The sequence below is a fragment of the Enhydra lutris genome, unplaced genomic scaffold (assembly GCF_002288905.1).
Source record: "Enhydra lutris kenyoni isolate GAN:26980312 unplaced genomic scaffold, ASM228890v2 scaffoldscaffold80, whole genome shotgun sequence".
Lineage (NCBI taxonomy): Eukaryota > Metazoa > Chordata > Mammalia > Carnivora > Mustelidae > Enhydra > Enhydra lutris.
The window spans coordinates 728321-790728 of record NW_019154164.1 but is presented as its reverse complement, the minus strand read 5'-3'; the positions used below and the strand labels follow the sequence as shown (position 1 = coordinate 790728).

Sequence of the window (62408 nt, the reverse complement as noted above, 5' to 3'; positions counted from 1 at the left end):
GATCCATAAATGTGGAGGGCAGTGTAGTATGAGATGTCAGAGTCTGATTAGTATAGATAGCGTGTCCATGCTAGGACCTGTCCTGACATTGGCAGTCAGTGCCTAAGTGGAATTAAAAGGCATCTGTAGGGGCGCCTGGGTGGCTCAGTGGGTTAAAGCCTCTGCCTTTGGCTCAGGTCATGATCCCAGGGTCCTGGGATTGAGCCCCGCATTGGGCTCTCTGCTCAGTGGGAAGCCTGCTTCCTCCTCTCTCTCTCTGCCTGCCTCTCTGCCTACTTGTGATCTCTGTCTGTCAAATAAATAAATTTTTTAAAAATCTAAAAAAAAATATACAAAATACTTAATAATTACAAGGTGGAGAGAGAGTAACTTTACAGGGTAAAACTTGATAGCAACCACTTTAATGAAGTTAACGAAGTGAATATCATTAATAATGATACACATTGAAATCATGCACTACCTGATAACATGCAATGAGATGAACACAACATTGCTTCTGTGATGTTTCTGTCAAAGATGTATGACATGAATCTAATCATGAGGAAACACTCAGTGAACCAAAACTGAAGAAATTCCTACAAAATAACTGCCTTCTGGTTTTGGCATCCACGTAATACTGGGCTCAGAGAATGAGTTGGGCAATGTTTCTTCCCCATCTACAGTTAGAATGAGCTTGTGGAGAATGGACATGAATTCTTGTTTAAATATTTGGTAGAATTCACCGGTGAGGCCATCTGGGCCTAGGCTGTTTTATGGGGAAGTTTAAAAGTCACTAATTCTATCTCTTAGGTCTTTTATTTCCTCTTGAGTCAATTTCAGTCATTTGTGTCTTTCTAAGAAATTGTCCATTTCATCTAAGTTTTTTACTTTGTGGCATGATACTCTCTTATACACATTTTTATTTCTCTAAGGATGGTAGTAATTTCTTTTTCATTCCCAATTTTAATAATATGAATCTTCTCTCTCCCTTTTATCAATATAGCTAAAGGTTTGTCAACTTACTGATTTTTTTCAAATAACCGTGTTTTGGTTTCTTGATTATCTCTGTTTTTCTATTCTCTATTTCATTTATTTTGCTCTAATTTTTATTACATAATATCTTCGGCTTACTTTGGGTTGAGTTTGCTCTTCTTTTCCAATCTCTTCAGTGGAAGGTTACATTATTGAATTTTTTCTTCCTTTTTAATATATGAATTTGTAGCTATAACTTTCCTGCTAAACACTGTTTTGGCTGGATCCCATAAGTTAGGTGTGTTGTGTTCTGTTCTTTTTTCTTTTTTTTTTCAGTCTTATCAATATATTTTCTATATTCCCTTGTGATTTCTCCTTGACCCACTGGTTATTTAGGAGTGTGTTATTTAATTTCCACATATTTGTCTATTTCTAAATATTTATTTTTTATTATTCTCTAATTTCATTACATTGTAGTCAGAGAACATACTTCAAATGATTTAGAGCCTTTAGAATTTGTTTAGTTCTGTTTTATGTCCTAGCATATGGTTTATCCTGGATAATGTTCCATATACTCTTAAGAAGAATTTGTATGCTGATGCCGTTGGATAAATTGTTCTATAGATGTGTTAGACCTAGCAGGTTTATATTATGTTCAAGTTCTCTGTTTCCTAGTTGATCTTCTACCTACTTGTTCCATCACTGGAAGTGAGTTGTTGGGGCACCTTGGTGGCTCAGTCTGTTAAGTGTCTGCCTTTGGCTAAGGTCATGATATCAGGGTCCTGGAATTGAGCCCCACATTGGGCTCTGTGCTCAGCAGGGAGTCTGCTTCTTTCTCTCCCCCTGCTTGTGCTTTCTCTCTCAAATAAATAAATAAAATCTTTTTAAAAGAATAAAGTGAGTTATTGAAGTATAGCTATTATTACTGAGTTTGGGCTCCCTTCTCGGGGGGAGCTTTCTTCTCCCTCTGCCACTCTCCCTGCTTGTGTTCCCTCTCTCGCTGTCTCTCAGTCAAATAAATAAATAAAATCTTTGAAATAAATTCATTCATTCATTCATTCATTCATTCCAGTCTCAAAATGTCTGCTTTTTGTACAGATTAACTAACTCAGTTTTATTGTTATTAATATGACTGGTTTTATAACTGTCATTTTATGTTTTTCCTATGATTCATGTTATTTTCTTATTCTTTCTCTCTGTATTGTCTTCATTTGAAGTGAATATTTTTAATGTAGTATTTCAGTTATTTTAATAATTGTTCATTATTTTTAAAATTTATTTTCTTGGTTACCCTAGGATTCTCAGACCTATTTCGAATTTATACCAACTTAAGAACAGTGAGATAGGGAAATGTTACTTCTATGTAGCTCTATCCTCCTCTGCCTTTTTGTATGATGTTTGCTTATCAGCAAAATCTGCATTTTTTAAAGATATTGATTTTTGTTAGAGAGAGAGTATACACACATGGCGGGGGGGGGGGGGAGACTCCCTGCTGAGCAGGGATTTCCCCATGCAGGGCTCAATCCCAGGACCCTAGGATCATGATCTGAGCTGAAGGTAGATGCTTAACAGACTGAGCCACCCAGGTGCCACAGATCTGTATTTTTTGACAGCATCCATAAACGAACTTTTCTAGTCTCTTTCAAATAAAGTCCGCCCTTTTAGAGAGAGCTACCAAGCTCTCTGTTCTTCCGGCCTGACTCTCGCCATATGTGAAACTCTTTGCTACTGCTCCAGAGATGGGGCAGGAACATTTACCCTTACAGTATCACCCATGAGAAGCAAGACTCTGGGCTGGGGGGCAGGAAGGGAATGGACATCTCTGATCTTCTTGGTTTGTCCCTTCCAGCATAGAACCTTAGTCCTACATGGAAGCTGGGGTGAAGATTACTGGAACCCAGTATTCTCAGCTTGTTGCGCCTGTGAATGGGAGCTAGGTGAAGGGAGGGAGCCTCAAAAGTCCTTTGCCAAGAACAGAGCTTCTGCAACACAGAACTGGGAAGGACAAGTAATGCTGGTGACCAACACCTCCTGGGGAAAAATCATAGTCATAAATGGATATGGATGTTTTTATGGTATAGTTTGAGCAGTCTAATCAGAACTGATGCTGGCTATCAGGAGTGGATATATAATTAAGAGGGCACAGTGAAGAATGAAATATGGGGTTCCTTTTTCAAAACTCATTAGGAATTTCAAGACGGTGACAGTAGATCATTAAATCATGTCTGAAGCTCTTCCAAGGCCCCAAGCATAGGTACCTGTGTAATTACACAGGACATATAGTCATGAAGTCATGCTCACTCATTTTTGCCCTATAGTAGGATCCTGGAGAACTCCTGCTATTTAAAGTTTATTAAAAGCGTTTCTGGGGGCACCTGGGTGGCTCAGTGGGTTAAGCCTCTGCCTTCGGCTCAGGTCATGATCTCAGGGTCCTGGGATTGAGCCCCGCATTGGGCTCTCTGCTCAGCAGGGAGCCTGCTCCCCCCGGCCTCTCTGCCTGCCCCTCTGCCTACTTGTGATCTCTCTCTGTCAAATAAGTAAATAAAATCTTTTTTTTTTTTTTTTTAAAGTTGTTTCTGGGAGGTCCTAGGGGAGAGGCTTCTAAGTGAGGGGATAGGGCAGCCCTAGGTAACAGAAGTCAGATGGGAGAGAGGGGGGATGTGACTTGGGGGACTATCTATATATATCAAACATTTGGGAAATCTTTGGTATCTTAAAATTCTATCATAATGCAAAAAAAAAAAAAAAGGACGTGAAAAAATTCTATTTCAGAAAATTTAGAGTCACATTATTGAAAGGTTAATAAACCTATAGAGTTAGTAGGCCAGGAGTTCCAGGGGTCCTTCTGCAAAGACATTTTGTCTTTTTGTCCAGATTTGTTGTCATTTTGTTGTCATATCCAGTTTATTAGGGCAATTTTGGTAGGGACTTGTAGGTTTATGGCAGGAATTCCAGCAATCTTTTGATTAGTAAAACTTGTTATGCAGCTCTGAAGAGAGGAATTGAAATACTTGTTCCCGGAGACCCACTCATGTGGCTGACTTCCATTTCTGTCTAGGCTTGACATTTTCCCCTCCACATTCCTCCTTCTTCCCCAACACCTCTCAACACTTCAAAAACATCTTTAGCAAGACCTGGTTTGAGAGTAATTTGCTAATCATATATATTGCTATGGGGCTTCTAATGTTTAACAAGGATAGGCCTTAGGAAGGTGGTAGTGCATCTGTCATTGATTACAAGTGACAGTAGAGGGTGGTATTCTGGTTTACACCTCAGTTTTATATCTTCTTCCCCTTTTAGAGATAAATGGTCACTACCAATAATAGTCAAAGCTGTGGTTATCCTGCTCATGGGCTTATCTCTTCATTATACTGTTTTAATCAATTTCATTCTAAAATGCTCCTATATATCAGTGCTTTTCAAATTGAATGTGCAAATGAATCACCTGGGGATGTTCTTAAAATACAGATTGATAATTAAGTAGGTTTGGGTTAAGGTCTGAGATTCTGCATTTCTAATAAGCTCCCAAGAAATCCCTACTCTATTGGTCTGTGGACCACAAGGAAGAAACACTCTGAATAATATTAAACAGACATTTGTCCAAACTAAAACTTGGCTCTTGACTGTAATCTATAGGTCATTATTCCCTAAGTTTTAAAGCAACTCTCTACACTTAGGTTGCCATGTTCTCTCCCAGAAGTTAATTGTCAATGAGTCTGAAAGTTATATTTACTTTTAAAAGGCTTCTTAGTAATTTCAAGGCTTCTGCCTTTTGGTTCCTGAACTTTAAAAAAAAAAAATCACACCATCAGAAAGTAGGAGATGCGGCCTGCCAACTAGTACAGGAAACTCCCAAGCTTTTACTACATATTTGTGACATCTGGATTTTTCAAATATGATGTCTTTACTCATTTCATTATTTTCAGCCTTCCTATGCATTCATTTCTCCCACCTTTTTCACAAAATATAAAGCACATATTTAGACTATCAATGTACTGAAAACTTCTTATTTCTTATTAATCCTCTCCACAGGTTAATTTTAAAGCCGAACAACTTTACTCATGGTGAATACACTCATCCCAAGTATTTTTTTTTTTTAAATGAGAATCTCATTTTCCAGAATTCAACAATATTTCTGGCTTAGTGCAATTTATAAAATCACACTGTTTTATTAACACATCAGTGAATAGAATCTGACCCAACCCTTGACTTCTCTATGTGTAGTACTCTGACTATGTATTAATGAGCAGAAAGCTTATTAATAGAATCGAGAAAATGTACTACTAGTTGAGGGTTTGAGTATTCTAAAGCCTACTTAAATACAACAATGCTTTTAAAACAAGATTTATTCAATATTTGGTGAAAAGCTTCAGTTTAATAAGACTCATATTTAACATTTGGTCATAGGACTGAAAGTTAATGAGTCAAAAAAATGTCTCCTGATGAGAAAAGACTTCTTTTTTTGCATGAAAGATCTGAAATTTAAAAAAAGAGCTCCATTATTAACAAATAATCAATAATAACACAAACTATTTCAACTCAGATTAGTAACTCAGAGAAATAGATTTTTAAAAAGCGTTCAGCAGAGAAATACAGTGAAACATTTCATGCACATTCAAATTTCCCTTTATCTTTAAAAGACTTGGCATTAAGATATTTTTCTCCAAATCACAATTTCTCCTTAAAGCCCACCAATCTTTACTGACCTTCATTTTCTGAAATTGTATAACATTTGTACAGCTTAAATAGGAACCATCTAAAAACAGCTCACAGTACAGATTATTACTTTTTATGGATTCTATCTCCCCAACTAGAGTATATAATCTCTTGGAGGGCAGACACTATGTTTTTCAATTTTGGGGATTTTTGCCTGTGACATACTAGTAATATATTTCAGCTATATTCAGTTTAAGTCACTCTTTCCTTCCTCCCAATCCTGCTCTTCTCCTGTAACTCTTTCCTTATATTGTTCCCTAATCTAGAGGTGAATAGTGTTTCATATTCCAAAACATTATTCCTATATTTCAAAAAAAGTAAATCTACCTCCAAATTTAGCTTTATAGGATTAATTTTTAAATTATTGTATTTTCTGAAGACATCACCATAATCCATACAACATCAATTGTACACCCACAGTTTATAGGAAAAATTATAAAACATAGGTCTATCAATTCTAAACACAGAGCATTTATTTGTTAGCTACTATCTCAGACTAAACATTATGTTATACAACTTACCGTTTTCAGTAAAGCCCTTTGATTATACAAAAGCAGACAAGTTATTACCAAAACAAACAGTGAGATAAAAGCAAATGGTATCAAAAAAAATACTACGGTTTCCTTCCATTTGTCACCTAGGATTAAAAATTAAAAAAAAAAAAAAAAGAAAGGTTAGATGTTTACAATTATTTTTGAAGCTAAATTAGTTTGTAAATACGCCAGTAACTGAAGAACTGAGTTAAACTTGGAAGCCTCTGCCATATTTGCTAGTGTATAGGTACCACAGTTATGTTTGAGTATAGCATTCCTTCCATTTGTGCAATTTGTATATAGAACAATTACTTGACTAAACGTCACATCTCTTCATCGCACTTAGAAAAACAATTCCCCAAAGCTCAATTCTTGTTTTCCGATATGATTTCATTTAAAATTTTACCTTGTGAAATTTCATACCAAAATGATAAAATATTAGGTAAGTGATTAGAAAAACAGGTCTTGTGTATCTCTTAACTCTTACTAAGTCGAAGTTTTATATTATATCACCTAATGCTATAGTGAGCAAAATCTGGTAACAGGGAGCAGAATACCTGACCAGAAAATACACCACCTTGACAATGGGATTATTTTGAGCCAAAGGCAATCAAGACTCAGCAGACTGGGTGGCTCAATTCTTAAGCTTCTGCCTTTGGCTCAGGTCATGATCCCAACATCCTAGGACTGAGCCCTGCATCAGGCTCCCTGCTCAGAGGGAAGCCTGCTTCTCCCTCTCTCACTCCCTCCCCCTGCTTGTGTTCCCTCTCTCTCTCTATCTCTACATAAATAAAATCTTTAAAAAACAAAACAAAACAAAACAAAACAAAACAAAAAAACTCAGCAGACTCAAGAAAAATGTTTACCTCTCCCTTAACCACATAAAAGAATTTAGATTAAGCAGCCTGGTCTGAGAGCAAGCTATTACCAGAAACAACTTTCATTTGAATGACCTATCTGTATGGTGGGGCAAACATGTAATTACAGTAGCATCCCCCCACCATCAACATCCTTATCCATGGTTTTGCTTTCTATGGTTTCAGTTACGAGTGGTCAACTGCAGTCCAGAAGCAGATGATCCTCCTTCTGATGTATAATCAGATCAACAGTAGCCTAATGCTATGTCATAATGCCTACAATATAGCCTCTCTTCATCTCATCACTTAGACATTTTATCATCTCACATCATCACAAGAAGGGAAGATTGAGTATAAGGTATTTTGAAAGACCACATTCAGGGGCGCCTGGGTGGCTCAGTGGGTTAAGGCCACTGCCTTTGGCTCAGGTCATGATCCCAGGGTCCTGGGATCGAGCCTCACATCGGGCTTTCTGCTCAGCAGGGAGCCTGCTTCTCCCTCTCTCTCTGCCTGCCTCTCTGCCTACTTGTGATCTCTGTCTGTCAAATAAATAAATAAAATCTTTAAAAAAAAAAAAAAGAAAGAAAGAAAGACCACATTTACATAGCTTTTATCACAGTATATTGTTATAACTGTTCTATTTTATTAGCTATTGCTGTTAAATCTCTTCCTGTGCCTACTCCTAAATTAAACTTTACCATAGATTATATAGGAAAAAACAGTTTATAGAGGGTTCAGTACTCTCAATGGTGATAGGCATCCATTGGGGGTCTTGGAACATATCCCCTGTGGGGATATCCCCCTCTTCCTATTGTCCTGTGAATTACACTTCTCCCACTTTGAAATCCCAGGTCCCAATCCCATTCCTTAGCTCATGATGGCATATAAGCCTCAACTGCCCTAATTGCCCTTGGGTCTCACATTTCCATGGGGCCCCTGTACTTATGAAATTAACTTTTTTTTATTGTTAATCTATCTTATATCAGTTTAATTATTAGAGAAGCCAAAGAACCTAGAAGACTAGAAGGAACATTTTTCCTCCACAACAGTTAGTGTCTTCGGCAGGATAAATTTTAACAGGCTGGCACAAATTCTTACTATGTGAGTCTCCTGGATCTCTGCCTACAGAGTCTCATGAAAGCAAGAGTGGTGAGAGTCCTTTTCTTTTCTAAATTTAGATTAACAGGAGAAAATATTTATGGAACAAGTTCCTTGGGTGCAGTACATCTGATAAAGATTTGGTATTAGTACTTTTGTTTTCTATTAATCCTTTGCCTCTGTTTCTTTTTGTCACTTTCTACAACTTGAGAGCTTGGCTTTATGACCAGTGAGAATATTCTGCCAACCAAAGGGTACATGTACCAGTGTGCATTTGGCAGAGAGCTGAACAGGCTGTGGATCTGAGCAGACGGAGTTAGGCCTGGGTCCAATGTAAAAACCAGAACTTGGGCTAAACTAGTCTAGACTTAGGTTTCTTGGTCTGACTCTGCCAGCTGTCAGGGGAATTTTGTCTTAAGGGGTCTCCGTTCATAAAGGGCCTTTGTCATCTCAATTTTTGTTGTCTCATTGTCATAATAAAGGTCTTTATTTTCTTAGGCTGAATCCTGTGAGAGCTGTATCTTGTGTACTCTCCTTTGGGATACCTTTTTGTCCATAGAGAGGCTTATTGATTTGAGTCACTATTGAGATTAATAGATCGTACTTATCAATGGCCAGAAAATGGATCTTTTGAATTAGATTTCTAGATTGAAGCTTTTAGAGAGCACCCATCCTATTGACAGCTGTGGAAAAACTAAATTGAAAAGGGGACACAGGGGCGCCTGGGTGGCTCAGTTGGTGAGTATCTGCTTTCGCCTCGGGTTGTGATCCCAGGATCCTGGGATCAAGCCCTGCGTCGGGCTCCTTGCTTGCTTCTCCCTCTTCCACTCCCCCTGCTTGTGTTCTCTCTCTCTCTCTGTCAAATAAATAAAATCTTTTAAAAATAAAAATAATAAAAAATATAAATGGAACACAAAGGAATATAATATGGCAAGTCTTAGGGACTCCCTTAACAAAATGGAAGAACAAAAATTAGAAAAAAATTAAAGTTTACATCCAATGTAAATTCTCCTTTTCAAAATCTGGCTCCATCTGCCTAGTTCAGCTTCCCCTTTCCTCTAACATTTACAGAGAATACTCTTGCCTGATCTCCAGGTCCAGGGTATATGGGTTACTTGTGTAAATACTGAAAGCTAGGAAGTGATTTTAGCAGAAGCACCCAATAAGGGTGGTGGGACTCATTTTGCTATCCCTTATAATTCCTACTTTCCAGGGCTCTTTAATCAGGCTCTACCAGTTTCAGGTCTTCCCATATGAAGTCCTTTTCAAGTATATCCTGGACCCCCACTGTGAAGAATTCATGTCCCATGGACAGCAGCCATTCTTTTAAATTATAAAGCCCCTTTACTTTCGCTTTCAGATCATACAAATTTAGAGAGGAGTTGGAAAGATTAGTGGCCATTCAACACCCCTACTCAAAAGGACCTTATTAGATGCTAACGGGTGTTCTTCCCACCGGTGTATTGCAGTTAAGAGACAAATCATATGGCTCCCTGAGAAAACTGTCCTCCCTCCCCAGCCCCCAAAATATGACCAGAATTGCTCTTAGGCCCTCCTACAAGTGATCAGCTGACAGCCAATGTTCAGGGGCAGATAGAAGCAACAGGAGAAGTTTCCCTCCAACTCTGGAACAAGGGTGAACTGGTCCAAGTTTAAATTGTACACTCAGAAAGAAGGCCTTTGCTTAAAAGGTTTGCTTAAAAGTTTTGCTTCAAAGTTTTATACAGACTTTACAAAGGCTCTATGCAAATTCTTCAACATCAACTCAAATGTCCTCATATTTATCCTTCCCTGAAGGAAGGTTCCCATATGGGCCCCTCCCAGAGTTGATGAGACCCTGAGGGATTTTCTCGTAAACTGCTACGTTATTCTCTTTAACAGCCAAGGGAAAACTAACACTAAAATTAATTAAAAACTTTGCCAAATTCTGGAGTCTGCAAAGGGCATCTTGGGAAAACTGGTAGAAGCCAGCAAAGGGTGAGAATTCTTACCAGAGTCAGCTCTCACAAATTTCTGCATAGTGCTCAGTCAGGAGAAGAAAATAAAATTTAATATTGTCCCTTCTTTTTCAAATCCAGACCCACTGGTTATTGATCCTGTCTCTCCCAGAGATAGCTATATGCCTTCTTGCTTGTCTCATTTGTGTCCTACAAATCAGGCTTGGATTCCTGCTGCCTGGGACATGTAAGTGGTTGATTCCTTCCTTTGGCTATCTTTGGGAGTGACTCGGGATCTTGGGAAGGTAATACCCTTTGCATCCTCTTTGGGGCCCTTCTTACACCAAGTGGGGGTTGTTAAGTACTGCCAGAAAAACTGTTTGTCCCAGCTGAAAACTCACAAGATAGTCTAAAGGATTCTTTAGCTGTTCTATGGTCAGAAGTTGGTCAGAAACTGAAAGCTGATACACAGCACCTGAAAGAATTTTTTTTTAAGGCTTCCTTCCCTAAACCAAAATGAAATTATGCACCCAGAAAGAAAAACCTTCTGAAGCCTTTGTAAAAGGATTTACTAAAACATTCCAAAGATCCGTGGTATAAAAAAGCAAATTGAAGAAAAGGTACTTTAATGGGAGGATCAACCTCTTATGTCATTTAGGCTGCAATCCAGTTCTTGGAGAAAATAAGAGTAATTGTCCTTATCTTACGAATCTTTACAGAATGAGAAATGCAGCTGTAGAGGTAGTTTAAAGTTCACTTCTTCCTTTTTATCGCTCCCCAAACCTCCCCTGTTTATTTCTAAAGGCTTGTTAAGTATTGTAAAAATTCTGGCCTTAGGAAACTAAAGTCCTTGTTGGAGGAACACGCATTCTTTCCCTGTGTCTTTGGTAAGTGCTTTTATCTAGGTCATCTCTTTAAAGTACAAACTTCACGGAGGTAATTCTTACCAGAAGAACTCAAAAATAAAAAGGTCATTTGAAACTTAGATGAATGCTTCTCACAAATACTAATTTGTATTATTGTACCTGATTCAATGGCAGTACTTTTTAAATGGAAGCTATAAGTTTTCTGTCTTTGTATTTCTAGTTATTTATTTTTTAATATTTTATTTGAAACAGAGAGAGAGAGCGTGCACACACAAGCGCGCGCACACACACACATGCACACATGCAGGGGTAAGGGCAGAGGGAAAGGGACAAGCAGACTCCCTGCTGAGCTTGGAGCCCTCCTGGGGCTTGATCCCAGGGCCCTGAGGTCATGACCTGAGCAGAAGTCAGAAGCTTAACCAACTGAGACACCCAGGCGCCCCTGTTTGTGTGTGTTTATATATATGTATTTTAAGATATTTTTCTGCCTATGGATAGTACTGTCAAAATTAATTTGTAAAAAAATTCTATTTAACCGACTTAAAGAAAATTAAACATTTATATAAACTGAATTCTCAGAAACATAATAAGAAACTAACCCAAATGAATTTCAGGTTTACATAATCTGGGAAAATACTGGGTATTAAAACTACTTTAAGTTTGTTGGTTTAATTAAAACAGGCATCTCTTTCAAGTTACCAGGATTAAACATAATTCTTTTATTCTACCAAGGCTTATTAAAGGTCAAAAGAGTTCATGTTATCTCTTACAAAATTTGTTAGCATGAAAAAATAGTTTGAGATGACGGTTGGCTTTGTTTCATGTCTTATCAAGTTTTTGTGAGTAATATAAACATAATTGAGAACAATTAGATGTTTATGAAATAAGAGTTTTTTAGGTGAATTTTTTTGTTTCCCCAATTCTTTTTGGTAACATAAAACCTTTTGGTAAGTTAGGGGCACCTAGGTGGCTCAGTGGGTTAAAGCCTCTGCCTTCGGCTCAGGTCCTGATCCCAGGGTACTGGGATCGAGCCCTGCATCGGGCTCTCTGCTCAGCAGGGAGCCTGCTTCACCCTTCCTCTCTCTCTGCCTACCTGTGATCTCTGTCTGTCAAATAAATAAAGTCTTTAAAAAAAAAAAAAAAGTCTTGGTAAGTTAAATGAAGGATAGCTCTAAATATCCATAATATAGTAATAAACAAAGATCATTTGGGGGGCACCTGGGTGGCTCAGTCCTTAAGTGCCTGCTTTCAGCACAGGTCATGATCCAGAGTCCTGGGATCTACCCCCTCATCCAGCCCTGCAGCAGCCCCACATATGGCTCCCCACTCAGTGGGGAGTCTACTTCTCCCTCTGCCCCTTCCCCAATTCATGTTCTCTCTCTCTCTCACAAATAAATAAAATCTTTTTTTTTAAAGAAAAAAGACATTTTTATTTTATTTATTTATTTCTTTATTTAAAATTTTATTTATTCATTTGACAGACAGAGATCACAAGTAGGCAGAGAAGCAGGCAGAGAGAGAGGAAGGGAAGCGGGCTCCCTGCCGAGCAGAGAGCCTGATGTGGGGCTAGATCCCCGGAACCCGAGTTCATGACCTGAACCGAAGGCAGAGGCTTTAACTCACTGAGCCACCAGGCACCCCGAAAAAAGACATTTTTAAATAAAATAAAATACTAAAACATTAATTGTTGAACATAGGTTTATCTATTTTCTCTTCCTATTGCTAAAGGAAAAAGATAATAGGCTCAAAATGGAGTCCCTTGTGCTAAGCTCCACACCAGAAAACTAAGACTTAAAATCTAATTTAATTAGTTTCAGCATTGTGCCAGGGACATGACCTTTATCAAGTGTCTGGAATTACCTGATCAGTACTAGTGAGATAATCTGCCTGGTAGACCTCTGACCCCTTTCATCCCGTAAAGGAAGGTGACCTTTCCTAAAATAATCCATAATTTTCCCCCTTTTGCCTATAAAACCTTCCATTTCATACAGCTCCTCAGAGCTCCTTCCTATTTGCTAAATGGGATGTTGCTCAATTTATAAATCTTACATAAAGCCAATCAGATCTTCAAATTTACACAGTTGAATTTTGTTTTTTAAACACTATTACAAAGAAACTACGATATTGGGGTCTGTTGGTAAGCATGTCTTGTGTTATACTGAAAGACTATATTGTGAAGAAACATATGTTTCTTTTTTTTTTCTTCAAAGATTTTATTTATTTATTTGACAGACAGAGACCACACGTAGGCAGAGAGGCAGAGAGGCAGAGAGGCAGGCTCCCTGCTGAGCAGAAAGTGGGATGCGGGGCTCCATCCCAGGACCCCAGGATCATGACCTGAGCCAAAGGCAGAGGCTTTAGCCCACTGAGCCACCCAGGCACCCCAAAACATATGTTTCTAGAAATTATGAAATGTATTCATAAATTTTCCAATCTAAAGAATGTTGGCAAAATATACAGTTCACAATTGCTTTAGTTTCACTATAAATTAAGATTTCTAAGGATTAAGAATTCTAATTAATACATGTAATTAAAGCTGCTAGAAATAATAAGGAAAACATGTCTGTATGCAAGGATAGTACGATATGCATGTTTGGTAAGAGAGGTTATGAGGAATGGAGATGCATTTTTTGTTGAGGGAAAAGAAAGTAGTTTTATCCTAAAATCAAACTGGTTGTTTCAGAAGGAGAATGAAGATAATAAAGGACAAATTATATAGAAAATTAGGAAGAAAGAAAGAGAGTCATACCTTGTGTTCTTAAGTTGGCTAAAATAGAATTCATTTATTACGGGGGATATAAAGTTAAACTTTAAAATCAGTAATGCACTTTCATAAAACTGGAACTTAATTTTCTTTTCCATAAATCTATGTTTGAGGTGCTTGCTAATTTATCTCCTACTTATAGACGATATGCAAAAGCATTTTTATTTCCATTATTACAAAATACACTGAAAGAAAATATATTTGTTACCAAATAGCTATTCAGTTACTGCTCTTATCTCATACCTTTCCAACATTGTTCATCACTCCACTCACTCCAGAGTCCATCATCTGAGCAATACATATTTATTTTACTTCTTACCAAAAAGCATAATTTTTTACTTTCATTTGATGTTCTTGTGATTTGTATCTCATTTTCAACTGTGGTAGTCTGAAAGCCAAGTAAAAAATAAGATGCTATTATTTGATCTAATTGCAGCTAGATAGATCTCATTTGACTTGTCATTTTTGTAGCAGATTTTATTATATGAAATATACATATCAAATGACAAGAAAGCTATATACCAAACCTTTATTTTTTTTTTAAGATTTTATTTATTTGACAGAGATCACAAGTAGGCAGAGAGGCAGGCAGAGGGAGAGGAAGGGAAACAGGCTCCCTGCTGAGTGGAGAGCCCAACGTGAGGCTTGATCCCAACACCCTGGGAATGACCCTGGGATCATGACCTGAGCCGAAGACAGAGTCTTTAACCCACTGAGTCACCCAGGCGCCCCTATATACCAAATCTTAATAGTGATTATCTCTGCATGGTGGGGGTTTTTTTTTCATTTTTTTCTTCCCTTCCTTATCTGTATTATAAAATTTTTCTATAATAATGGATCACCTGTAGTAAAGGCATGTGGGACAGAGCAAAATGTCTACATAGCTTTATTGTTTATGATAACCAGTATTTGGAGTAGTGTCAAATTTCTCAGATTACATAAACTGGAATACGCTACAGATACTGAGTTAGCAAAAGGAACCATCATGTGAATGTTATTTCTTTTGGAAACTACAGAGTTCATACACATAAAGTCTTTTTTTTTCTCTCTCTCTCTCTCCTTATTTTGGCTAACTGCCATAAAAGCTACATAACAGTGCTCAGGGCTTAGCATGAAACTTCTTCAGATATGAGAATACACAAGGCTAGATGTTCTCAAAGGGAAAAAAAAATCATTGAAGAAATTGCTTCAGTTTTGCATTTCAAAGAACTGAACAGTATCTCTCATCCAAAATAACAGCTTCTATTTTGTTGCATCTTTTCTTGGGAACCAGCATAACACAGTGGACTGGGAATAGCTGAATAATTTGTAAGTCAATTCACTTCCTTGGGACATGTAAATCAATTCAACTCCCAGTTTTCTTCTTATCCGTAGGTGAAATTAATTGATTAGAACTAATGGCTCACCTAAGCGTCTCCACCACTTTCTAAGTTGGAAACCAATGAATAAAATTAACATATAACAATGTAGGGCTAAAGGCATCATCACACTGTTGTTGCTCGGGGGGTAATGAGTCTAGCAATCATTGCCTCCTTCCTCTGTCAGCCCCTTTCCTGAATTACAAGCAATTCAAGTAGCCCTGTCAGAGTCTAATTCTGACATGATGTTTGTTCCTCAAGAAGTGATTTTATTGTGTTGTTTTCCTTTCTTTTCACCAAAGGCCTCATCATAACCCATCTCATACTTGCACTTGGCAACTTTAATTTATTGGCACAATATTAGAAACAACTGACTACATTATCTCTAAAGTCCTAACGTAGCTTTAAAATTTCTATGACTGATTATGCTTTCAGACTACAAGCAAGCATCTTTCTTTTGTCCCCTACATTTATTGTTTTCTGGAAATTATACTAAGATACATGTCATATTCTATTCCTCATGTGGATAGCAACTGATTTGGGTTCTCATATTTGCTTATTTTATTAAGTCTATATTTAAAAAAAATTAAAAACTATGTTTACGTTTTTTCCAAACAAATGCAATGTTCGTACCACCCAGGTAGTGTCATCTTCGGTGAATTCAATTTCATAAATAAAACATTTGGCTGGAATGGGTCCTTTAGGCATGCTCCATCTCAGGTTAACTTCCTCTGAATTCTCCACGGTAAGACTAAGGTACTCTGGTGGCAAAGGTTTAACTGAAAAGCGAAAGGAAGCCATTTCAACATGGAAGTCATTAAGTTTAGCAGTAGCTCTTATCAAAAGCTAGGGATACCTAGTAAGAGAAATCTCTAAGATAAATCGGATGGGTCAAGACTAATCTCTACAATGTGAATTAAAATCAAAGTTGCTTGGCAACCAAGACTAGTTTATTGAGAAACTTGGTTATTTTGGAAACTAAATTTTGGTAAGTCACATATTGACAAATATATAAACCCAAAAGAAAACTTAGAAGATCCAAATCATTACAGTCATTATTCCATTTGGTAGCATTAGGAACAACTGCCACAACAATTACCACTACTATTTTTATCAATAGCTAACTCTCATTTAGACCTTATGATGTGTCAGGCACTGAACCAGGGATGTCACATCATAAACTCACTCATGGCGGTGTCTACATGGCTTAGTTGGTTAAGCATCTGTCTTCAGCTCAGGTCATAATCCCAGGGTCCTGAGATCAAACCCTTCTTTGGGCTCCCTGCTCAACAAGGGAGTCTGTTTCTCCTTCTTCCCTCCCCCCACCACTCCGCAATGCTCTCTCTTGCTTGCTCTCCTCTCAAAATCTTTAAAAAAAAAAGACTCACTCATGTCTCACAATAAACCTATGAAGTGTCCTCTATCATCCTCATTTTACTGATAAGGAAATTGAAACAGACATTAAAAGTAACTTGCCCGAAGTTATACAGCTAAAAATTGGTAAATCTAAGATTCAGATCCAGGTATGGCTGACTCTAAAACTTGACATTATTGTAACACTAGAACTAAGAACTCCAACTCAGAATATCCAACCATTTGTGCATTGAGATGTGGGAATAAGGGATTCTATAATTACTCCATCATTAACACTAGACAAAAATACTTTACAGCAGACCAACTCTTTGAAGCTAGGGAATAAATTGTAAATTCTAAATAAAAATTTAAAAAAAATTTCTTGATGCAATGCCTTATTCCTGTACTTTTATATTTAATAAGAGCTTCTTCATATGCTCTCTTGGCCCTCCTTTCTCAGGCTTTGCATTTCCATAACTTTTTCTATATCTTTGTCTCCATCTCTTCTCTTCCATGTGATTGTAAATGGCTTAAACTAGAAACATTTTGAAGTTGTTTAACTCACCTATATTTTGAAGCTGAAAAATAAAATAGCTGGGTTGGATAGGATGGGATTCTGATGATCCATTAACACAGATATAGAAATCTTTATAGTCTGATGACTCCAAATGGGGAAACCTGCAACCTGTATTTTTTCCATTAGCCTTTATGTAATCGGGGCACTGTATTGCATACTTCAAGCCCTCAAACCTGTAAAAAGAGGTATTGTAAGAATTGTGCTTCCCAATATCTTAAAGTATCATGGTATTCAGTTTTCAATTATTTTAAGACACCAAGTGAATAAAAAAATCATTTAATAATATCCAATATTTATTGGGCACCAACTCTGTGCCAAATCCTATGCTATGTGCTAGAGATATAATAATAAAGAAAGCATATTTGATAATTTCATGGAGATTACAATCTGATGGGAGTCTTTACAAAATATCGAGGATAAGGCAAGGATTCTTACTCATGTATTGAAGTGATATTAACTTGCCCACAGGATTTGCGAATCAGAGTAAGATTTCTATTTAAAAAAACTGGGGTTTAAATATATAATGCTGGGTGATACTGCTCTTTTAATATTGTACGGGAGAATTTATATTAGAAGAAAGCACATCTAAAAAGCAGACTTACAAAATACTGCTATGTCTAATAAAATGAATGAAAGGCCTCTGAAGATATCATACACATCAAGAGCTAAGCCTCAGAAAAGCCAACAGAGGGGTCAAGAAGAAAAAAAGCTGTCTGGCAAATAAATATCTAATTTCCCATTCTCTTTGACAAGAAATGTTGCCATATCATTGAAAGTTAACCTCTTTCCAGTAATAAAGCTAATGGGAATTAGGGAGGATTTCCCTACTGATTTTCAAAACAAAAATGCCTGGTGTATTTTCCTAAATTATATTTTGCAATGCAAAATGTGACATCTGTAAAAGCAGCCAAAATCCCTCTTGAAATTAGGCCAAGCTTGCAGCTGATCAGGTGCTGATACAAATAGCCAAACTTTACTGAATTCACTTTTTGCCAAGTAGTCAGTTTGTTTCCATTGTTTGTTTGTTTTTTATCCCAAGTTGTTATGTATTTGCATGAGGGGGGTGGTAAAAGAATTTTATGATAGTGAAAATTACTTTATTTTTTAACAGCAGCTAGAGAGAGGGAAGAAAATACAAGCGTTCTATAATAAGCTTTAATTTCCCTTTTCAAGTAGTCAAATATTTACTTTGGGCAGATTTTGCAAAGTTATCGTCTCTTGGTTAGTTCACCTAATTATGTTTGGGAGACTTGAGTTTTAGGCTTGACTTTACCCAGATTTACTGTGTGCCAATGTGAAGCCTCATGGCAACCTCAGATGTCAATATTTACCCCTGGCTACTAAGATGAAGATAAAGCTATGTTAAATATGAACTACAATGTATAAAAGGACATACTTTTTTATCTAGAACAGTGCCTGGCATTTTATAATTGCTTAATATTTGTTGAATTAATGAACAAATAAATTAGACTGTAGAGATTGACCCAGCCAATTCCAGATGAAGAAACCCCAGAAAGGAAAATGGCTTGCCCAAGACCACCAAACTCAATGAGGTTCTAACGCCAGAGCAGGCGTTAGAACCTAGTTCTCAGTATTCTCAATAGCTTATGGCTTATCAGTTACGTCTTATGATTTGTCTAAAGAAAAAAGCCATGATAATTTGGGCCTGAAACACAAAGAGTAACACTTTGTCCTCTCTTGCTTTTTAACATTATTTAGTAAATGCATAAATTCTGATACATATTTATCAATGTACCAATACTCTCATTTAATGAATATTTTGTGATGATCTATGATAGCCATAGCACAGCACAGACCGTGAAAAGAAATGTAAGACACAGTTCGTGCCCACTAATCACTTAAAAATTTAAGGGACCAGACAAAGCACACATATATGACAAAAATTTAAATGTCATTCGAACAAGAAATTAAGAGCTAAAATAAGTAATAGTTTGGAGAGAAACTGAACAGAAGTTGATGTGATCAGTAAAGAGTTAATGAAACTGAATACCAGATGGGCCTTGAAAGATGGGTGTTGGGTAAGGGTTAGTGAGAAAGCCAGAGGGCATCCCAGATAGTAGTGCACACAAAGGCATAAAAGATCATAACAGAGGTGAGGAAAAAAAAAATGTAGAAATGGGTCTAAATGGAGTGGAACATTCACACCAGTGATAGTAGAAGGTAATGTTGGAAAAGCAGTGATAAAGTGAGGCAGACATTTGAATGCCAGACAAGATTTTTATCCTGGAGCAATGAATAGCCACTGGAAGGTTTTGATATATGAAAATAGCAATATAGGAAGATAAATCTGGCTACACTGTGCAGAATGAATAGGAAGGGAAGAGACTGGAAGCAGAGACCATCATTTGGGAAACTATGGGAGTCATCCAGTTGTGGAACAGAGGTGAGCCTACAGTAGAGTTCTTACAGTAGAGAAGTTAAGAACAGATGTGCAACCTTAGAAAGCAGTGTCAGAATGCAGTGAACAATGTTATCATGAAACAATGAAGGAATGAAGGAGATAGAGGATTCAGATGGCTCTAAGTTTAAAGCCTCAGTGATAGTTAAAAAAGGGAAGTCAGAAAAAGGATTCAGTGTTAATAGGTACCTGTTTTTTAAAAGGAGAGAGTATAGGGCGCCTGGGTGGCCCAGTTGGTTAAGCAACTGCCTTTGGCTCAGGTCATGATCCTGGAGTCCCAGGATCAAGTCCCACATCAGGCTCCCTGCTCAGCAGGGAGTCTGCTTCTTCCTCTGGCCCTTCCCCCTCTCATGTTCTCTCTCTCATTCTCTCTTTCTCAAATAAATAAATAAATAAAATCTTTAAAAATAAATAAATAAAATAAAAGGAGAGAGTATAAAATATGCCAAAACTTTTTAAGTTATAATCCTATATATCTAAAGGATACAAAATTTAATCCAGTACAGGAACAGTGTTGCATTCCTTATACCACCCATAGAGTGACTTCCAGTAGCTACAGCCTAAACCTACTTATTCCCCTTGAAAACTCCAAATAATTGTAAGCAACCTTCATCATAAATGCAACTCTGAAAAATAATAAATTTAATTTAGTAAAAATACAGTTATTCATACTATAATATTTATAGATACTTTCTTAATAAGGAATTCTTATTATAAAAATACTTACCAGTAAAACAATTGGTAATTGGTAACCAAATGGGCACTCACGCCAGGTTTCCAAGAACAGAGTAAATGCTGCCAGTTGTAATATACACAGTCCATTTCCCGAACTTTGGTATCCTCGTTTCCTAAAGAATGAATGAACTATCAATGCTTGAGAGGCATGGTTATGAATAATTTGGGAAATCACTATGCAATTTAATTCATTTCTTTTGATCTCTCCATTTCATTTAGCAATCGATATATAATCAGGAATATTCCAAAAGGAAATTATTAGAAGTCACTTCACTGTAATGGGGCATGTAAAAATCAAAAAACTTTTGAGGGCTCATTTAATGGTACTAGTGTAAGCATATGGAAAGATACTAAATTAATAATTCTAGGATGCAGGGTGCCTGGGTGGCTCAGTTGGTTGGGCAACTGTCTTCGGCTCAGGTCATGGGCCCAGGGTCCTGGAATTGAACGCTGCATCAGGCTCCCTACTCAGCGGGGGCCTGCTTCTCCCTCTCCCTCTGTCTGCTGCTCCCCTTGCCTGTGCTCTCCCACTCTCTGTCAAACAAATAAATAAAAATAAATAAATAAAATCTTTAAAAATAAAAAGAATTAAAAATAAAAATTATTCTAGGATGCTCTGAGCAGTTGAGCAAATACTCATGTACGTATTTACTAATATGACCTCAAAACTGGGAACTATAGGGGCACCTGGGTGGCTCAGTGGGTTAAGCCGCTGCCTTCAGCTCAGGTCATGATCCCAGGGTCCTGGGATCGAGCCCCACATTGGGCTCTCTGCTCAGTGGGAAGACTGCTTCCCTTCCTTTTTTTCTGCCTGCCTGTCTGCCTAGTTGTGATCTCTGTCTGTCAAATAAATAAAATCTTTAAACAAAACAAAACAAAACAAAACAAAACTGGGAACTATATTAACCTAATAAGATGCAGGTTTTGCCAAATTTGTTTGCTGATTTAAAGGATTCAAAAAGGCCAGTCACCCACTCCTAAGAAGAATTCTATCTGCTGCCACACTTTCATTTATACATACAATCTGGTAAATAAGGGTTAAGGGCCTTATGCCCTGTAGGGGTTGTTCTGACAGTATTAAATATGAAAAGAGAGCTTTATATTAACCTCTTGGTGATGTCCAATAAGTAGCTTCTGACCATGAACTTCGAACTTCCAATCCATTTGTGCATTGTGCTGGCACAAGTGTGTGTATCTTTGCTTCAACACCTTTGTTAAGATCAAACCCATCTTTGTAATGTAGATTCTTGGTAATGATGGTCTGTTTGATAAGAAGATGAGACAAAGTCAAACTTACAGTGACAGCATCATGAGCCACATTATTAGGGCTAAGAAGTCACCCTGGAGTGTTCCCAATATCTAAGAAATTCCTAATGATTATCAAATACAATGTCCTAGATATATTCTAGGCAGGCTCATTTCTGCATATTGTATCATTTGAGAATCTTAACATCTTATACAAAATAAACCCAGGGGTGCCTGGCTGGTCTAATGGGTAGACCATGGGACTCTTGATCTTGGGGTCTTGAGTTCAAGCCCCATGCTGGGTGTAGAACCTATTTAAAAACAAACGATGACAACAAACAAAACAAAACCACAAATAACCCCAAAAAAATCTGGAAAAGAAAAGAGTCTCTATGGCAAGATCTTGAGCTATAACGAACTTGAAATCAAGAGATAATTTTCAGATACCATATGCCTATTACATGACAAATGATCTAATCACATTTCAAGTATCATTTGAACTCTTCAGGAACCATATACAGTAAAACCTTGGAGGCAACTGGAGAAAGGCAGACAAACTATGAGCTCCCAGAGGACTACAATCATGTCATTTGTCCTTGTATTCTTGATACCTAGCCAAGTGCCTGGCACAAAATGTTGCTCAATAAATGTTGTACTTGAATTGTCTCTTGAAACTACCTATGAATTGAGGAAGCTATCAGTATGCCTCATACAACAGAAATCTTTGAACATGCTTGACTATGTCCTTAATAAGTCAATAAACTTTCACTGAACACTTACTATAATATATGCAAAGAACTATGCTGTGTTCTGGGAGGCAAGTGCAAAGATAAATAAGGCTTAATTCCTACAAAGAAAAAGCTTACAGTCCAATAGCCTGTATAAGACCCTTATACAGGTATTTACGTAACCATAAAATACAGTAAAATGTGTAAGTATTCTTCAAGTCTACATTCCATGGAATCAAAATTTTTTTTTCCCTACACTTCTAATGGTAGTCTTAATACTGGGTGGGGTAAAAATAGATGTGACGGGATACACAGGCGATAGCAGCAGGCATGGCAGCTTTTTATTTCTTAACAATAACTATTGAGAGGGTGCCTGGATGGCTCAGTCGGTTAAGTGTCTGCCTTTGGCTCAGGTCATGATCCCAGGGTCTTGGGGTGGAGCCCCACACCGGGGTCTCTCTTCAAAGGGGAGCCTGCTTCTCCCTCTGCCTCTGCTGCCACTCTGTCTACTTGTGTTCTCTCTCTCAGTCAAATAAACAGATCTTTTAAAAAAAAATAATAATAGCTATTGAGATACAGGATTCAGAGTGGACACTGACATCAAAAATTACAAGAAAGGTCCTAATAATCACAACAAGTTTGCAAGTGCTTGCTCAACTTACCTTCCAATATTTGCTACCAATGTTTCGGTATTTTAATTCATATTCTATTGGGCAGTCTTGAAAATTATCCAGAAACAGTGGACGTTGCCATTGCAAAGACAGATAACCTAAATATCCAGGGTCCACTATCTCAAAATCCTCAGGAGGATTAACTGAAATAAAATCAATAAAATATTTTTACTTTTTTTCCTGTATCTTATGACAAAATTTGCTAAATCTAGATTACTTCCATATGACCACCAGGTGGTAAATGGATAAATAAACTGTAGTACATCTACACAATGGAATATTATTCAGCCATAAGAATGAAGTACTGAGGGGCGCCTGGGTGGCTCAGTGGGTTAAGCCGCTGCCTTCGGCTCAGGTTATGATCTCAGGGTCCTGGGATCGAGTCCCGCATCGGGCTCTCTGCTCGGCAGGGAGCCTGCTTCCCTCTCTCTCTCTCTCTGCCTGCCTCTCTGTCTACTTGTGATCTCTCTCTGTCAAATAAATAAATAAAATCTTTAAAAAAAAAAAAAGAATGAAGTACTGACCCACGCTACAACATCCAAAGGCCCTGAAAACATTAAGCTAATTTGAAAGAAGTCAATCACAAAAGATCACATAAGACCAATTTATATGAAATATTCATAATAGGCAAATCCGTAGAGACAAAAGTCAATTAGTGGTAGCCAGAAGCTGGAGGAAAGGAAAAATAACACGACTACTGTATAAATATTTTATTTCTTTGGGGAAGGGGATATAAATATTCTGGAATTGAGTAGTTGGGGCTGTTAAACAAGTATATTGTGAAGATACTACAGACCACTCAACAGTACACTTTAAAAGTCTGTGTTTTATGTTATGGAAATCATATCAATAAAGCTGTTAAAAAGTCTAGATTAGGGGCACCTGGGTGGCTCAGTGTATTAAGCCTCTGCCTTCGGGTCGGGTCATGATCTCAGGGTCCTGGGATCGAGCCCCGAATCGGGCTCTCTGCTCAGCGGGGAGCCTGCTTCCCCCTCTCTCTCTGCCTGCCTCTCTAACTGCTTGTGATCTCTGTCAAATAGATAAATAAAATCTTAAAAAAAAAAAGTCTAGATTACTGCTATAAGCAAATATGACTTTGCCTACCTAGCTACTAAATTTTCATAGAAGCAGGCAATTGAACATGGAGTTATCTCTGTGGTTATATAGACCAGAATTTGGCCTACGATGGGAACACTTTATTACATAAATCTCTCTAATCAGTATTAATTCAGTGTTTACTATATGCATATAACACAAAAGGGATAGAAAATGTAAAATATGACTACTATGGCTTAATGCCTTAAGGATTAGAACAAGCAGATCTTGTCATTCCATTCTGGTTAACTGAATTCTCCAACTAAAGTTCATTACTATCCCAGGGAAAACCAGGGCCACTCTTCAGAAGGACTTAAGAAAAAGTGTCAGGCAGCTGAGCAGAGTAAAAAGCCCGTTTTATTTGTCGGGAGGAGCAGTGGACGGCAATGGCTGCCCCAACTGGTGGTTTAAAAAGCAAACGAACAAGTAATTCTATAAATTTTCTCACTAGCAAATCTAATAGTACTATAGTACTGCCCTCATGTTGCCTTTCTGCTCATAATTTCCTTTCATTTTTGCCCATTTGTTCATTTTAATGCCTCTCATGATACATATTGCGGTGAAGAAAAGAATCTACAAAAAGATTGTAATTTGCGGTACAAATTATGATTTGATATGGGACCCCCACCAGGTACCAATAAAGAATGTCTCTATTGAGGATAAAATGACAATCCTATTGTTTCAATTCTTATAGTTACAAATCTGTGAAATGAATTGTTCTGATTACCTTCTGCAATAAGGAAAATTCAGTAGGCATTTAATAATTCTGTAATTATGTTTAAATTTTACTTTTTAAAAAATTTTTATTTATTTTTTTTAATTTCTTTTCAGTGTTCCAGAATTCATTGTTTATGCACCACACCCAGTGTTCCATGTAATACGTGCCCTCCACAATACCCACCACCAGGCTCACCCAACCTCCCATCCCTTGACCCTCCAAAACCCTCAGTTAGTACCTCAGAGTCCACAGTCTCTCATGGTTCATCTCCCCCTCCAATTTCCCCCAACTCCCTTTAAATCTCTGCATATTTTTCCATATTTCTAATTATCTCAAAGATTAAGGACCACAAATAAGTTTCCAGTTAGTTGAGTATTAGGCAATGAGATTTCAGATAATTAACCTATTTCTTAGAAGACTATACGAAAAGGTCTAGAAAGTGTCTTTTAGTTTGACTTTTATCCTGCAAAATGTTTGTTACCATTAGTTACCTTAAACATGAGGCTGGCTAGTAAGAACATATCTTTTGTGTATGGACTTCCTAAAATATTTCCAGTAATAATCTATCTACTTGTTATGCACTTCCACAGGGTAGGTTGAAAAGACAGTTAATATCCTAAATTTTAAAACTACTCCATTGTTGGTTTACCTTTTATCTCAGCATTTGAAGGCACAGAGACAAACGTTGTGCAAATAAGCAGGGTACAGAAGTGTCTCACATCCAAATGAACGAAAGCCATTTCTCCAAGATTAAATACCTTGAAATTTCCACTCTAAGAAGGAAAAATACATTTTAACTTTATCTTACTTCAAATAACTAAGACTAAATGTGATTAAAAACACATTTGATAACTCTGTGTGCCTTCAACTAGGAATTAGGAAAACTGTGCCCCTTTGAACCATGGAACAGAAAAATTCAGGTTTGGAACCAATAACCTAGAAAGGGAGGATTCTAGGCTCATTTTCCCCTAACAGTTAAAAAAAAAAAAAAGCAAGACAAACATATAAACATATAACTGCTTGTATCCCTTCATATCGGCCCCCCAACATAGACTTTTCCATACATCACATGCTCTGGCCAGGATAGGATAACTTCAAATAGCCTTCAGCCTAAAGACTGAGTCAGACCCACCAGAGTGTCCTTATTGGATCACAGTGGGAGTTATGACATCATTAATCTCCATAGCAACACTCTCCTGTAGCAATAAGATAAATACACTGATACATATACTCTTTTCTGAGATGAAAAAGCATTTGAAAGTTATCTGATTACCAAGAAATCACAGAACCGACACCAAAGCCTCAGACTTTTTTTGCTCCATAAGTATTAAACCATCATCCTCTACTCTTTATCTGTTTCTGTTTGCTGTATCAGTAAATAGCATTCTCATCTTCTGGTCGCCCAAACCAGAAACCTGGGAGTTCAACTTCTCCCTCTCCCATACAACCTCTCCCATTATCACTACCCCTTCCAAGATGAGGAACTTATCATTAGGATTTCATTATCCAGTCTTTCCTGTCTTCAAACCATCTTCCATACCACATACAGCCAGAATGACCTCTCTAGAAAGCAAATCTTACTTTTCACCTGTTTCTTAAAACAACACTTCACTGTCATAGAATACAACTTAATAGTCTTTACATTCTTGAAGAATATTAGTTGTATGACCAAAATTTAAAGGATTCATGTCTTCACATAACGACTTAATCAAAAACCACTCTTCTTTCAAAGAAAAATCACTACTCCCAATTCTATACTTCTCCTTGAGTCTATACTCCTGGAACCAACAATTTCACAGGAAGTTAAGGAGTAAAGGTCACTATACCAATATTCAGTGATTACCTTTCTTTTCTCTTACATAAATTCATTAAGCAGGGGAGACCCTCTCTCCCTGTACCACCCTCTTCAACCTACCTGGACCGTCTATAACATTCTAATGTTGCTAGGTTTCAATTATTATAACACAGAACCTTGAGATCAAACTATTAAAGCCAGCCATGGGGGCGCCTGGGTGGCTCAGTGGGTTAAAGCCTCTGCCTTCGGCTCAGGTCATGATCCCAGAGTCCTGGGATCGAGCCCCGCATCGGGCTCTCTGCTCTTCGGGGAGCCTGCTTCCTCCTTTCTCTCTCTCTGCCTGCCTCTCTGCCTACTTGTGATCTTTGTCTGTCAAATAAATCAATAAAATCTTTAAAAAAAAAATAAATAAATAAAAAAATAAAGCCAGCCATGTATTTTGGAGGCTATGTTAGCCCAGCCTCATTTATATGTTGGGAAGTAAAACTCAGACTTGCCCAAGATTACACAGCAAGTTACTAACAGAGCTGGAAATAAGACAGAAACATGATCCCTAACCCAGCGTACTTCCACCCTATTCTGGATCCCACACATTTGAGGGTTATGAAACCTTCCTCTGGGACTCCAGCATTTAAGTCTTCCTTCAATTAGCTAGCCAGGCTGAGTCCACACCATGCTCTTGTTTTTCTATGTCTCATAAAATCATAAGAGAATAGCATTTCTCTTACTAATGTTGGGTCCATAGTCAAAGGAGCGAGACTGATACAAAGTGAAGGTCAAGCAAAACTTTATTTCGCACCAAGCATCGAGAATCAAACCGACCGGCCAGGGCCGTCTCTTGCAAAGAGGCGACCTCTCTCTGCCTTATAGACTAGATTTTAAGGGCAAAGGCCATGTGGTTGGTCTTGGCCACGCACAGGTGGCCAATGAAATTGTAACACACAGAGAAAGCTGCACAGTCATGCTAGGTCACACATGGGTGGCCAATTGAATTACAATTTACCCTAGTAGATATTTGACCTAGCCTATCACCTTGGTCAGAATTAGCGCCCAAAAGGCGCCCAGAGGGTGGGGCCCATACTCCTTGGTAGCTAAGGAGACAGTATGGGCCCCCACTGATTGGATACCTCCACCTGGCCTGACCCACCCTTGTATTTGGGCTTTGTTACCTAGGACTGGTTTCTGGGACTTGTGTTTAAGTAAGTTCCCTGGGGGGTGGGGGCAGGGTCAGTTTAAATTTTACTGCATAAACAATAAAATCACTGTTTAACCGGATGGAGCTGCTCTGGCTAAATAGGCCCTTACACTAAGATCGAATAAATCTCCCTCAATTCCTCCCTGCCCACATGCAAACCCATTGCTGTCCTCTAAAGCATCTGTAAGTAGTAGGTAGGCCTGTCAACAGATCTTCCACAGAGCTGCTCTCATGGATTGAGATGAACACTCTGGTTACATTCTCATCTAAGGCAGCACATAGGTCTGACAAAGAGAAATCCTTTCCTATTCCTAATAAGGACAAATCCAATCAGAACTCCCTTAAACTGCTCCCAGAAAGATCTTGAAGTTCTCTCTTCTTTATCAATCTGTCCTTATATATTTTCATAGACCTGTGTCATGTGCAGCACAAATGGTGAGAGTTAAAAATCCCTTGTTTCTGTTCCTTTTATAAACTACTGAAATTTGATTTAGGCTACCAAATCACATATTTCCTACATCGGCCCAACACATTTAAGCAAAGGTAGGAAATGGAATAGTCACTTCCTGAGTCACTTTTCTATAAACCTATGAAAGGAGTCCCCCGAATTTCAATGCACTTAGGGCCCCACCTAGACTTTCTCACACAAATGAATTGAAGACAACTCTTTCTTTAGTTTCCGGGTTACAAGATTGCCACTTGAGCAATGAGGTGCTTTACGTACTATGTGGTTACCAGGAAAGACAGAATTTTTCACAAGAGGGGAAGGAACCTGAAGGCAAAGGGAAAATAGGGGATGAAAACACAGACATACAAAATTTAAAACAGTTTCTGGTAAACTCTCCACCCCAGCCCACAGTTAACAACCACAGTTAACAACAAACCCCATCTGGTCTTAACTCCTTATTTTTAAAAATGAGGACATACCAAGAGAGGTAGATGAACTGTCCAGACTCACACAACTTATTGTTGTGTGCCGGAGGTAGGTCTGAAAACCAGATCTCATGATCCCTTTCCACTGACTAAACAATAAATTTTCTTGTTATAAGGAGTCTGTGCTAAGCCCCTTTTACTAGAAGCCTCCCCTAACCTTGTTCAGCCTACTTTCACCACCCAAACCATCAACCCAGCACACAGTTTTACCATCATGACCTTTCTGGCAGAATAATAACTGAAAAAGCTTTCACTGAGCATTTTTTTTTTTTTTTTTTTTTTGCCAGATGCATTTCCCAGTAAATCTTGTCCAGGATACAATGTATAAGTAACAAGTCATAATATCCATAATAATAGCAATCCTCCTATTATTTATTCAGCATTCACAGCATTCCAGGCACTACTCTGTGCTAAGCACCATACATACATTATATCATATAATACTCATAGTCAGCCTTGGATGCACATACTATTTTCATTCCCATTTTAAAGACCAGAAGGTGAGTCACAGAGAAATTAAACAACTTCCTGTAAGTCACGCGGACCATAAATGATGAAGCTTGGATTTGAATCCAGACAGTTTAGTACCAGAGTCCTTGATGACAACCACTAGGCTAGACATTTTCCACTGTTAAGATTAATGTGGAGGGCAGCTTCCTGTTTCTACCCACTCAGTTTCACACAACACTATTGCTTAAACAATTTCCCGCTGAGAATCTCCTTTGGAATGGCAAGCCTAAACTATTTCCTGTTTTCAGCCTCACTTCCCCACCTCTTCAAAGCCATGCTACATAATTCACTTGTTCTAGGAGTTGGGCGAAGATAATCCTTGCATGATTGGAGAAACTCCAGGTGCTTACCAATAATATGGTTTCTCAAGAAATGAATTATCATAGGCAATTATCACAGGTCCTTCTTTTTTTCTCTTCTTCACTTTGGAGACATTAATTAGAATCTCTAACACTTCCCTTCCTGTTTGATGAACAAGCACACTGGGGAAAAAAAAAAAAAAGATAGTGTTCCTGAAATAGCCAGCAGGCCAGGATATGGATTCTGCAATTCACAAGACAGGGAGGTTATGGGTGGGGCTAAAAGCATCTAAAACAAATTTAGAATTACAGCAGGGAATGTAAAAGCTGACAGGACTAATTAATCTTTGGATAAACAAACAGATATATAGCTGAGGAACTTGTTAAAACAAAAGGCACAATGGTCTAAGTATCAACTGGGATTTCAGCACTGCCTCAACCACTAATGTTCCTGGAAGCAAATTATAATTCAATTCCCATTTATACAACAGAGATAATGACACCAGCCTGGCAGATTCCTGCTGAAGACTAAAGGAAACAATGTATATGAAAGGACTATAAGAAGACTTAAATTGCTCTGTATGCTTAGGAGGAGTCTGCTTCTGAGCACCTTACTACTAATCACAATTTTGAAAATAACTTGCTGTAACCCTACACATTTGCTCCTACTAATTCAGGAAAATTGATCCGTCCACAGTTGATAAGTAGACAGTTATCAACCTCCAACTTCTACTACCCTTACTGATCATCAGTTGCCTTTACTGATACTTGTCTTAATAACAAAAACTTCACACATTCTGCTTATCTTTTACAATTTACAAAGAACTGCTTAAATTATTCTAACAAATCTGCAGGTGTATAAGGTTGGTATTACATATTTGTAGTCAGTAACATTGCAGTTTAGAGAAGAGATATGACTGGCGCAAGATCCCACAGCTGATACAATCTTTATGGAAAGGCAAGGTAAAAGAAGTAAGGGACAGAAATGTTGCAAGCCTAAGAATGCAGTCACTTACATAATAGGGTTTTGTGGAAAAGTTCCATTTCTGCCTTGACAAAGAAATACAAAAAGACTATTCCAAAGTATCTGAAATGACCACAGCTTCTTGTTTCATTTATAAAGGCAGTGAGCAAGTTGCAGAATTAAATAATAATGGAGTTTTGTAATGCCACTAAAGTGATCTCTAAAAAAACACATAAAGTATGGCCATGTCATTTATGTTGCCGTTAGACTGAGAAACCAGTGTTACAAAATTTGAGACTTTCCATTCACATTATTTAAGGTATCTAAAAAAAATCAGCCAAAGCAGTAAGTAAGAATAGGGCTTGGAGAAAAAGAAAATATGGAAAATGGGAAGTACAGCTTGAGGAGAGAAAAATAGCAAAGTGGGGTGATGGCAAAGGCTTAAATCTTATCTGCGGACAAAACAATTTATGTGGTCTTAAGTGAGAAGGCACACCGACTAGGAGATCTGGGCTCTAGTACCAACTTTATCAGGGGATTTAGAAAATAATAATAACAGGAACTATAGTTTTTTAAACTCTCACCAGGTGTCAGGCTCTGTGCCAGATGCTTGATATGTGATGAGGGAACAGAAGGCTAGCTGAAGAGAAACGTGTAAAATGACACCCTGCAGCCTCCCCCTCCCCCCCACTCCAGGGTGGGACAAGTGTGACATTCTTCCAGGAATCTCCCAAAAATCTTAAAGTTAATACCTTGCCAGAGGTAAAAACAACCTTAGCTTGATAATAGCCAGGCCTCCAGTATCCTGAGGTTCTTCTTTAACATATAAATATCCTTTTGTAACCTCTTTTGCCTTACTTCTCCCAACTCCAGAGTATCAAATCAGCCACCCCTCAAGATCCTGCTTCAGCTCTTTCTGCCCAGGGATCCTGTCCCCATGCTTTAATAAAACACCTTTCTGCACCAAAGACCTCCCAAGAATTCTTCCTTGGTCATTGTCTCCAGACTTAACTCCACTGAACCTCACCTATATTCTAAAACCACATCAATATGGATTAGCTCACTTAGGTCTCACAAACATTGATAGTTACTGTATTATTATTTTTTAAAAAGATTTCATTTATTTATTTGACAGACAAAGATTACAAGCAGGCAGAGAGGCAGGCAGAGAGAGAGGGGGAAGCAGGCTCCCTGCTGAGCAGAGAGCCCGATGCGGGACTCGATCCCAGGCCTCTGGGATCATGACCTGAGCCGAAGGCAGAGGCCCAACCCACTGAGCCCCCCAGGCGCCTGATAGTTACTGTATTATTATCCCAATATTACAAATGAGTCATTTGAGGCTCAGAAAAGTTAAAGTACTCAAGGTCATATAATTTAAGCAAGAGAAGATGTGTATATCTGATTCTTAAAGACTGTGTTCCTTTTAACATATAATTCTGCCTTTCAACTAATCTCACTTTAGTGAAGCTAAATTTCCTCTCAAACAAGTTCTCCCTGGGATATCATTCTGTTTCATTAGTTAATCTGCTGTGTATCCATGCATGGTTTCAGGATGTCACTCAAAAGTACTAGCTTCCCAAATAACTGACCTCCTTTCCAGGAGACCACCCGACGTGCACAAATGTCTAGTCACAGCTTCTGGCCTATGGCCATGACTCGGCATTATAATCAGCACCTCTGGAACCTGCCAGATCCTGAGGCCTGACAACATGCTGAGATCAATACGTGGATCAATCAGCATATGAACTAGTGGTGAGTCAAATTCAATTTACGTTTCACTGGAGTAATTAATAAAGAATGCTGAAGATGACTGTGTACTTTCAAACACACACACACACACACACACACACAACTTTGAATCAGGCAGATTCCTCATACTTGCCACTAGTCAAGTGTAAGTCACCTCCCACAAAAATACACAAAAATGTTAGGCACATGCTGAATGATAAAAATCACTGTAGAGCAATGAAATACAGGTAGGATCTCTTTTCAACACATACCACTTTAACAACTGGTTGTCTATAATACGATTATATTTGTGCCCTTGACAACATTACATTCTAACACTGTATACAAAAAAAACATTCTTTCTGTAGATGATTTCCTGTATGACACCCTGAGTTCATCCAGCGAACAAGTTTCCGAAAGCATGCACAAAGCCAGTGAATTCAGTTTTGAGCTACAATAGCCACTGCCAGTTTTACAGTGTTAATTCATGAAGCAGTTTGCACATTTCAGAATCAGTCCCTAATCTGAGACGATCAGAGCTTTATTAGTTTATAACCCCACCCCACAAAAACACCAACAGGCTTTTAGAACCCTTTAAGAAAAGCCCCCGCTTCATCCACTTCCTAGAACAGGACAAATTGTTATTATGAAATATACCTTACGGCTCTATTCAAGTTAAGTCACAGCTGTAAAGTAATGCAGCATCTTGAAAGGCACCACTTCTCTGGAGCTGGCAAAACAATCTCTTTTGTTCAACACCCTTCTCCCCACTACCAGATGCTCCCAAATACTTGTCAGCAAGCAAACACTGTGTACTCAAAACATTCACTTCGGGTTACTTCGTGTAACAACTTCAAAAGTAAATAATACAGTGTGCCCCACCCCCTCCAATTAAGTAAAAACAGAATACAAAATGTACCACACCAGGGGTTTTTTTGGTTTTTTTTTTTTTTTAAGATTTTACTTATTTATTTGACAGAGAGCACAAGCAGGGGGAGAGGCAGGCAGAGGGAGAGGGAGAAGCAGACTCCCTGCTGAGCAAGGAGCCAGGTGCAGCAGATCCCAGGACCCTGGGATCATGACCTGAGCCGAAGACAAATGCTTAACCGATTGAGCCACCCAGGAGTCCCACCACAGCAGGGTTTATATGACTTTGAGGTTATTCTACCAGTATATTTCTTCATGTCCATGAGGAATAAACTGCAAATTCATGAAAATATGGTATTATATTACATATAATACCATCAATTACAGTAAGGAATGCTAGGAAAACATATGAATATTTCTATCATGTATTCATTATTTAATAATTAGTTTTGAAAGCCTACTACATGCCAGGCCCTCTTCCAGGCATGAGGGATATAACAGTGTACAAGACAAAAAAAACCTGCCCTCCTAGAATTTTCTAGTATGGGACAGAGACAATAAACATATCAGATAATTATAATTTCTAATTTTGATTTTTATAAAGAAAAATAAGGCAAGATAATATGAAAGAGAGTAATGAGGGCTCCTTTTAGATAGGGTGGTCAGGGAATGTCTCTCTGAAAAAGTGGCATAAAGGACCTCAATGAAGTGAGGAAATGAATCAGGTAAAGGATTCTTGGAGAAGAGTCTCCCAGATAGAAGGAACAGTCCATTCAAAAGCCCAGAGGTGGGAATCAGCTTAGCAGTTCTAGAAGTAGCAAGACCAGTAGGATAGGAAAGGGAAAAGTTTATACCATCTCATAAAGATAGGCAGGCTGTAGACCATGGTAATGAGTTTCTCATTTATTTTAGTAAAATGGGAGACAACTGGGCAGTTGTGAGTATAGTAACACCGTGTGTGGAAGGAAAGGGTAGAAGCAATAATACAGGCTAAAGCTGATGGTGATGGGGATCAAGTTGATAGCAGTGGAGATGCTGATAGGATCTACTGATGGATTAAGTACAGACAATCAGAGGATGATGTCTCTATTTTTGTCGTGGGCAACTGGGTAATTATTTATGTAGCCTGGGGATGATGGACAAGGGATCAGCTTTTTATGTTTCAATTTAAGCTGCCTAACTAAACATCCAAAGGAGGAAGATGAATAGTTGGATATTTGACTCTGTTAGGGGAAAGAGCAGAGCTATAGATAAATATTTGACAGTCACCCATATATAGACAGTATTTAAAGACACAGGAACAACTGAAGTCCCCCGGGGTATAAAAGAAATGAAATAAAGAAAAGAGGACCAAGAACTGAGATCTGGGACCCTCCAATATATTGAGGTCAAAAAAAATGAGGATGTACCAACAAGGGAGACTAAGGAGAGGCCTGGGAGATAAGAGGAAAATCTAGAGCTTATAATGCCCTAGAAACCAAGTAAAGAAAATATTTCAAAGAGTGATAGATAATGTCAAAAGTTGCTGATTGGACAAGATGAGACCTGAAAAAAATCTAATGAATTTGGCAAATAGGAAATAGTTGGTGACATTGATAAGGGAACAGGTGGAATATCTGGAGCAAAACTCAGATGAAAGTGGGTTCAGGAAAGAATGGATGAGCCAATGGAGACAATGAGTACAGTTAACTCTGCTAAAAGTTTGCTATAAAGGAACATGGGTCCCTTTAGGGAGATCATAGGTGCTCCTGCTAGGAGGCAATCACACATTTCTTCCCTCTTAAAAACATAAATGGAGAACATCTCACATGAAGGTTTGATCCTACTTTTTCCTGGATTTTTTTTTTTTTTTAAGATTTTATTTTTTTATATGAGAGAGAGAGAGCACACCCAGAGGGTAGGGCAGAGGGAGAGAGAATCCTTCTTTTTTTTTTTTTTTAAGATTTATTTATTTTAGGGGCGCCTGGGTGGCTCAGTGGGTTAAAACCTCTGCCTTCGGCTCAGGTCATGATCCCGGGGTCCTGGGATCGAGCCCCACATCGGGTTCTCTGCTCAGCAGGGAGCCTGCTTCCTCCTCTCTCTGCCTGCCTCTCTGCCTACTTGCAAACTCTGTCTGTCAAATAAATAAATAAAATCTTAAAAAAAAAAAAAGATTTATTTATTTTAGTTCAGAGAGAGAGCGTGTGTGCACGAGCCGGGGGGATGGGCAGAGGAAGAAGGGAAGCAGATTTCCTGCTGAGTGGGGACCCTGAGGCTGGGCTCAAACTCTGGACTCTAAGATCACAACCTGAGAAGGATCCAAGAGTAGGACACTCAACCACTGAGCCACCCAGGTGCCCTGAGGGAGAAAGAACCCTTAAGCAGACTACATGCTAAGTATGGAGCCCAACTTGGGGCTCAATCTCACAACCCCGAGATTACAACCCGAGCCAAAACCAAGAGTCAGATGCACAACTTGCTGCACCACCCAAGTGTGCCTCCTTGGATTTTTGCCATACCTGTTCAGGAATGGCAGGTGTTCTTATTTGAGGGATGCAGGCCAGAGTAGTTTAGAATTGTAATATGAAAGGGTATCATACCAAGGCAGAACATTTTTTCTAGGGCAACTAGAACCTAACAAAATTTAGTTTCACCAGTGATTACTTTAACAAATAGTTTCCATCTGCTCAAATTATTTTGCAAAGCTATCGCCAACTTCTTGCATTTCTAATGAAATAATATTTTTTAAAAGTACCATTTCTCAGGCGCCTGGGTGGCTCAGTGGGTTAGGCCGCTGCCTTCGGCTCAGGTCATGATCTCAGGGTCCTGGGATCGAGTCCCGCATCGGGCTCTCTGCTCAGCCAAGAGCCTGCTTCCCTCTCTCTCTTCTCTCTCTCTCTCTCTCTGTCTGCCTCTCTGCCTACTTGTGATCTCTGTCAAATAAATAAATAAAATATTAAAAAAAAAAAAGTACCATTTCTCCAGACTATAGAACATCTTTACTTTCTATGAGCAATAAGAGATTTCATTTTTTTTCCCTCTAAATTTGTCTTTTGCAGCAAAAGTCATCAGAAACAATTTTATTTTTATAAGGCACATACAAAATTCAGCTGTTAGTCTAGAAAGATAATTGAAGATCTGAATTGAGAAATATCAGAGATTCTGGTTCCTGTCCCAATTTCAAAGTGCAAAATAGGAACATATAGTCTTTATCATATGTTGAAAACTTTGAAATTGAGGGATAACAATACAACTGGACATACTCCCAGAGTTCCAGTAAGTGCATCTCTCTAGGCAAGAGGATTTATATTCTGGGTTACAGAATATCTGAGACTCAGACCATAGATGGTAGCTAATCCATCATTTCAGGCTCTTGCTGTTTGCTTCTTCTCCCTCATGCCCCTCTGCTACCTGCTCCCATTTTCTTTTCTCTTCTGATTCTGTTTTTTTCCCTCTTTTCCTTTTTTTTTTTTAAAGGATTTTATTTATTTATTTGACAGACAGAGATCACAAGTAGGCAGAGAGGCAGGCAGAGAGAGAGGGGGAAGCAGGCTCCCCGCTGAGCAGAGATCCCAATGCGGGGCTCGATCCCAGGACCCCGGGAGCATGATCTGAGCCAAAGGCAGAGGCTTTAACCCACTGAGCCACCCAGGCGCCCCCCTCTTTTCCTTTGTCTGACTGATGTTTCTCTTTTCCATTAAGTAGAAATTAATATATTTTTGGATCACTAGCTGTCCTCATTTTTAAACACTGGAGCATTCTTTCTTGTCAATGCATTTTCATTAGTTCTTTGGCTTCAGAATAATCACTTGATCACTTAAAGATTAAACCAGTTTTTATTTATTTATTTATTTATTTATCAATATTTTTTTATTTTTTTTAAGATTTTATTTATTTACTTGACAGAGAGATCATAAGTAGGCAGAGAAGCAGGCAGAGAGAGGGGGAAGCAGGCTCCCCGCTGAGCAGAGATCCCGATGTGGGGCTCGATCCCAAGACCCTGAGATCATGACCCGAGCCAAAGGCAGAGGCCTAACCCACTGAGCCATCCAGGCGTCCCAGTTTTGTTTTTTTTTTTAATTAACATATAATGTATTATTTGTTTCAGAGGTACAGGTCTGTGATTCATCAGTCTTACACATTTCACAGCACTTACCATAGCACATACCCTCCCCAATGTCCATAGTCCAGCCATGCTATCCCTCCTACCCTCCGTCCCCTCCAGCAACCTTCAGAAGATTAAACCAATTTTGTAACCTTGTAAGCTTACTTTTTAAAAGTGCTTATGATAGGGGCGCCTGGGTGTCTTAGTCAGTTGAGCATCTGATTCCTAGTTTCATGATCAGGTTTCATGACCTGACACGATCCGGTCATGATCTCGGTTGTGAGATTGAGCCCAGCGTCAATCTCTGTGCTCAGCAGGGAGTCTGCTTGAGATTCTCTCTCCCTCTCTCTTTGCCCCCCTCCAAAATAAATAAATCTTTTTTAGAAAAGTACTTTTCTAAAGTGACCCAAAAAAGAGTTATTTTTTTACTTGTATGTAGGCAGAGATTTCTTGTTCTTCAGTGGACTTACTGCCCTTCATAAAAATGCATTCCCTTCTTTAAGAGAACTGGTTTTTATAATCATATCTGCTTAAAGGTTCGAAATCCACTTCATAATCCTAAGTGATAGGTTTGCCTACCTACCCAGTTTCTCACTGTTTTTGATAGCTGCTTTTGAGCTTCAGTGAGACAATATTTCCTAAGTGACTTTAGAGCCCTCTCATCAAAATGCAACCTCAAAATTTCTATTTTTTCAGCCTGACCTTTGACTGTTGTATTGGTGCTGACACAGTCATAGGCATCCATCCAGATCTTCATTTCACAGACATTTCCTGAGTATCCATTTTGCACTCAAGGCTACAGATACGAAAACAAGCAAGATATAGTGTTCCCTACCCTAAAGTCTACTGAGGGAGCAGTTAAAAAAAAAAAAAAATTACTACACATCTATTAGAATGGCCCAAATCTGGAACACTGACAACAACTGAGAAAGAGGATGTGGAGCAACAGGAATGACCATTCATTGCTGGTGGTAATGCAAAGTAGTACATCCAGTTTGGAAGACAGTTGGGTGATTTCTTAAAAGCTAAACACATTCTTACTATACCATCCAGCAAACATACTCATTGGTATTTACCCAAAGAAGTAAAAAACTTAGGTCTACACAAAAATCAGAGCATAGATCTTTCTAGCAGTTTTATTTTAACTACTAAAATTTAGAAGCAACCCAAGATGTCTTTCAAGTAGGTGAACAGATAAACTATGGCATATCCAGACAATAGAATATCATTTAGTGCTAAGAAGAAATGAGTTATCAAGCCATAAAAAGACATGGAAGAACCTTAAGTGCCTATTACTAAGTGAAAGAAGCCAATCTGAAAAGGCTGCATACTATGTGATTCCAATTATATGACATCCTGGAAAAGCCAAAAGTATGAAGACAATAAGCAGATCAATGGTTGCCAGGGATTGGGGTGATGAAGAGGGATGAATAGGTAGAGCAAAGGATATTTAGGGCAGCAACAACACTGTATGTGATACCATAATAGTGTATACATGCCATTATACATTTGTTTAAATACATAGAATGTACAATCATCAAGAGTAAACCTTAATGTAAGCTATGGACTTTGAGTGATAAGGACAGGTCAACATAGGCTCATCAATTGTAACAAATGAACCACAGTCATGTGGGATATTGAAAATGGGAAGGCTACACATGTGCGGGAGCAGAGGGCATATGGGAAATTTCCGTACCTTCCTTTTTATTTTCCTATGAACCTAAAGTTGCTCTAAAATTAATCTTTTAAAAATAAATTCTATAAACTTAGAGTTAAATAAATTATAATTCAAGCAAAATTAATAAAGTGTGAGCCTTCTCTCAGGCTACTGGTAGAAATACAAATTGGTATAATAATTTTTGGAGGTGGTGCAGCTAACATTACTGTTTCATAATATTCATCTTCTTCAATAGTAATGGAGCCCCCAGGGTTTAGCAGGACACATGGCCACACAAAATGGAGACTACATTTCTGAACATCTTCTCAGCTACATGTGAAATGTACTGAAGTTCTGGCCCAAGACATATAAATGGAAGTGTCATCTCCAATCTCTGGGTCATATCTTTTTTTTTTTTTTTTTAATTTAAATTCAATTTAGTAGGGTGCCTTGGTGGCTCAGTCGGTTAAGTGGCTGCTTTTGGCTCAGGTCATGATCCCAGAGTCTTGGGATCAAGCTCCACATTGGGCTCCCTGGGAGCCCACTTCTCCCTCTCCTATTCGCTTATGTTCTCTCACGCTATCTCTGTTGCTATCTCTGTCTCTTTCTTTTTCAAATAAATAAATAAATTCTTTAAAAATTAATTAATTAATTAATTAATTCAATTTCATCAACATATACTGTATTATTAGTTTCAGGGGTAGAATTTAGTGAGTCATCAGTTACATACAACACCCAGTGCTCATTCCATCACGTTCCCTCTTTAATGCCCATCATTCAGTTACCTCATTCCCCCTGCCACCACCTCTCTAGGTCTTACCTTTAAAAAGAATGAATGTTTTCTCCTCTTCCCCTTTCTTCCTTTCTCTATCCTGCTGCTTAGAATATGGTTTTGGTAGGGGCGCCTGAGTGGCTCAGTTGGTAAAGTGTCTGACTTTGGCTCAGGTCATGATCTCAGGATCCTGGGACCGAGCCCCAATGTCAGTGTCAGGCTCTGCACTCAGTGGGGAGTCTGCTTCGACCTCTGCCCCTCCCCCTGTTCATTCCCTCTCTCTCTCAAATAAATACATAAAATCTTTAAAAAATATATTTTTAAAAAAGAATATGATCTTGGTAGTGAGCCACCTTTGATCAAGTAGATGAGGGAATCATCCTAGGTGTGGTAGAACAACGAGTTAGGGGTAGCCCAGCGCTCTTAACCTGACGCAATAAAGCTGAATATTCTTCATGCAGCCTTAGATTAGCCAACTCAAGACATTCAGGTGAGAGCAAAATAAACTACTTTCTTATTTAAGCAGAACCTGTAACCTAATTAGAGGAGTATGTAGCATTGTGTATTAAAATACTTTAAAAGTTCATAACCTTTCAAGCACAAATTTCCATGAAATGAAAGATGTTTGCACTTACACAGTCCAACCCCTCGTTTTCTACATAGCCTGAGTCAAAAGCTCATTCCTGTAAAGGGCCACATTTAAACTATGTAGCACTTCCTTTGGCAAAAACCTGCAACCAGATACCTGGGGCTGGGGAGGGTGGGGACATACTTGAACCACCCCACTTGCGAATATAATCACAAAATGCTGAAGTAGAAGCTTCTTACAGTGACCAAAAAAACATTTCTTGATTCCCCCCTCTGAGGCCTTTGAAGTCCTTATAGCAACAGACAAGAGGATACAGGTGCTGGAGGACTCTATGGCCCTCTGGAGGTTCTGCTAGTAATAACTGCTCTTGTGAACCACAGCACTTCTTCCCACCACCACAAGCTGCTGCCTCGGTGTTCTGAGATGTTGTGGTGATGCACTCACATATCTTTAATCAGACCTAATTTCTCCTTTTCCAGATATTGACAGTTCACCCCACATGCTTTGGCTATTATCAGGATACCCTGGAGTTCAAGTTTACTCTCAATAAATCAGTACTGATTCCATCAACAATGTACATTGTTCTTCCTGCAAAAGTGCTAGACAAAGCAAATGGCTGATGCCATTATTAGTGATTAGTCACTGCTGGATGAGCAAAGTCAAACACGCCTAGGGGAAGGAACACTACTTGTAATAGAATTACACCTTTAGAACATGGTTTTGTCTTCCTTTACCTTAACATCCATGGGAAAGTTAGAATGACGAATACCTCCTACCCCCTAACTCCACTTCATTCCTTAGAAGTGGGTAGGGTGCTCCTCAGGAGTTCCTAGGCCCATCCCAGTCTATTGATACTTACTACCAAAACACAACAAGATATGTGTAGAAATTAGTTTCCACCATCTATCACCCTGGCTTAAAAATAAATGAGAAAACAGAGGCCAGAGAAATTGAATGATTTTCCCATAATCTCATTTCATTCTAGCTTAGGTCTTTAAGTACTGCCACTCTGTTTATTTTTCTGCTTTGCAAAGACTTGACTATTTTTTCCCAAATTCATCCATCAGATTTGGTCTTGTTTCCCTTCTTTATGTCATCTAGATTGGCTTCCCTATCCCAAAATAAATTTGCCTCTCTGCTTTTGTATCATAACTTCCTAACAAAATCCCAACCCTAAATGAATTTAACTCTCAAGTCCCCCCTGTGCCTCTCACTGAGCAGGTAAGTGCTGATGGAACAAGTCCCACGCTCAATTATTCCATGATAAAATCCTAACATTCCATTTTATATAAATCCACCCTACTACTCAAAAACATTATTATATGTCTCTGTTCAACTTCTTTTTTTTAATTAACATATTATGTAGGGGCGCCTGGGTGGCTTAGTCCTTAGGCGTCTGCCTTCAGCTCAGGTCATGAACTCAGGGTCCTGATATCAAGCACCACCGGCATCAGGCTCCCTGCTCAGTGAGGAGTCTGCTTCTCCCGCTCCCTCCTCCCCTGCTTGTGTTTCTTCTCTCACTGTCTCTTTCAAATAAATAAACAAAATCATTTTATATATATATATATATATATATAATGTATTATTTACCCCAGGGGTACAGGTCTGTGAACCATCAGGCTTACACATTTCATAGCACCCACCATAGCACATATTTTCCCCAATGTCCATAACCCAGCTACCCTATCCGTACCCCCACCCACCAGCAACCCTCAGTTTGTTTCCTGAGATTAAGAGTGCTTTATGGTTTGTCTCCCTCCCGATCCCATCTTGTTCCATTTTTTCCTTCCCTACCCCCCATAACACGCCACTTTGGCTCTCAAATTCCTCATATCAAGGAGATCATATGATAATTGTCTCTCTCTGATTGGCTTATTTCGTTCAGCCTAATACCCTCTAGTTCCATCCACATTGTTGCAAATGGCAAGGTTTTGTTTCTTTTGATGGTTGCATAGTATTCCATTATATATATGTATACCACATCTTCTTTATCCATCCATCTGTTGATGGACATCTAGGTTCTGTCCATAGATTGGCTATTGTGGGCATTGCTGCTATAAACATTTGGGTGCACGTGCCCCTTTGGATCACTACATTTGGATCTTTATGGTAAATACCCAGTAGTGCGACTGCTGGGTCATAGGGTAGCTCTATTTTTTTTTTTTTAAGATTTTATTTATTTATTTGACAGAGATCACAAATAGGCAGAGAGATAGGCAGAGACAGAGGCGGAAGCGGGCTCCCTGCTGAGTAGAGAGCCCGACATGGGGCTCGATCCCAGGACCCTGAGACCATGACCCGAGCCAAAGGCAGTGACTTAACCCACTGAGTCACCCAGGTGCCCCAGGGTAGCTCTATTTTGAATTTTTAAAGGAATCTCCATACTGTTTTCCAGAGTGGCTGTACCAGCTTGCATTCCCACCAACAGTGGAAGAGAGTTCTCCTTTCTCCACATCCTCACCAATATCTGTTATTTCCTGACTTGTTAATTTTAGCCATTTTGACTGGTGTGAAAAGCCTTTTTCTAACATCTTCAATCCTTTCCTACCCTCTCCTCCAACCTTAGCACATGACCTTACCTCTTTAAAAACAAAATTAAGTCATCAGATGGAAATTCCTTAATTTTCCTGAATCCATATTTCCCCCACATCCTCCCTTCCTTCCCTCCTACTATAATAAAGGAAGTATATTTTCTACTATTGAAGATAAAACACCTCTTGTGTGTTTTGAATTCCTACCCTGCTCAGATTATCAGAAACCTTCAATTTAATTTTTTCCTTCTCTTTAATATCTTCAACATAAATAAGATATATATATGGATATAGCCAGATACATCCCATTAGCATTCAAACATGCTCATCTCTCCCAAGGCTTAAAAAACATAAACTACCTTGCCCACATATTTGCCTCCAGCTACTGCTCCAATACTTCTTTATAACCAAGCTTCAAGAAAGAGTTGTCTATATTTACTATATTCTCCACATGCCCCCACCCACTCTTTATCACTTCATTTTCTTCTAGTTTTTTTCCTTCATCCCACAAGTCCATGACTCTCTTAAAACAGGTCTCACCAGAATAACCTTAACCTTGACCAGAATAACCAATGACCTTCATATTGCTGAATCAATAGTTTTCATTCCAATCTTGTTTCTCTCTTAGCAACATTCATCTGTTTACCACCATCCTTAAAACACTATTCTTTGGGGGGCACCTGGGTGGCTCAGTGGGTTAAAGCCTCTGCCTTTGGCTCAGGTCAAGATCCCAGGGTCCTGGGATCGAGCCCCACATCTGGCTCTCTGCTCAGCGGGGAGCCTGCTTCCTCCTCTCTCTCTCTCTGCCTGCCTCTCTGCCTACTTGTGATCTCTGTCTGTCAAAGAAATAACTAAATAAAATCTTTAAAAAAAAAAAACACTATTCTTTTGGCTTTTCTGACAACAGCTTCCCAGTTTTCCTTCTATCTCTCTGGCTACTCATTTTACTTCATTTTTAGGCTTATGCCTTATACATTAGAGTTCTTTGGTCCTCATTTCTTCTGACTCTATGTTCTCCCTAGGTAATTTTATCCATTCCTACACCTTCCATTACCATCACTATGACAAATTTAATATGACTTTCAAACGTATATCTCTTATCCAAACTAGTGCTCTAAGCTCCAGACTTATATATCTAATTGTTTTCTTAAAATCTTCACTTGGAAGTCTCAAACACACCTCAAAGGCAAAATGCCAAAAACCAAAATCATGATCTTCCATCTGAAAATGGGTCTTCTTGCCAGAGATGTAGTTTCAAGGTATAGTAGTTCCATCTTACTAGTTATCAGTGGTGTCCATTCCACAGTACAAGCCAGAAACCAGGCACCCTAGACACCTGACATTACATCTCCCATGTCCAATCCATAATCAAATTCAATTCAGTTTTCAAATATCCCTTGAAACTACTTATATCCATCTATACCCCTCCAATACTAGTCCAAACCAAATCACCATCATAATTTGCCTGGACTTACTATAATAGTTTCTTTAAAACAAAACAAAACAAAACAAAAAAAACAATCTGGGGGCACCTGGGTGGCTCAGGCTAAAAGAGTCTGCTTTCAGCTCAGGTCATGATCTCAGGGTCCTGGGATTGGGCCCCACACTGGGCTCCCTGCTCAGTGGAAAGAGGCCTGCTTCTCCCTCTCTTACTCCTCCTGCTTGTGTTCCTTCTCTCGCTGTGTCTCTCTCTGTCAAATAAATAAATAAAATCTAAAAAAAAAACTGAATTCAACTTTTAATCATCACCAATGGGCACCAGCAATCATTTTTTTAAGTAATGTCTACACCTAATATGGGGCTTGAACTCATGACCCCGAGATCAAGAGTCACATGCTCTTCCAGCCAGCGGCCCCTATAATAGCTTCTTAATACATTTCCTTGAATTTACTCTGGTCCCTGTAATTTCTACAGTCAGGGTACCTGTCTTCTGTTCTCCAAGAGCAAATCTGATTATACAACTGCCCTGTTAAAAATTCTCCATGGCTTCCTCTTTATCTTGGGACACTTGATCTTCAAGGTCCTAAACATTGTGGCATCTGACTAATTCTATAGACATTTCTTATACACTCTCCTATTTTGTGCTCTGCGCTCTCACCACAGGGCTTGTGCACATGTTGCTCCATCTGGCTGAAAAAATCATCTCGTATAGTTAATCATAAGGCCCATGAGAGTAAGAACTGCTTCTGCTTTTACATCACCATAATGCCTATTACCTAGTAGGCAGTAAGTTTTTGGTTAATAAATGAATGCACTGATATGGTTTTAAGGCTTTAAACTAGTTATCTCCAAAGGTCCTCTTATTTTGGAAAGCTGACAGACTCCTGATCCAAAATAAATTTACCAGAGCTCTGTTATGGTACCTTGATACTTCTACAACATGAGTCACCAAAGGATTCTTCTCAATAATATTTTTGAGCTATGCAAATAACAAACCAGTACTTGTCAAAGAACAGCATGTATATCTTCCCTAGAACAAGTATATCTTCCCTAGAACAGTGATAAATTCCACTTATGCAAATGACCTTAAAATATCCAGATAATCCTTCCATACGTGATTTCAAAACTGATAGACAATGTAACAGTTTTGAAATAGTTTTCTCTGTTTCAAAGAACATGAATACACATGGGAACTATGAATACTCAAAATATTAATGTAACTTATCATCACTTTCCTTTCCTCTATTTCCAGTACCAAACAGTAGTGTGACTTCTCAAGCAGTGCCCTAAAATAGAAACATAGGAGTCATCCTAGATTCTTTTTTCTCATTTATCTTCAATCACCATTTCATACACACACATACACACAATATGAAGATTCCATTCTCTAAATACCTTAGAGGTCCATCCATAATCGCTTCATCTTCACTGACACGACCCTAATCTTAGCCCTTAACATCTCTTGACTGATCAACTACAATAAGCTCCTGATGCATTTCCATCTTCTAACAGGACAGATTCATGTCATTTTCCATGCTGTAGTCAGTGTGACATTTTCAAAACACAAATATGCCCATTCAAACTCCTTCACTAACTTCACATTGCCCTACAGAATAATTTATAATAGCAGCTCATAATTCAATTGTGCTCATATTGTGCCAGCGCTTCTGAAGAGGTTTTCCTATATTAATTCACTTAATCCTCATCACAGCGTTATGAGACAGGTACTGGTGTCATCACATTTTACAAATAAGGAAACTGAGGCACAGAAACACTAAAAGATTATTGCAGGGTCTCATAGCTGGTAAGTAATGGGGCCAGATTCAGAGCCAGGCAAATGTCATTCCCAAGTTGGTGCCCTAACCTCTATGCTGTATTGCCTCTCATAAAATGAAGAATAAACTCTTTAGCATGGCAGTCAATACTTTTCATTACCTGGACCTTACCAGCACTTTCAGTCTCATTTCCTACATGTAGATCTTAAAAAGTAGGGTCTTATTTTATCTCTAAACTTTTGTCTATACAGGTCTCCCGAGACTAATATTGTTTTATCTAGCCTAGTCATGGATTACTCCTCGTCACTGAGATTTAGCTCAGGTAGCAACACTTCCCTCTCTATGCTTTCTGAGTACACCTTCTCCCAGACTAAACTGTGAATTATGTCTACACTCTCTATTGAAATACTAGGAAATGAAATTCCACAACACATTAAAAGGCACTTGCAATTTAATGAAGGGAAGAGACTCATAAACAGACAAGTATACGGCAACATATTTTGAGATAATTATTTGTATTTGTATGCTCAAAGCTTTTTTTCTTCTCCCTCTCTTTTCAAGAAGATAACCAGTCTTTTTTTTATTTTCCTTACCTCACCTAAGGGGTTTCCTCCTCCCCTGTTACCAAGACTAAAAGCAGAAGTTGTGCACACAGACTTACCCTCCTAGCTTTTGTATTGCCAAAAATCAAGCTCATAGGAGAGATTATGCTTAGGAGTGCCAATGCAAGTCTTAAGAAGACAAATGAAATTCCTTTTAGGGTACTCAGGAGGGAAAGGAACAAATACTTTTTCTTTTTAAAGACTTTATTTATTTATTTGACAGAGAAAGTGAGAGAGCACAAGCAGGGAGAGCAGTAGGCAAAGCAGGCAGAGGGAGAAGCAGGCTCCGTGCTGAGGGAGCCTGATTTGGGGCTTTGATCCAGGACCCTGGGATCATAACCTGAGCCAAAGGCAGAAGCTTAACCATCTGAGACACCCAGGCACCCCGGAAAGAACAAATACTTTAGAAAAAAAGAAGTCAAGGGTCTGGCAGAGAGAACAGCTCAGCATTCAATGGTAGCAGGCAAACCTGAAAGGAGCATCCTTGGTTGAGACAAAATAGTATCTCAAAGACTGTATCAGAGAATTGACAGAAAAGTAAAGATCAGTGACCAAAAGGGCCTCTCTAGTATTTTGGTGTTGCCTAAGGCCTCAGAATATTTGCTTAATGTGGTAGGAGGATCAAATATTAACTGAAATTGCATATCTTACTTTCTTGGCAGAACGCTGAATACAGGGTAGCTTAAAGAACATATTAAAATGCGAAATTTCTTGGATACCAAAGTTGCAGACTAACTTCATACTACCTTCAGTTATAATAAGGTGTGGTAAATTCTAAGACAGAGACAAGCACTTAGAAGCACAGAGGACAGGTACCTAAACTGGTCTGGGGAAATGAAAGTGGTCAAGTAGGAATCCTTAGAGGAAGTAGTACCTAAACTATCTCATATATCCGGAGTACATTTTTGCAGGGGCAGGGAATATGAGGGAAGGATTCCTCCTCAATGGAAACTGATTAGGAAAAAGCAGAGAAGTGAGAAAGCTTAATGAATTCAAACATCTACAAGTGGTTTGATTTGGTTGCAGTGTAAGATGTACTTAGGCATGCTTTCTGAGCCATGTTAAAAGACTCTGACTTAGTACTGATGGTAATAACTGGTATTGACAGGAAACGGTACTGAGGAAAACTACTGAAGTAGAAGATTTCAAGGAAAAGGTATTAAAACCTCAGATGCCAACAGGGATGGCATGGGGGAAAGTAAGACAAAACTGCAATGGTTTTGTTGTACTTGGAAATAAGTAAGGAATGCCTGGGTGGCTGAGTGGGTTAAGTATCTGCCTTTATCTTAGGTCATGATCCCAAGGGTCTTGTGGTCTTGATCTCTACTCAGCAGGGAGTCTGCTTCTCCCACTCCCTCTCCCTCCTCCCTGCTCATGCTCTCTCTCTTGCTATCTCTCTCTCAAATGAATAAAATCTTTTAGGAAAAAAAAAAAAAGGAAATAAGCAGTGACTTTGATAAAGGTAGTTATATGTATGGACCACTTTTTACCGAAGTTTAGTTGTATGGATTGTGCTGGTCTTGGTTGTACAGAGAAAGGTTAAGAAAAGGTATCTTGGGGTGCCTGGGTGGCTCAGTCGTTGGGCATCAGCCTTTCGTCAGGTCATGATCCCAGTGTTCCTGGGGTCAAGCCCCGCATCAGGCTCCGTGCTCACTGGAAGGCCTGCTTCTCCCTCTCCCACTCCCCCTGCTTGTGTTCCTTCTTTTGCTGTCTCTCTCTTTCTCTGTCAAATAAATAAATAAAATCTTTTAAAAAAGAAAGAAAGAAAGAAAGAAAAAAAGGTATCTCGGGGTGCCTGGATGGCTCAGTCGTTAAGCGTCTGCCTTGGGCTCAGGTCACGATCCGAGGCTCCTGGGACGGAGCCCTGCATAGGGCTCTCTGCTTAGTAGGAAACCTGTTTCTCCCTCTCCTATGCCCTCTTCTTGTGTTTCCTCTCTCTCTGTCTCTCCAATAAATAAAAATCTTTTTTTTTATTTTTAAAGATTTTATTTATTTATTTGACAGACAGAGACCACAAGTAGGCAGAGAGGCAGAGAGAGGAGGGGAAGCAGGCTCCCTGCTGAGCAGAGAACCCTATGCGGGGCTCGATCCCAGGACCCTGAGATCATGACCTGAGCCGAAGGCAGAGGCTTAACCCACTGAGCCACCCAGGTGCCCCAATAAATAAAAATCTTAAAAAAAAAAAAAAGGTATTCTTTTTTCTTTGCTGAGAAAGAGGAAGAGACTAAAAGAAGAGAAAGAGAATAATTACATAAAGAAATCCCTGAAAAAGCAAGAGGCCAGCATGTCATCTAAAACAAAAGTGGAAAAATTGAATTTGGACTGACAGAGGGCTCTGAGACAAGACAAAAGCATGGATGAAGACGAAAATTGATGTGTTTATAAAAGACAGTGAGGTTGGTGGATAAGAGGTTCAGGCACACCTGATGGCATTTATTTTCTGTGTGAAATAGGAGAAAAGCTTACCTCCTGAGAATAAATATGTAGTAGCTGAGTAGAAGGCTCAAAAGCAGAGGAGAAAGTTTGCAACAGCCACCAAGGAGGATGTAAAAGAACTGAGGAGAATCCAGAAGACTCTGAGTAAAGACATGTAGAAGGATAACCTGGCTAATACCTGTTCATTCTTCAGATTTCAGCTCAGATGTCACTTGCTGAGAGAAGTTGAAATGAGGCCCCTGTTGAAGTTGAAATGAGGCCCCCCTGCTTTATGAGCGCTATGTTTCCTTTAAAGACTTGTAATGGTTTTAATCTTATACTAATTTGTGGGATTATCAGATTAATTTCTACTCCATTAGACTATAAACTCAGTGAGATCAGGGATCATATTCATTTTGCTCACCACTATATGTATTTTGCTCAAAATGTAACCCTTAGTTTCCAATCCCTAAAATGTGAAGAATATTAATACTGTTCTGCATGACCAGAATATGGATATAGTTAGGTTAGCAACAAGCTAGAATTTAAGATATAAGGAAGTAATAACTTGAAATGGTTTATGTTGTACCCTCAGTGCCTAGCACAGTGCAAGACACATAGTAGATACTCAATACTTACCTGAATAAATGAAACAAATGTGGCAGAACACCAAGTCTCCTGAATTCCATTCCAGTGCTCTTCCCACTCTATCACAGCAACCCATACCAGATGGTCAACATATTGATTACTATAATAAGGGCCTATGCATATGCATTATTATCTCTGTTTTTTTAAAGATGTATTTATTTATGTTAGAGAGAGAGAGTGGGGGTAGGGTTGGTGGAGCAGAGGGAGAGAGAGTCTTAAGCAGGCTCCATGCTTAGCATGGAGCCTAACACGAGGCTCAATGTCACCACCTATGAGATTACAACCTGAGACGCAACTAAGAGCTGGACGCTTAACCGACTGTGCACAGGAACTCCTATCTCTGTTTTACTCAAGAAGAAGATGAGAGCTCTGAAAGATGCAGTATCATATGCAAGTTAAACAGCTAGGATGTGGTGGAATCAGAATTCAATTGCCAGTTTCTCTGGCTCTAAAATATGAGTTATTTCTTCTATTCCATGCTCCCTGCTAAGGTATTATGTGATAAAAGACTTAATCTATGAACCTTCCTAGGGACATGTGCATTTGAAAGTCCCCTCAATATCCCCACTGGCAAAGAAAAACAGAACAAACAAAACACTTCCATATCCAAAGTAGTGACTTCCATGGTAAAATCTTAGGCAAAGGGACTGAGACAGGTCAATGAAGAGAACATTTGTGGGCAGGCACCTGTCAGCCATCTCCTAAATCATCCCAGGTAGGCACCTGTAGTGTGACTGGTCATACTCTATGATCCTGGACATTATCCATCTACCCAGCATAAGTCTTGATTATAAAGTGAGAATGAAAGAAATAAATTCCAAACAGCTTATCTTCTCAGCTTTGCTTCAGTGGGACCCTAGACTAGAAGCAGCATGGAATGATGGAAACAGCATGGCTATTGCAGCCACAGAGATCTGGGCAAGACACTTCAGCTCTCTATGCCTCAATTTTCTTATCTATAAAATGAAGGCAACAATATTTGCCATCATAGGGTTTAGGAAATGATTAAATGAGATAGTGCATGTAAATGCCTGCAACATAGTGGGCATTACTCAATTGTTATTACTTGCCTTCCACTTCTTCCACATGCAACAGTCACCCCCTTTTAATTCCTCAAAGACACCCAGAAAAATACATCAAAACGAATAAGCAACCCTCTCCACCCCTACTCCTTTTGTTTAATCCTACCACTTAAATAATAGTTTTTAACAGTTCTTTTAAAAAAAAAAAAAGATTTATTTATTTATTTGAGAGACAGAGAGTATGTGAGTGGGAGGAGGGGCAGAGGAAGAGGGAGAGAGAGAAGATAAGCAGACTCCCTGCTGAGCACGGAGACCTATGCAGGGCTTGCAGGACCCAAGATCATGACCTGAGCTGAAATCAAGAGCTGGCCACTTAACAGACTGAGCCACTCAGGTGCCCCCGTTTTTAACATTTCTATTGCCTTTCACAACATGAGTCCTCATCAGGACATTTGGCTCATTTCACAATTAAAGAAACTAACATGTACAGATAAAGAAACTAAGATGAAGACCACTTAGTCCTTACTTTATTATTCTCTGCTCAAAATAATAATAATAGGAGGTGCCTGGGTGGCTCAGTCGTTAAGCACTTGCCTTCCACTCAGGTCATGATCCCAGGGTCCTGGGATTGAGCCTCACATGGGGCTCCCTGCTCAGCAGGAGCCTGCTTCTCCCTCTTCCACTCCCCCTGCTTCTGTTCCCTCTCTCACTGTCTCTGTCAAATAAATAAATAAAATCTTTTTTTTTTTTTTAAAGATTTTATTTATTTGACAGACAGAGACACGAGTAGGCAGACAGGCAGGCAGAGAGAGGGGGAAGCAGGCTCCCTGCTTAGCAGAGAGCCCGATGTGGGGCTCGATCCCAGGACTCTGGGATTATGACCTGAGCCGAAGGCAGAGGCTTTAACCCACTGAGCCACCCAGGCGCCCCAGTAAATAAAATCTTTAAAAAATAATAATTTTATGCAACTTACTTAAGTCTTAAACTCTCTAAAACATTTCATACTTTAATAAAATTTGTATCAAAAAACAGCTGCTAGGGGTGCCTGGGTGGCTCAGTGGGTTAAAGCCTCTGCCTTCAGCTCAGGTCATGATCCCAGGGTTCTGGAATCAAGCCCCATATAGAGAGCTCTCTGCTCAGCAGGGAGCCTGCTTCCCCCTTTCTCTTTCTGCCTGCCTCTCTACCTACGTGTGATCTCTGTCTGTCAAATAAATAAAATCTTAGGAAAAAAAAAAAAAAAGCTGCTAAATCCCCGGTATTCATGTCATGATTTCATATTCTCTCTTACATGTTAAACAAAGAAAATGAATCTGGAAATATCCAAAGTGAGTACAATGTGTAAAAGTGATGGTCAGATTTAAGTGTTAACTATGTATTTTTTTCAGAAGAAAACAAGCATCAAATGTATGTTAGTTCATTTCAGAACAAAAACAGTGAAAATTGGAATTTTTATTTTAATAACTCTACTATATATGTGTTTAACCATACTACACAAATAAATGAAATCATCACATACAGAAGATATGCAAGTTCCATAAATAAAATCAAACATCATATAAAATATATTAAGTCATTCATTTTAGAGGAGCTGTATGGTTATTTCTGAACAAAATAGAGAAAAGTTGCAGCAAAGTAGAGAATTCTCATTTATAGGGGGGAAAAAAAATCACATAGAAAATAATTTCAGAAAACTTAATTCTAAAATGCAATTATCCTTACCATTTCCAAAGGACCAGTTTTGCTTATAAGAGGTATGATTTTTTTATAGGAAATAAAGGCCAATAAAAGAACAACTAGAAATTAAGCAATAGTGTTATTCATATTGATTATCCAGCACCTATTAATTAGTTGCATGCAAAAAAGCAGTATTTCCTCAAATGAATATATATCATTTCAAACGATTTTTGCTATAAAAAGATTTCTAAGCCCATTTTTTATTAAAATTTTTAAAATTATTTCTAAGTTACCTTTCATTCCCACACTCCTCAGAAACTTCAGTTTCAGACTTACTGTGAGTGAATAATGTGTCCAGTTATATTCAAATTCTTCTGAAATACCACTGAAATCTGTCTCAATGAACAGCTTCTTAGATTAATGGATTTTAAATGACCTAAGAAATGAAGACTTTATGTAGGAGGAGCTCTGGTTGATCCACTGAATGTACTGTCATGAGAAAATTTGCATTCAAAGCAGGTCAGCATTCAAGGTTACATTTGTCAAAAGTTTCAGAGGAAATCACGAAGTTCATCTGAGTGATTTTCTTTCCCTTTTAATTAGTTCCTGATATGGCATTTCAGTATGCCAATATGATTTTACTATGTGACTCACCACATCGGGAATTAAAAGATAATCCAAAGGTAAGTATGTGATTGCCAGGTCTATGCTGTTTCCTCAGAGTGTACAATCCAAAGTACTTCACTGTTTTGAGTTTCAAATACCTTAAGTATGAAAAAGAGTCATAAATGGACAAGGAATCTGGAAACCTAGGTTCTACTCTAGGGTATCCCTCCCATAATCAACTAGGTGTAGGTGACCTTGGACAATTTCCTTAAATTATTTAAGACTTAGTTTCAGAAAAAATAAAATATTAAATGGAACCTCAGAAGTCATCTAGTTTAACCTTCAATTCCAAGTAAAGATTGCCTCTGCATTTCACCAAAAAGGTGGTCAGTTTCTCATATGTAAAATTAGCAGTTGGAACTAAATGATGTCCTAAGTTTCTGATTTCTAAAATCTTTGGTGCTATAATTAAAATTCATTGTCATGTATATGTTTTTTTCCTCCACTGAAAGTTTATCAAATATATTTTCATATAACCAAACAAGATTTTATTTCAGCCCAGGTAAAAGTAAATAAAGAAACTTAGATTGTCACCAAATTGTCCCTCAACCTTTAAGTCTCCAAATTGCCCCTCAACCTTTAAGTCTCCAAAGTAATTGCCATGTCCGGGAACCATGCAAAGTCATAAGAAGATGGAAACTTTGGATGCTTTTCTAAAGTATGTCAGGTACTTATTCCAAAATACAAGTAAATTGAGATTGAATCCAATCCATATAATATCACCTAATTTCCACTGGTTATAAAGTGTCTTCCTTGGTTCAGAACACAGGTTCACACTTGATAAATTCTCTCATATACCAAAGATACATTTTACAATAAATATGTGAACAAATAAAAGGCAAGGAATCTGAATGAAGAGAAGACCGTGGGTAGAGCCTTCTCTCTATCACTAACTTTATCTTTTACTCTAAGATTTTTTTTTCTTTTTTATTCACTGCATAGTCGATACTTCACCCTAAATTGAAACTGGGAGGTGGGAAGATATTGAGCATTGTTTAGGGAGTTCAGTATGTGTTTTACAGATGTCAGCTAGTTTGTCTATTTCACAATCAGTTTTTCAAAAATCATTTATCAGACCTACATGAGGAATATAACAATCAGAATTTGCTGACTTGGGGGCACCTGGGTGGCTCAGTGGGTTAAGCCTCTGCCTTCGGTTCAAGTCATGATCTCAGAGTCCTGGGGTTGAGCTCCGCATCAGGCTCTCTGTTCAACAGGGAGCCTGCTTCCCCCTCTCTCTCTGCCTGCCTCTCTTCTCACCTGTGATCTCTCTGTGCCAAATAAATAAATAAAATCTTAAAAAAAAAAATTTGCTGACATGATGGTAAGAAAAAGACCAAGATTCAAAATCTTCTTTCCTTTTCCTGTGATTGCAACTTCAATTAACTGTTTATTTATATTCTTCCATTAAAAAAACTCTCCATGAAGTTTTCTTCAAGCTTCCTGTTTTCCCCAAATCTTCTGGCCCTTGCAAACATTTCATTACCCTATACTTTATAGTTTTAATGGAAAGGTACAATTCAATGCAAGTATAATCATATCTTGGAATGATACAGTGCATTTATTCATGCTAACTTATTCATAAGCTAAATATAGGTAATAAAATACAGTTGGGAAAATTTTTAAAAAATAAAATAAAATACAGTTGAAAGCAATAATGTACCATGCCTCAGATGTTAAATTTCATTAAATATGAACTTCTATCTTGAATTTATAGCATAATCATAAAAACATAGGCAAATCTTTGCTTCATGGTGTGAAGAGAAAGAAATTAAAAAGACAATCCGAGGCACCTGGGTGGCTCAGTCGTTTAGGCATCTGACTCTTGGTGTCAGCTCAGGTCATAATTTCAGGGTCATGAGATTGAGCCCTGTGTCAAGCTCTGTGCTCAGTAAGTAATTTACTTGTCCCTCTCTCTCACCCTCTGCCCCTACCTCTCTTTGCCATACTTTCTCTCCCTCTTTCTCTCTCTCTCAAATAAATAATCTTTAAAAAAAAAAGAACTTATTTTAATATACTACAAGTCCTATTTGATGGCTTTCTACTGATATCAATAGAAGTTGCCAATGATAATTGTGTGCTTGTACCTTAGCATTCATTACTCCGCCCCAAATACATGACATGTTGCAACTCCTAATAAAGAGAATTTGGAAGTAAACCTGATTGGTGCAGAGAAAGGAGGCTAGATAAGACTAATTGGAACAGTCCCTCCCTAGCTGGAAGTTAGTCCAAAATCAAGAGACTATAAACCAACATTTGATGCAGGGCAGGGTCAGTGTCACCCAGAAGGGATGAAATGAAGAGGTACATCAAAGCCTCGGGGTGGGGAAGTTCTTCAAGATAGTGGGGATCAAGTCACATTTCTGGGAGAATTGAGCAAGATAATACAAGAAATTCTGCAAGCAATCAACATTCAGTTCTGGAAGGGGGCCAGCAGAAACTAGGCAAGAAGATTTAGGCCTGGGCCCTCCTTTCATCAGAGACACACAGAACTGAGCTTTCATAAGGGAACCAAAGTCCAATTAAACACCCAACAGCAGATGGTGGGGTAAGAAACAAAGTCTAAAGCCTGATGCTTACATAGTTTCCCAGGGGCCCAAATCAATTCTAGAAGCAAAGCACACACTAGGCTACTTCCAGACTTCTACCTGGTAAAAGAGAATGGCTCTCACTGGGCCAGAGCTGTGTAAGAACTGAGACTTCCTAGCCTGACACCATGAAGTGAAACTAGGACAGAAGAAGGGTACCCAAGTACTATCCCTGGCCTTTCCAGCAGGAACAAAGTACTTCATTTTATCGCTTCTCGGCCTTTTGGCTAAGATCAAGTGTAGTACTTCATTTTACCCACTGTCCCCCTGGGATAGCTAAGTAGATACTGTGTAGTTTTACAAATGGATATCACTCAAGTTTCAATAGGTTGTTACTTTCCAGAAGTCAAAAATTCAAGAGTAATTCAATAAAATCTAGGTGGGCCTGACACCTACCCCAGTGCTTTCCCTGCACAGTCACACTATTGCTAGAATTCTCTCTGATAACTCAGTTGCTGAACTAGTTGACTAGCAAGGATCTTGATATCTCTTTTGCTGTGTAAAGCTGTAGAACTCCTATTCTGTAAACCATCAAAACAGGAAATGGGTATTCCTGAACTGCTGCTCAAATGAAGTAATCAGCAAAGTCAGAATTTAGTGCCCCAAAGTGTTACTTCCTTTGTAAGTTTAAAAGACACTAAATAAGCAAAAACAAAACAAAACAAAATACTAAAAAAATAAAATAACCACTGACTCTTTAGTTTATGTGTACACACACACACACACACACACACACACCTCTCTTAATAAAATTCCTGGATTTGAGAACAGTTTTTAAACATTCAGGCAAATGTCAAACTTACAATGTCCAGAGAGCTTTTCTTTTCACATGACACCCCTGGAAAAGTGACCTGAAGATTACTTGGTAGGCTTGGCATATTGCACAGAAAAGCAGTGTCTTACAAAGAACAAACTCTGTGAGACAAAAGGCATCTAGACAGCCTGCTTTCCCTGAATTCCAGTCTTTTTATTCTGAAACCAACTGATTTATGAGTCTTGAATTCCCCTCCAGACTACCATAGTTTCAACAGCAGAATACCAGAGCTGAGATTCTCAGAAAACCCACATGAGCTGAAAAATACAAATAGCAACAGTATGATCCAGTCCGCAGATTAACACCAAACAGGCTTAAACACAGACCCACAGACCACAGGGGTCAGCAGTGGCAGACTCTGCTTTCCATTCACTCACATTCATTCAACCATTTACAGAGCAGCAATGTGTCAAGCACTGTGCTAGATGCTGGGGGTTCAAAGGTGAGCTTAAGACTACCTCATGTAGGTCAATTTTAGTTAAAGCTATGGAAGCTAGAAGCTACTGAATAATTATAGTACTGTGTGATAAGAACAGCATACTCTGACACAATCTACAGAATCTTTGTCAGCTAAGGAGCTCAGAGAAGAGAACAACTCATTCGATCTGCTTTGTGATGAGAAGGATATCTTCAGGCAGAAATGGTTTTGGGGGTCACTCTTGCTCCTGATGTCAAATTGTGGTATAGTAAAAAAATATATTTGGTCTTTGTCTCCAGTTTCTGGCACAGAGCTCCTAAAACCCTTAGAAATTCCTGAGTGACAGAAGTATCTTTTGTTATTCATAATGAGTCCCTTTCAACCATACCTGAGCTTATGCTGAGGTGACTATTGGTGAGCTCCTAGATAGCTTCAAGATGGGGGTCAGTTGCCAGAGGAAGCCACCATGTGATTAGAGGGTAAGAACTATCAGCCCCACCCCCAACCACCCACACCACTGACCTCCTGGGCGGGGTGAGGAACTGGAAGTTGATTTCAATCACCAATGGTAAATGATTTAATCAGCTGGAATGGACCTAAGGTAGACAAGTGCTATCCCTGACCTCTCTAGCAGGAACATAGGTATTACTTTATTTTATCCATTTATCTCCCTGAGATAGCTAAATAGATACTATTTCAGTTTTACAAATGGATATCATTCAAGTTCCAATAGGTTAAGTCACCTTCCAGAAGTCAAAAATTCAAGAGAGGGTGCCTGGGTGGCTCAAATGGAGACGCGTCTGCCTTTGGCTCAGGTCATGATGAGATTGAGTCCCTCATCAGGCTCCCTGCTCAGTGGGGAGCCTGCTTCTTCCTTTCCCTCTGCTGCTCCCCCTGCTTGTACTCTTTTGCCCTCTCTCCCAAATAAATAAATAAAATCTTTAAAAGATTCAAGAGAAATAAAATCTAGGTGGACCTGACATCCAGGTCCATGCCTTAGTAATGAAGCATCCATAAAATGCCTAAACAGCCATGTTCACGGAGCTTTCGCATTGGTGAACACACGGAGGTACTAGGAAGGTGACATGCCTGGAAAGAAAAATGGAAGCTCCTCAAGATGCATCACCCCTACACACACACACGTGTGCGCCCCTTGCCCTAAGCATCTTTTCCATTTGGAGTTGTATCCTTTATAATAAACATGTAAAAGTTAGTAAAGTATGTTCCTGAGTTGTTCTAGTGAGTTATCAAACCTGAGAAGGGTCATGGGAACTTCTGAATTTATTACTGGTTAGTCAGAAGTACCATGACTTTCAGTTGGCATCTGAAGTGTGGATAGTCTTTGTGGGACTGGGTCCTTATCCTGTGGGGTATTTGTTAATTACATGTATAATGTACTATATAGCATGTGTAATATAACTACATGTATCATGTCGGAATTGAACTGAATGATAGGATACCCAGTTGGGGTCAGAGAATCCGAGCCTGGATAATTGCTTGATGTCAGAAAACATCCTTGACAAGTCAACCTTCTTTATAACTGTTTCTTTATGCATCAAATAGCCACCTATTTGGAAAGGCCTAGGTCTTTCAGGAAGCTTATCAAGATAAATTTGTCTGATAAACTGTGGTAAAGACTGCTAATTTTTTCTCAGTATCCATTCTCCCCTTCTTTCTTTTGGTAACTGAAACTCATGAACTTTAGCTGGGTACACAGCCTCCCAATCAAAGACTGTATTTTCCAGACAGCTTTGCAGTTTGATATGAAGATATGACAGAAATTTAGAGGATGATATGCAAACACAGCAATATGTGCAACCTTTTGACAAGAAAATCTCTCATCCTCTTCCTTCTCTCCCCTCACTCAACCAGTAGGCTATTCCACAGACATGACAGTAAGGACCATATCTGACCACAAAGTCAACACACTAGGAAATGGCAAAGCAACAGGGTAGAAGGATTCTGGGCCACGAATGGCCTGCTGCAGAGCTGCCTGCTCACCTTTGGTCTGTTACTTGAGCCATAATATTTTGAGGTGTCTTGATTATGGCAACTTACCTTGTACCCTAAATAATATAGAAATAAATTTTCATTAAAGTGCAAGTGATATTACTTAATGTGTTATTCTTCCCAAAGTCACTTGTACCTGGAACCCCAAATCAAAGAATGTATAAAGTCCAAAGGAAAAATATCTTAATGATATTTCAGGCCTAGTCACAGGCCAGAGGTTTTTGGTTTGGGTTTTGGTTCATTTTTGTTTCCCTTTGAATCTCAGCATACTAATCATTGCCTACTCTGCCACTCCTTTAAGTTTGGCCCTGACTCTAAGCTCTCACATATCGGGTTCTCTCCTTAGTAGGTGATTTCCTTAAGAACAGGAAGTATGCCTTACTTGTCTCTATACAACTAGTTCCTAGAATATAGCATATGTTCAGTAAATATGTATTGAATGCTTCTAGCGAAGGTAACCACAACAGCCATATTTCCTTTAAAAAAAAAAATTCCTCCACATATAACTTTTATTCTAATAGTGCAAATAAGTAAATGACCAAAAAATAATGACAGAATAGGCTGACATTGTTGGTTGAAACTTGTCAGGCTGTATGTTTAATGATTACCCATGGTCTTTAGTTGTCATAATGATCCCATGATGTATATACTACCATTGACATTCCCATTTTATGGAAAAGATAACTGAGGCTCAAAGAAGTAAAAAAAAAAAAAAAGAAGAAGAAATTAAAAAAAAACTTTCTCAAGATGTTACATTTAGGAAATAGCTGAAATAGGGATTTTTTTTAATATAAAGTTTTTTTATTTATTTGAGGGAGAAAGAGAACAGGCAGTGGGGAGGGGCAGAGGGGGGAGAAAGAGAGAGAGAGAAGCAGACTCCCTGCTGAGCAGGAAGCTCAACTCAGGGCTCTATCCCAGAACCTGGAGATCATGGCCTGGGCCCAGGGTAGACGCTTTACTGACTGAGCCACCAGGCACCCCTGAAATAGGGATTTGAACAGAGGATTGCTTAACATTAAAAGACACTTTCTTAGCTACAATGTAGTCTACCATATTAACCTCCACAAATGGCCTGGTAATGTGTAGGGTGGCAAGGGAAAAAAAAATCAGCCTGGTTTACGAATGAGTTACAGATAATTAAGCTAATCTAGATTAGGTGTTATGAGAGAGCCAAATTAATATAAATTATATCATACTTGTAAAAACTTTTGCTAGTTTCCTGATCAATGAATATTTTTACCTTGAAAATCTGTTCATGGGGAATTTTTTTAATCTAGTCTAACCCTGGGGCGCCTGGGTGGCTCAGAGGGTTAGGCCTCTGCCTTCAGCTCATCATGGTCTCAGGGTCCTGGGATCAAGCCCCTCATTGGGCTCTCTGCTTAGCAGGAAGCCTGCTTCCCCCTTTCTCTCTGCCTGCTGCTCTGCCTATTTGTGATCTCTGTGTGTCAAATAAATGAATAAAACCTTTGAAAAAAAAAAATCTGATCTAACCCTTAGCACAGTTATTTAAAAACTGAAGAAAACTGCCTGCCCTGGAATGTTCATAAAGACTGCTATTTTGCATAAATATTTCAGAGAAAAATGGAAAAAAACAGCATAGGCAGAAAATAGACTTCATAGGGCCAGTTTGAATGTAGTATCTGCTATCAAGCATTTTGTTAATCAATTATATTTCTAAATTTGCTATTTTATAAAAATATTCAAACCTACATAAAAGTAGAAATAGCTAAATGAAATCAAATGTACCCATTATTCAGATTCAACAGTTATCAAGCTAATATTTATTAATCATATCATGAGAACTGACATTCCTATTCCCAGACATCAGTAAGTATGTTCACAGAAACTGAAACTGGTAATGCTGAAACAAATCTAAAAACTCGAGTCTAACACTCTCTATTTATAGCCAAGAAAATCAAGGACCTGAATGAAGAGATGATCTAATCAAGGTCATTCATAAGCCTTTATAACAATCAGTTTTCTGGGATGCCTGGGTGGCTCAATCAGTTAAGTATCTATCTTCAGCTCAGGTCATGATCCCAGGGTCCTGGGATCGAGTCCCGCGCCAGGCCCCTTGCTCATCGGGGAGCCTGTTTCTCACTCTGCCTGCTGCTCCCCCTGTTTGCATTATCTCTCTTTTTGACAAACAAGTAAATAAAATCTTTTAAAAGTTTTTTTTTAAATATCAGTTTTCTAATTCATATTGCTATTTAGTGTTAAACACATTTTAATTTACTAGAATCCTTTGAAAACAAGTAATGAACTTCAGTAAAAGCCTTTTCTCTATAAATCCGTTAATACAGACTAGGTTAGTCTCCAAATATAAGTCTTTTCTACCTAAATATTTTCCATAAATATAAGTTACAAAAAAACTCTCCCATTTATCCCCTTTCAAATATAAATGAATTATAAAATAAACAGTTCTTCAATCAAAAGAATTCAGAGAAACAATCATATGGAATTTTACCATAACATCATGATCTTTTCCAATTTGTCTCTTGATAATGCTGAGATAGTAACAACCACATAATGAACTTGTTAATTAACTATTAACAGGAAACCAGAGTGTACACATGTGTGTCCTCAGATTGAGGCTTAATAAAATTAGGAAGTTAAGCTCTAGCTGGAGACCAGACAACCAGCAGAAAATTCCTTACAGCCAGGGCACATCATACTTTCAGGAAAAATAAAGATCAACAACCCATATTAATTTCCTCAAGTTGTCACTCTATTAGTGGCAGGCATATGGGTTCTCAAATGCTTAAGCAGGCTACTAAACAGGGTTTCAAAATCATCTCATCTATTATTCTTTACATTTAATTTAGAAAAAAACCACAGATCGTATGGGTCATAGTCACTGCATATTAACATGTGACTTTAAAGTGGCTATACTGCCTGAAAAGAGAAGAGCTAGATCTTTTACACTAATACTGAGATGATCTTGTGAGTGGTATTTCAGATTGGCAGCACATCTTTGAAGAAATGTTTTCTTTCTTTCCTCAGACCATGACCTACTTTCTCCCTAGGTTACTGCCATTTAGTGATTCATTGATTCATCCAGTCGGTTACTAATTCAGCAAATAGTTACTGAGTTTGTGTTAGGTCACGGGGCTATAGCAATGAGTGAACAAACTCCTGCTCTCATTGAATTGACTTTCCAGTAATGGAGATAGATCATAGATAAAGAATCAGAAATACATTAGGTCATGATAAATGTCATTAAAAAAGAGCAGGGTAAGATGTTAGATAATGATGGGTGAAGTGAGGGAAAGAGGCTATTTTAGAAAGGAAGATGAGGAAGGCCTCTGTAGGAAGAACCTGAATAAAGGATGGAGAGAGTCATGAAGACGACTAAGTGAAGAGTGTTTCAGGCAGGTGGAATAGCAAGTGCAAATGCCCTGAAGAGGGACCCTGTCTGGTGGGCGGATGCTAGGAGGCCTGTGTTGCTGGAGCAGAGTAAGCAGGAAAGAAAGGAGGATAAGTCAAAGAGGTAGAGGGGACAGTTTGTGTGCTGCCTCCTAGGCTAGTTTAGTTTGACATTTTGTTCTGAATGAGATAGGGAGCCACTGGAAGGGTCTGATGTTTGATCAGGGAAATATATACAATTAGTTCTGTTTTAAAGATAACTCTGGGGACGCCTGGGTGGCTCAGTGGGTTGGGCATCTACCTTCGGCTCAGGTCATGGTCCCAGGGTCTTGGGATCGAGCCTTGCATCAGGCTCCCTGCTCAGAGGGGAGCCTGCTTCTTCCTCCATACCTACCCCCACTCCAGTTCTCTCTCGCTATCATTCT

The 62408-nt window shown here is 38.7% G+C and overlaps 1 protein-coding gene across 6 annotated transcripts; it reads right to left on the bottom strand.

The window, feature by feature from the left end:
- Positions 1–5282: 5282 nt before the first annotated feature.
- On the bottom strand, positions 5283–52521 carry LOC111160969 (interleukin 13 receptor subunit alpha 2). Of its 6 annotated transcripts, none has more exons than XM_022524381.1 (11): positions 52415–52521; positions 29405–29536; positions 25271–25394; positions 22800–22951; positions 21272–21425; positions 20157–20277; positions 16999–17183; positions 15714–15859; positions 13966–14110; positions 6189–6304; positions 5283–5426 (listed from the first exon to the last, which is right to left on the bottom strand). In XM_022524381.1, the coding sequence occupies exons 3-11, from the start codon at positions 25359–25361 to the stop codon at positions 5376–5378; spliced, it is 1161 nt and encodes a 386-aa protein (XP_022380089.1). In that variant the 5' UTR covers positions 25362–25394; positions 29405–29536; positions 52415–52521; the 3' UTR covers positions 5283–5375. The 6 variants fall into 6 exon arrangements, with proteins under 6 accessions (XP_022380089.1, XP_022380086.1, XP_022380090.1 ...); XM_022524378.1 differs by having other exon boundaries at positions 5297–5426; positions 15684–15859; XM_022524382.1 differs by having other exon boundaries at positions 5297–5426; positions 15717–15859.
- Positions 52522–62408: the final 9887 nt, after the last annotated feature.

Bases quoted from the DNA above. Each gene is read 5' to 3' on its own strand.
- LOC111160969 (XM_022524378.1), bottom strand. From the start codon at position 25,361: ATGGCTTTCGTTCATTTGGATGTGAGACACTTCTGTACCCTGCTTATT. The intron at 6,305-13,965 runs GTATGAGATAAG...TTTTAATCCTAG, and splicing joins TGATGAACAATGTTGGAAAG to GTGACAAATGGAAGGAAACC. The intron at 5,427-6,188 runs GTAAGTTGTATA...TTTAAATTTCAG, and splicing joins AAAGGGCTTTACTGAAAACG to ATCTTTCATGCAAAAAAAGA.